This window comes from Pundamilia nyererei, unplaced genomic scaffold, assembly GCF_000239375.1.
Source record: "Pundamilia nyererei isolate P.nyererei 1_Seehausen unplaced genomic scaffold, PunNye1.0 scaffold00018, whole genome shotgun sequence".
NCBI lineage: Eukaryota > Metazoa > Chordata > Actinopteri > Cichliformes > Cichlidae > Pundamilia > Pundamilia nyererei.
The window spans coordinates 310422-382510 of NW_005187419.1; the positions used below are offsets into that span (position 1 = coordinate 310422).

General features: G+C 39.6%; 2 protein-coding genes across 3 annotated transcripts in view; one reads left to right on the forward strand and one right to left on the reverse strand.

The window, feature by feature from the left end:
* Window positions 1-5260: 5260 nt before the first annotated feature.
* baiap3 (BAI1 associated protein 3) lies at window positions 5261-54723 on the reverse strand. Its single transcript, XM_013909028.1, has 34 exons — window positions 54507-54723; window positions 43726-43871; window positions 31020-31107; window positions 29308-29391; window positions 29008-29115; window positions 28429-28488; window positions 25299-25365; window positions 24824-25037; window positions 24512-24556; window positions 22120-22197; window positions 21395-21500; window positions 20535-20642; window positions 20355-20447; window positions 19951-20054; window positions 19744-19861; window positions 19440-19564; window positions 18557-18647; window positions 16844-16900; window positions 16641-16738; window positions 16429-16480; window positions 16150-16301; window positions 15930-16053; window positions 14959-15099; window positions 14718-14813; window positions 14238-14453; window positions 14038-14106; window positions 13873-13952; window positions 10818-10926; window positions 10302-10373; window positions 9194-9277; window positions 8862-8982; window positions 8666-8789; window positions 8376-8581; window positions 5261-8148 (listed from the first exon to the last, which is right to left on the reverse strand). The coding sequence occupies exons 2-34, from the start codon at window positions 43860-43862 to the stop codon at window positions 8045-8047; spliced, it is 3531 nt and encodes a 1176-aa protein (XP_013764482.1). The 5' UTR covers window positions 43863-43871; window positions 54507-54723; the 3' UTR covers window positions 5261-8044.
* A 6300-nt stretch (window positions 54724-61023) lies between these two features.
* The window catches only part of usp31 (ubiquitin specific peptidase 31), a 17515-nt gene continuing 6449 nt past the window's right edge, over window positions 61024-72089 (forward strand). For both annotated transcript variants that reach the window (XM_005726002.1, XM_005726003.1), the window contains exons 1-15: window positions 61024-62186; window positions 62822-62956; window positions 63320-63414; window positions 63505-63597; window positions 65043-65178; window positions 65496-65643; window positions 65746-65926; window positions 66148-66259; window positions 66769-66863; window positions 67828-67905; window positions 69152-69281; window positions 69524-69643; window positions 69842-70067; window positions 70667-70825; window positions 70952-71104. In XM_005726002.1, coding sequence (XP_005726059.1) covers window positions 61662-62186; window positions 62822-62956; window positions 63320-63414; window positions 63505-63597; window positions 65043-65178; window positions 65496-65643; window positions 65746-65926; window positions 66148-66259; window positions 66769-66863; window positions 67828-67905; window positions 69152-69281; window positions 69524-69643; window positions 69842-70067; window positions 70667-70825; window positions 70952-71104 — 2386 coding nt within the window. In that variant the 5' untranslated portion in view covers window positions 61024-61661. The remainder of the gene's footprint in view (window positions 62187-62821; window positions 62957-63319; window positions 63415-63504; window positions 63598-65042; window positions 65179-65495; window positions 65644-65745; window positions 65927-66147; window positions 66260-66768; window positions 66864-67827; window positions 67906-69151; window positions 69282-69523; window positions 69644-69841; window positions 70068-70666; window positions 70826-70951; window positions 71105-72089) is intronic.

The window sequence follows — 72089 nt, forward strand, 5'->3', positions numbered from 1 at the left end:
ATATAATAATAACCACTTCAGCCAAGAAGAGTGCCTGACGAGCCCAGTTGTAAGTAAGCTATTAAGACTCGACTGTACACCGTGTTCGTGTTTTCCTCCGAAAACAATAAGTTCCGTTGGAGCAGCCTTTCAACGCCTCTCTCTGTCAAGAAAAGTTGACCCACACAACAAAGTAAAGCTATTTTTCGGCTACGAGCCGACAGGGACCCCGCCGTATTAGTCAGAGGTCTCTTTACTACAGTTCGGAGTCGCGGACCTTCAGTAATAGTAATAAATCACACAGCAATAGTACACTCACGCTGTTGTAAAAAGCATGATAATATATTAAGTAATCCAAAGTATTCAGAATACGTTACTGTCATTGAGTAACGTAACGGAATACATTACAGAATACATTTTGGGGCATGTATTCTGTATTCTGTAATGGAATACATTTTAAAAGTAACCTTCCCAACACTACCTGCTAGCAGTATAATACTATATACAGTTCCACAGTAATTCTTTTAAAAAGTGTTGGTGGGACTGTAGACTTCAGAGAGACCTCAAGCACTTATTGCTTGAACATTGGGTTAAAGGTAATGTCTATGTCAAAACCCACGTGTCTATATTGATGGACCAGGAATAGACTCGCCTTCTCACTCTATAGAGATCAGTCGATACAACTTTGTGTGAAGATGATTCTGCGATGGGTCTCATTAAAAAGCTCACTGGCTTTGGCCCAAACACTGTCCTATTTGCATTCCTCATAGGCAAGCTGTCCAATATTATCTCTACTCACTCCATCACAGGCCCCTGAAACCACAAAGGACTTGCTGTGTTGGCTTCTTCCCACATCATATTTGCCGGAGAGGAGAGTCCAGACAGACTCCCCTCTCTAATAATGCTGACGCCACACCAAAGGATGCACCTGCAGTCAACAGGTGTTTTTGTCCTCAGCCTGCGAGGAGCCTTCCTTTATTCTGAGGAAAGCTTCTGAGGTCCTGCCAGTGTGCTGTGTCTATATATATTCACATTTTCCGTGAAGCCTCAAAGGTGGATCTTTCTCTGGAAGCGATTCAGATGTGAATTCTTTTCATTGTTTGAAGTGGAAGTTTTTAAAGATTTTTTTAAAATAACTGAAGCAAGCGAGTGCATGCTGATATACATGACAGATTGGTTAATCTGAATTAATAACCTCCCTCTCCTCCTTCAGCTCATGTATCAAGCTACAAAACTAAACCTGTGATATCAGTCTAAGAAAGCCATACAGTGCCATGTCTGGAAATCTGCAGGTGTGAAATTTTACATCTCAGACAAACAAAACAAAAGTGTCTGTGTGGGGGATCCAGGCTGACCTGCTGCAGTGGGAGGAGACGGCCTCTGCAGCGTAACATTACTGTGTGGAGTTGGAGGGTTGTTTGAGGGAAGATAAGAGATTGTGGGATCAGTGTGCTGTTAAATGTATCTGCCAGAGCCAGCAGAGGAGCTACAGCAATGCAGTGACTCTGCCAACATTCCTGGGGATCAACACGAGCTAAATGCTCCCACCTCTCTCCTCCACGGCCAGAAGTTAAAGAAAACCTGATAGATGGAGCTCACTGGAGCTTCCAGCACACTAAACTGTCTTCTTATGTCTTCTTATTGCTTTTTTAAAAATCAGGTTACTGTCCAAAAATAAAAAACTAACCTCTGTTGATGGAAAATACTTACACTGCAAAAAATGCCCCTGATAAAGAACAATACTGGCAGGAAAACACATCACAAAAATGGTATTATAGGCCTATTCTATGAATGAATATGGACTATACTTCATGATGCTGTCTGTTTGGTTGGTATTAAGTGTATTGATGTAATCTCCACAAAGTTTATTACTGTAAAATATAATCGCACACCCTCCCCCTGTACTCAGCAACTGTTGCCCATTAATTGCATTGCAAGGGGACAGAAGTCTGAATGTATTCATTGCAAATGTCATTCACATTGGCAGCTATACTTTAACACTGCTCTTGGTCACACAAACAGTGCAAACTGCATCACACTTCCACAACAAAGTCTACATATATTGTATTTTTAAAAAGTACAGTAGTTTGCTCTTATTTTCTTTTACCATAAAGGCCACCAATCTTGCAGTATAGCAGATTATTTTAGAAAACGTCCTGGGTTTTTTGTAGCAATTTGTTACATTGTTAGTACTTTTACTCATGTACTTCTACACCACTAAAGCTCAAAGAGCAACATTATTTCTCTCATTTCTGTCTCTCTCTTTGGTCCATTAAGATTTATTTAAGATTTGCCACACAAACATGACGATAAGAAATAATAACATGCATTTTCCCACAATTATTACACTTGCTTTTTATGTTTTGACTGAATCAAATCACTAGTCACAGCAGCAGGCGCTTATGTCTGTATGTCTGAAAACATGCATGCATGCCCCAACACCCAGCGTCACCAGCTGAAGGCTGTCTAGTCCTTTCGATAGAGGAAGAACCTTAAAAGGATAAAGTAGTCACTTTTTATTCTGTGCTCCTATCACAAAATAATGTAAACAATCAAGTGACATCAGGCCTAGGGCGACCCCTATAAGGCTGAGTGAGGATTTGTAAAGTTACGACTACATCTAGTGGTTAGAACTGGAAATCCTTGGGACCATTTCTGTCTACTGAGCACCTCTCTCACACAAATACATGTTATCGCGCAAACACTGAATATAGCTTGTATTTTAGAATCCAGAATAGATGACAGTCAACCAGCGAGAGCATTAATAATCTGTACGTCGGCTCACAGGTGCACGGAGACAAAGACCAGAGAGCTGTCATATGCACCGACAGATGTAGTGAGCGCTGGCACTGACTAGAGGGCATAATGTCTGCATTAGATGACAAGTTCCTCTCCACACCTGAGCCAGCATGCAATTCAATACCCTTCAGTCATCACCAGGCTTCTAATTTAGAACGTATCGACTAGTGTTCAGTAGAGCACAAGCACTCGCAGACATTCATGTCCTCCAGCTGTGAGAAATTCTTGTCTAATCTACTATCACAGCAGCTCCTTGAGAAATGCGAACAGCAAGGCGATTGTGTCGAGGTATGTTTCACTGGCTGTGGAATATGATTTTTGTGGTCGTATGCGATTTTTCTGAAGGGCTGCTGCTGCGTTACAAGGTGCATTTGATCTTCATGTAACTGCTGCCAAGGGGATGTAAAACATTAAAGGTCATCCGAAAACCAGGGACACAAAACTTGGGGAGGGGGTGGGGTAGGAGGGCTGATGGTCGGGATGACGGAGTGAACAAATAGGTGTGAGCCTACAGCATGCCTCCACACTGACACAGATGCAGCAAATGCTATCTAAGTGACGGCACTGAGGTTAAAGTTAAATACAATCTTTATTGGGTTTGTAGACATTTCCCAAAGGTATAATCCAATAAACAGCAACACAGGCATTTACAATTCAAGGACAAATAATTCACTTTCACAATAACAAATTGAAAGAGTTTTGCCTCTTGCAGATACTTTTCACCAGCAGTGCCTTTGAATCGAAACGACCAAAGAAAGTGCTCAACTCAGCAACATATCACATAATAGTTTAAATAAACTATTGGTTAAGCCGTGACACTAGGTCATAATGACGGTGTGTTGATTCACAGTCTGATTTCCTTTGCCACACTTCCTGTATATTCAGAACTAAACATTTTACATCGTTTTCAATGAACCAAACACTATGTTAACACTTTGACTTAACTGAACATTTAACGACCAAAATGTTTCATTTGCTTCTGAATAATCAGCAGAACAAATCCATAATAATACTGACCGGATCTGCCTGTCTAAGGGCAACGTTAGGAAATTTACAAAACTGTGACTGAGTATAGACAAATCTTTAATAACTGGAAAATATAGTTGCGTTCTTCAACTGCATTCTGGAAAAAAAGGTTTTTGCTTCTTTTTCTAAAATTTAAAATCATCAGTGTTAGTTTTAATTTGACTATAAATATGCAACTTACTCCTGCATGTTGATCCTACAATATAAGACTTATCTTATAACATTTATTTGACTTTAAAATAGTTGCTTACGCTCAAAGTGAGGTTGCATTTTTCTTTGTAAACATCTGGCCAGAAGAACTGGTTTTAAAATAATACGGAGAAAATATAATCGCAACACTGGTACTCACTCAAATATCACAGTTACATCCTTTTATCACGCCTATGAAAACCTGCAGACTTAACAGCGGAGATGCTGGGTGATTTTTTTTTCTGCAACAACGCCAACACTATTCTACCTGAAATATCCTAAGAACTAAATGTAAAGCCAAGTGCTCTTCAGATGGACTGAAAGCATTCCCAGCTCCTGTTTGTAAGGCAGGCTTATCGAACGCTTTAATAATGCCTGTAAATGCAGCACACTCTCCAGGCATAGATATGGTTTTTTGGGTGCTTCATCCTCACGACTCCACAGGTTAACGACAAAGCACTACACAAGCAGCTACTGTAAAGTTACATCACTATCAAAATGCTGTCGGTGTGAAGATTTTGGTGCTAATACTTGCTACAGTGTTTTTTCAGTGTTTCTTCACTACACCTCTGTTACTACTCTGTGATCCCGCTGTCTCGTCTAAAAAAGGTTCCATTCGTAATTAGAACTGCGATTTTAATACTTTTCAATAACCCGAATGTATTCCTGTTTTTTAAATGCTTTTAACATAGGTCTCAAATCCCCTTTGGGGTCACGTCAGGAAGGGCAACTGGTATGAAACACTCTGCCAGATCAAACATGCAGAGCTACCCGCTGTGGTGACCCCTTGTACCAAGGGAGCAGCTGAAAGTAGCTTGTTACAACAGCAGATGACTGTTCAGAGTTTCTAGTGCATTACAACTGTAAAACTTGAGCTACACTTTTGATATTAGGGGCAATTTCCTAGAAAAATATAGCATTAAACCTCCAATTTAAAAGTTCTGGTTGTCAATGAAAATAATTAAAGGTACAGTACTCGGCAGAACTCTTGAGCCACCCCTCATTTGTTTTTATTTTCCTTCCTTGCAGACTCAAGTGGTCTTGAGCAATAGTTCTCCAGCCTTTCTGATGCTCTTTCTGATTTTTTCTTTTGACATTGACTGCTTGTTTGTTAAACCACTTAACACTGACCTATGAACCTATCAATTGACTCATTCAAGCATAAAAAAAGGTTCATATCTCAAGGTGTGGAATTAGTGTTGAGTCAGACCTTAACATTTTCAAGAAACCTGGAGAACTATTCCAGCAGACAACTTAAGCAGCTTTCTTGTTTTTTCTTTAAGAGAATTTGGCTTGTGTCGAAGAATAAAGGTGGTCATAGCGAGTACTGACTTCTAAAATATGTTGTATTTCCAGGTGTGATAAGACATGTTTCAACAAATGTCTGCATGTATTTCTCAATTTCCTAGCAAAAGTCAAATAAATGAGGGGCGGCTGATTTCTTTGCAAAGTACTCCGCTCGTTTTCAATGTTTTGTTCCTTTTTAAAAATTTTGTTTGCTGAAAGATGGCTTGAGTTGTTGATATTATTCTCAATGTCACCAGACCTCTAACACTAAAGACTGAAATTAAGCTCATTAATCCACAACCTCCCCTTTAAAAGTAAATATGAGGTTTACTAAAAAAGCCTCTTTTTAAAAGCATAATTGGCTAATTTTTTATTTCAACCTTCCTAGGAAACGAGCCCTTTAGAATTAAATGAGTGTGAAATTGAGAATACTCCATTATTATATATTTTTTTAAATAAAATGGTTTGTTAATCTTTAAATTGCATAAAAATATAACAACAATCCCATGTGGTTAACAAGATAAATAGTGGCTGGATTTCTGGGTGTGGTTTTAACCCTCACCTTAACATCCTAACCTCTCAGTTACTGGCACAGCTTTGAGAGACTGGCTAGTGTTATTTCTGTCAGCCACATGAGAGCAGCTGCTGGTAAGGAGAGCTTTCTTTACCCCTTAAGTATGATTAAGCCACTGCGCAGGTTCATTAACCTTATTTCCTTTTGACCTCAAGAGATTAAACTTCAGAACACGACATAATGTTCATTTCTTTTCCTCGCAAAAGGACTACGATGAGTTCAAATGTGATCAATGGAGATCTTTTGATGTTTGATGGTTTTCTGAACACTATTGTTTCACCTAATGAATATTTTTTTAACCTCTTTCATCGAGGTTTAGGGCCACACACTGTGCCACAAAGTGTATTACTTTTTGAGAGTGTCAGGGGATATATTCCCCCACCCATCAGATTGATCTAGATCTGATGTAGCAAAGAGTAATAGTTATTAAGGATTTCACATGTACTCAGTTGAAAAAAACAACAACTAATTTATCATGTTTAATAACAAAAACTTTAAAAAGGTGTCCTGCCTCTCTCTTTCGACTGTTCTTTGCAATTCCACTCTGCAATTCCCAGCGGCCTTGCAGATGCAGTGAAAGTCTTTTGGTGGTGAGTGGGCTTGATTGCATGATTTTCCACACTTGAGAAGATGTGGATAAAAGCATTACTAAGGTAACAGAGAGGGACACCACTTTTTACCATTGCTCTCCTGACTGTGCTTTTCAATAGCTCGCTCCTAGATTAGAATTTTGAATGTGCAGCGAGTTCAGTGCTGCTGTTTTCATAAGCTCTACTCTCCATCTCCCAACCACACTGCCTTGGATATCAGATCGTAATAATAAGTGACTAATAAGTCGACATGTGTGTGACGCATTAATGTAACAACATCCCCTACCATAAACCAGACTTCTTAATAACGCTGAACTTCTGGAGTACAAATGTTATTAGGAGTTATTTCCTCCTTGGGATACCTGCTGTCTAAATGAACCAACTGTCTGTTTAGCAGGAACCTCTTATACTCTTTCATAACTGCATCTTTATTCTTGGACTCTACTAGAGTATCTCTGGATGAACAAGCTCTTTAAGCTCCTCTCACTTTGCCAACTTTCTACTGATTGGCTGCCTCTTGGAAACAAAAGCTTTGTACATCAGATGGGGAAAGCTTCTATGCTGAGATGACCATATTATAGATATCCCTCTCAGTGACATCATGTCAGATCGAAAAGCAGAAAAAAGTGTCTGAAATTGAGTGTTAGGGATTAGCTACACATATGATGCCCTCATTATCTGAAAGTTTGTCCATATTTTAATGAGCATCCACTAACATTTCAACCTTTTGTACACGGAGGATACATTTGTTTCTGGCGCCATGTCTGTAAAGTTAATCTGTCAGTTGAGCAAGTGGTGTCGCACAAAATACGGGAAGGAGTTCAAATGATAGAGCTTTCCAGCACTAAGGTAGCACTGTCTTTGGTCTCTTCACTGACCCATCACAATCTTTGTGAGGAACAATCTGAAAAGTTGAATGAACCCGAGCTGTGGCGTGTGCCTCAGGGGAACGTTAAGCCTTCCTGCTGCTCCTCCTGCTGCTCCTGCTGCTGCTGAGTGAATGACTGGTGCAGTTTCCCAAAGCTGTGCATTATGTTTTCATGAGTTCTACTACAAATTTCTATTTAAAATTCAACTTATGAAATGGAAACTAAATGCGGGTTCACGGTTTTACTTTCTTAATAGTCCTTCCCACAATTTATCTCCACAAAGTCATGAAGAATGTCAAACTTCCCTTCAACTAATGAGCATATCTGAGGTATAGACTTTGACTAAATACTATTGGATGTGTAAGCTACTTCCACAAAATAGTTCTAAAATGTTAAATCTATCATATCAAAGAGTATACAACAAAGATAACGATTACCTCATTACAAAAAATATAGACTAGTAACATTTAGGATCAGCTATCCACTGAATTCTAAAATATAGTTTAACTGAGACAGCATCGAGTTGCACAGTGACAGGACGTTCATTCAGTAAGAAAACAGAAATATGCTTCACTGTCTTCCTTTTCTTTTCATTTTGGTATAATTACTGAACAAACAATACATCAGGGAGGGGAAAAAATAATTTCAATAGTGTAAACATTGTACCAGTACAAAAGCACATGTCGCAAGACGTGGTCAGAAAACACCAACACAGGCAGCGCTGTCACCCTTTACTCTTCCTCCATTGACTTCTCAATCTCTTTCAGCCTGCGGACAAACTCCTGAGCCTCCCGGTCCCCGACGCGAGCTTCCAGCATCCCCATGATTGGCTTCTCTGGAGGCGAGAGAAAACAGATGAGCACAGTTTCTATACCTGACACAAATATCTCTTGATTGAATGGCTTTTCATGCTGCATTGAAGAAGTAATTGGAAACCCAGACTTACACCCCCTGGTCTTCAAGAAGCAAACATTATGTTTGAGTAAACAAAACGACGGCATAACCCCCCCCCAAAAAAACAAAAAAAACAATATAAATGATACAGCCCGGAGCCGTATGTACCGCTGGGTTTACTGCGAGACAGATGCAGAATGACAGGCTGGACGCTCTTGCCAGCCGCTGAGGCGTTCGGTCTCCCCGGCCAGCAGAAGTCGCTGAGAGGAGCGACGGCTTCTCCAGCGAAGTCGTTGGTGGACAGCCAATCGTAGTCCATCACAGTAAAGGTCAAACAGGCAAACCTGTGCCTGTACTGTTCAGGACTGACGTGGCTGGAAGACAATGGAATCAAACAAATCAGCCGCAGGGTGTGTGCATATAAACAGGGAGACCTAACAAAAGGGCAGAGTACTCACAAGTAAAAGAGCTCATCGAACACTGGGTGCAGCGTCTTAAGCTTCACTTGCGTGCGCTGACTCTTGGCCATAGGAAACAGGTGGTGAGGACATAACTCCACTATGACGAAGGGATCACTCAGACCTGAGGAAGTAGTGTTCAACTTTAATATTTAATTTAAGACAAAAATTTAAATTCATAAATTCACATATTTACCATTGGCATCCAGTGCGATGATATCAGCAGCATGCAGGATCTCCACTGTCAGGCGCTGCTCTGGAGCATCATAGTAGCACTTCACGCTGATCCGACCGTAACGTGTATGTTTGAGAGTTTTCTGCAACATTAAGTATTGACAGAAATATTAAGCATGCATCCATCCTCATTTCGCGGGTTGTGTCGTGTCTTCAAAGGGCCGACGAGAAGGCAGATTTTTAATCAGAGGTATAACAACAGAAGAAAGAGCACTCTGCTGTCCAATCAATACTTCTTTCTTCACTTCAAAGGAGAACAAAATGAGATTGTCAGTCTTGTAGGTTGAAACGCACCTGGTGGGAAATCTTCTCCAGATAGTACTGTTCAATCAGCTCAAAGGATGAACATTTATTCAGCCTCAGCTCCTCATCCAAGACCTAAAACAGCATCGAGATTGTCACAAAGCGATCAATAGCATGATGGATAACGCAACATAAATCTGACCTTGAACCCACTTATCAAGATACCAGGAGCCAGACTAGTAGATGTACTAGTAGATGTTCACCACTAAAAGTGTGTGTAATGGAAAAAGTGCAGAAATTTTCTTCTTTTATAAATCTTTGGACTTTACAGAAAGTGGAACTTGTAGAGTTTAACAATTTAGCAGAGCATCTGTCATAAAAACAAAAATATTTTAGAAATCTTTCGAAAACTTTAAAACTAAAAACTATATCACTTATTAGCCAAATAACAAACTGAATTTAGATTTTTATACCCAAACTAAACTTCTCTGGAAAATTAGGAATTAATCAAGTGTTTTAATGACATTTTTTTTTAATAAATAATGTATTTTACTGTTTTTTCCTTATGTAAAACTGAAAGGCTGCAGTTTTATGCAACATTTTAGCATTAAAAAAATATTATTTTAATTAAAGACCTTGCACATACTGGTGAATTAACCATAACAGAAACATAAAAATATTATTATTATTATTTGGCAATTACCAACAATGACAATTTAGGGCAGCTGTGGCATATATAAATAAACCTGGCATTGGGTGCTGGTCTTATAATTTGGTTAAGCACTGTAGAAAATTTCCTTCCTTATGGAATCATGAACAGAAGAAAAATGCCAAAAATGTAAAAGTAAAAGTAACTGAAGCCATCAACTCTGTAAGTTCAGGGTAAAAGATCATGGCAGATTTAGGACTGGAAGACAAACATGAACCATTATTAAAACAGAAGGACCGCCTGTCAAAATAAGTGTAATATTAAACGCAAGTTTTGTGAAAATTGTCTGTTTTGTTGCACTTTTTAAAATCTCAACTTTATCATATCATGTGCAGTGTGCACAACATTTTTCATGCACTTTTTTGTTTATAAAAATCAGTATACGTTTGGGAAAAGATGTACATTATTTATACAGCCGGCTCCTGGTTGACAGATTGGATGAGTTCCTACCTTGTAGTCTCCGCTCTTCATGTCTTCCAGGAAAAGACCCTCTCCCCTAGCATGAAAGAACTGCAACAGAGTCTAAAGCGATTGAACAAAAGCATTAAACTCGGGAGCTCATAACATTTATCCCTCTATTTTTGATAGACTTGTTGTTCACACAAACAGCATGAAACCTCTGGCAAACATTGCATCTGTCTGCCAGCCTCCGAATTCATGCCATGACTTTTCATGCAAATATGTCACGTCCTCTTCCAGCTGGTTAAATTGGAATTAGAATATACAACAGTTCCCACATTGTCATTCATAAGGGAGCTCACTTTGGCACTGAACTATTACCTAGTGTCTTCATGAATATCTGATATATGCTAATGATTGCACGCCAAAGGGCATACCGAGATAATTAAAGAATGCAAGCGGCAATGATAATCTTAACATATTAGACACATGTCTTTTTAAACAGACCATTCTTTTCAGTGGGCACACAGACTAAAAGGATTATTGTGCGATGCAGTAATCACTGACCTCTACTGTGTACTGGAAGCGGTTGTAAAACTCCACCTGGACACCCCTGTTTTCAGTGACCGTGTCCAGGATCATCCGCAGGAGGAGCTCCCACATGCTCTGGAGAACTCTACCAGGAAGCAGACAATGAGACACCCACACATGTGTGTTTACCAGCTCTTCCAATTACACCCCATGTACTCTCACTATGTTTTCACAGATAATAGCCCGATAATGAATACTTGTAAGTAGTGTAAGTGCTAAAGGCTATTATTATTATTGCAACGCTTACATTCATACACAAGCGCAGCATCTTATTTGCTGAGCTGTCACACATTTTATGTAGTGCAACAGAATAGGGAAAATCTCTTTTTAAGACAAGGAAACAATGGATTTTGTTGTGTAACTGCGTTTGGAGTGAACCAGAAATCTATTTTGGGTTGGCTTGGATTCATTGTGGTTTTAACAATCAAATATATGCTGATCATGCAGTGTTTCATGTGCATGGGAAACATAAGGAACCAGGGGATATTTGGTGTGGTGCATACTGGCTGAACTCATATAAATCATATTTATAGTACAGTGCAAAAATCTTGAGCCACCCTTATACAGTTTGTACAGTTCTAACAAGCCTAAAATTCATATTTTGTATGGCCTCCTTTATTCTCAAACACGACCTGAACTCTTTTAGGCAAGCTTTCTTGTAATTTCTCTAAGCCGTCCTCAGGAACAGTTCTCCAGGCTTCTTCAGGGACATTAGAAGTTCTTCTTTGGAAACTGGCTGCCTTTTCTTTTGTTTTTATCAAGACGATCCCAAACTCCTTTAATAATATTGAGGTCCAGGCTTTGGGGATGCCAGTTCTTAACCGATAGTGTTCCATTGTGGGTTTCCCTATCCTGGTATCTTTCACTGCAGTGTGTTTGGGATCGTTGTTATAATGAAAAATGAAGCCGTGGCAGATGCTTTCCAGAGGGCATTGCATGATGGATCTGAGTTCATAATCCCATCAACTTTGACAAGATTCACAACAACACTGACTGAAATGTGGCTGAAATTTATGACAGAGCCTCTGCCAGATTTTATTGGTTAGTCCAGTTTTGTGTAATTTCACACACCTCAGCCTCCTTGATTCCCTTCCACTGACACCATTTCTGTTGAGGCTTTGGTGAACAGTAGATGGATCAACTGGAGGGCAGATACATCTCTCAGATCCTTCGTCAGGTCTTTTTTGCTATTTCTTAAGGACATGACTTTGAGATACTGTTGATCTGCTGTAGATAGTTTTTCAGGCCTGCCACTTCTTTTTTTTGTCCTCCACTAGTCCAGTTTCCTGTGTCAAGATGTCAATTTTTGGCTAATAGCTCTTTGGGAATAACCTTGTTGTAGTGCAATAGGTGAATCCTAAAGCGCAAAAATAAAATCTTGCTATTTTATGCCTGTCAAACTGTGTTATCTGTGTCATCATTTCCCGTAGATTAAAAAATGGGGGCAATTATGTGCTTTTTCTGCAGGCTACTGAAAAACAAAAGGGTAAGAGTTTTCAATTTGACCTTTGTTTTTTTGAAAGTGGTGATTTGCTAAATGCATTGTTACGTGTCTTTTTAGGCTTGAATGATTCATAGATCTGTGTTAAGTGGCTTAAATAAACCAAAAAACAAATAAAAACATTCCTCTGAAAAAGCCTGGAAAAGATACAAGCACTGGACGGAAAATTAGTGAAAAAGCAGTCAGTGTTAAAGAAATTATCCAAAGCTTCAGAAAGCCTGGAGAACTTTTGCTCAAGACCACCTTGAAACATTACGAGAAAGTCTAGATCCTTGGATGCTTGCATCAGTGTTATGCACATCTTAAGTTAGTATAAAGATACCATACTTTGAAATAAGCCTCAGAACAGCCTTTTCCTGCTACAGTCAAACTTATTTTCACAGTATTTTGACTATCACTCAAATTAATGTTGTGATTAGTTTTGCATGTATGCCTAAGGAGCTTGGAAAGAAAAGCGTCTGGACTTCTTTAAGTTGCTTGAAGACATTTCACCTCTCATCCGAGAAGCTTCTTCAGTTCTAGTGACCCTAGAACTGAAGAAGCTTCAGTTGGTGGAGAGTCCCAGATTTAAGCTTTGTGGGAGTAACCCACCAAGAGGGACAATGAACCCCCTAATGATCCTCTACCTAATCACGTGAGCCAAGGTGTGGAAATAGGTGTAGGTCACAATCAGCCAAGGTTTCGGGTGAACTCATTGTGAAACCTAGCCCCACCCTGTGAATTCCTGAGGTCAGGTGACCCAGGATGTGAGAGGGCGTTAAGGCGTCTGGGAAGGGATCTCAAAACTGGATTGGCAGACAGTTGGTGTCGTAAACCACCGACTCTGTTCAAAGATGGTCGCTCACATCAGACACAAACTAGGGAGGATAAGAAGGACAAACGCAACAACATTGCCATCCCCTATGTAAGTTTCACAATGAGCTCACCCGAAACCTTGGCTGATTGTGACCTACACCCATTTCCACACCTTGGCTCATGTGATTAGGTACAGGATCATTAGGGGGTCCATTGTTCCTCTTGGTGGGTTACTCCCACAGAGCTTAAATCTGAGACGCTCCACCATTTGACTCTAGAACTGAAGAAGCTTCTTGAATGAGAGGTGAAACATCTTCAAGCAACTTAAAGAAGTCCAGACACTTTTCTTTCCAAGCTCCTTAGACTACTATGACCTGGACGACTGAGAACCTTCAGAGACATTTGCATGCATGCCTCTTCAACTATGAGCTCTATGTGCCCATTCTGATTTCTCATGTTCTTTGTTATGTTCATGTTTTGTCTTGTGTATGACATGATTCAGTGGTTTTGTACTGAATGTCTATTTCTTTTAGCACATTGTGACTCACAACAGTTATTAACGCATTAAAGTCTACCTCCCCCCTGCCTTTTTTGGCATCTTGTGATGTCATTGCATAGTGACTCAAAAAGCAAGTTTTGCTAAAGGCAACAAAAGTCTGTGTGGTTTTTTTTTTTTAGAAAGAAATGCAAGAAAAAGAACTTAATATTAATAGTAAAAAGAGAATTAAAAAGTACCTTGTTAGATTTTCTTTTACAAGGTTTTCTGTCAGGATGACCATAGTGTCTTGTAAGTACTTCATGAGAGGGGAAACAGCCTGGGAGAATGTCACACATTACATAAATACCACAAAACACCGCTAATATAAGGATAAAAAAGGCTAGGCGGCTATTGCTACATACGTCATCATTGTTGATGGAGTCAGGAGACAGGCTGATGTGCTGGATGTACCTCCGCAGCTCAGGCAGCATCTGCACAGGAATATTTAGTCACAGATGTTCATGAAGGTGCATACTTCAAAGTATATAGATGTCCGGATACGCTCAAAAAGTTCTACAAACTGGTTTGTGAGAAACAGGAAAATTATACTCCTCGTGTTCACCTTGTCAGTGAGCAGTGTGATGAGGCGTTTAGCTTCTCTCTGCAGGTCCAGGTCCATGTTGAACAGCTGTCCATTCAGAGCCTTGTAAACCTGCTCTTTCCCCTCCACCCCGCATGATTCCTCCATGGCGCGCTCCACACCCTGCCAGTCCAGGTCCCGGGGCAGGTGACCCAGGAAAACACGCACATGCTCTATGTTGTTCAGGGCGATGCAGAGCTAGCAGAAAGCGAGGAGGAGCAAAGGCGGAGAAACAGAGGGTAGAGATGGAGAAAAAAAGAAGGAAAAGAAGCAGGGCTACAGAGAAGTGGAGGGATTGAGTTTGAGTGTAAATGATTGATGACGACAAGAAGCAACTGCTTTGTTTTTGTGTGTATAACATATCTGCTCTCCCGCTGAGCCCTTTGTGTTGACAGAGAGCTTGCTGACATCGTTGACGTAATTCTGTGCCCACCCCCGGTTCTGTCTTGCTACAGGCGTTACCTGCACTGTGAAACTCTTGTGGTCTCGGCCCAGCTGGTTCCTCTCAATCTTGTGCGTTATCATCTCTGAGTAGCACACGGCCTCACTGCAGAAATTCTGCAGTAGATAAAATCAGTCTTGTCATTACGGCACAGCTCCCTCAGTTTCCTTTATGATTTTGACTGATAAACTGTATGTGTCATGTTTCTATGTGCACAGAATATGAGTATGTGAGTGTGGCAACACTATAAGTGGCACTCACGTCTGTCAAACGTGTGACAAAGATGAAGGCCCCCGCAGAGTCTGGCCAGGCCAGCTGGACCCAGATCTCGCGTACCTGGCTGAAGCAAGCTGTCACTTCAACTGCTGAGGAACTGTGCTTGGCTTGCTGCAAAGGTCCAAGCTACTCACAAAAAATAAAATCAATCTTAAAAAAGACAAAGCATGGATTTCCTAATATTTACATTTTTTTTTTTACATGCATGAAAATCTGTAACATTTTAGCATATTTTGCAAGCAGGGAATGAATAACTGTTTTAAACTTAACACGGTAAAACATTTTAATGTAGTTCCAAGGAGGTACATGACCTGCGATTAAAAAAAAGGCAGTTCATTCATAAAAAACAGACCTGATTTAAAATTTCCCCTTTAAGGTCATATAGTTGTAAAGCTCACTTCCAATGCTGCTCCTTCTAATTGGATCACTTCTATTACAGCTCATCTCAACTGATCGAGGGACTGGCTGATCAGCTAATGAATGCTAGCTTATAGCGCCAGACAAATAATTTATCAGCAGATTACTGCTTCTCCTTAAAGTGAATACTGTACATGTTTAATAATGGTGAATAAATCATTATTGTACAAAATATTTTAATTCTTAGGAAAAAATATAGAAAAACAAGAGAGCTGGGGGTCTCATAATTTTTTAAAACCTTGGGAAAAAAGGAAAAACCTTGAACAAAAAAAAAGACAAAATATATATATAATTAATTACAGGTTAATTGTACATTGATGCTGTGATAATGTGTTAATTGATAACACATTAAAGGTGCCTTTTACAGCTATTCACAGCTACAATCCTAATGAGTTTTAGCTTGTTCTAAAGCTTTAGACCTACTCTATGTGGCACACAGCTATATTTTACACACCTGCGTGTTCAGTACTTCTGTAAGTTGGCTTGTTTTCTGAGAAAGAGTCTATTATGTTCCTTCTATTATTCATGCCATTTCTCACCTTATCTGTTTCCACTGCCTTGCGAATCCTGTCACAGGACCTGTCGTGAACAATCTGCAGCCACTTGTGAATTGAGGACTTGAACCAGTTATGGAAACCTGTCAAGGCCAACATTTTAGCATCCCTGTAAAAGAGAAATACATTCATTAGGACATGACTTCCAGTCAGAGCCTTTTAAATTGTTACATCAATAGACGTTGGAGTCAAAAGGATAACCAACTTGAGAGGAAGAAACTCTCGAAAGCCTTTGAGGATTTTCAAGGACACGAAGAGCTCGAAGATGGTCTCTCCCATTGTCTGAGACAGTCTGGAGCTCTCCTGCTCGAGAGTCCCACACACCCGCTCCATCGCCACGTTCACATCATCAGCTACCTGTCAGGTCAAAGGAAGTCAGCGTGTTTCATCCGTGTAAAAGTTAGCAGCAACAACAACATATGACTCAGAAAGACTTGTCATGTCATGTTTACAGTGACCTGTCGCATCATTTTCAGTGACATACCTGCTTTTCCAACAGTCTGTATGATATGCTGAAGAAATCTACTTTCACTGCACTGTGGAGAAAACAAACAAACAAACAAACAAAGAAAAATATAAAAATCCCATCAACAACCAAGCACACAAATCAGTGTGTCACCACTGAATAATATAGCATGACACTTATCGGTTGTTTTTTTTTCTCCCTCGGATTTCTTGCAGAAAACTGCTGTTCACCTGTAGAAAAGTTTATTGTAGATGTTCTGGGCCCTCTGGACATCTGCACATGCAGCATCAATCACCTGAACCAGCTTCTTCAGCTGTTCCTCCAGAGTCTGCATTGTCAGAATATAATGAACATCACCCTGGATGAAAAAACTCAAGGTACACTGTGTAAAAGATGTTAGGATATCTATGATTTAGGACCAAAACAAGCTTACTCCTTCCTCTGGTTTATATCGAGTGATTAAGCTCTCGTACCACTCAGCAGTTCCTTTCTGTTCAAAAGATTAAAAGGAGAATAACTGGGCTGAAGTAAAGGGCTCTTATTGACTAGTAAGTATTTCTTACATTCAGCATTTCTCATCAAAAACACTCTATGAATCAATAAAAGCTCAAGTGTTAAACACATTTACTTCCTCATTTAAAACTAATATCCATATTTCCATATTTTATTGGTACTTTGCTCCATTAAGACCAACAATGACATCCACAGATATGCAGTACATCACTACACTCTGTACACTAAATGACTAGGTTATTAGGTACATCTGTTCAACTGCTAACCAGCTATGACAGCAACTCAAAATATTCACGTATGGTTGTCAGTTTATTTCAGAATTTCAGAAACTGCTGATCTGCCTGGACTTTCCCACACAACCATCTGTAGGTTTTACAGAGAATGGTCTGAAAAAGATAAAATGGCACTGGGTGCCACTCCTGTCGGCTAAGAAAAATATCTACACAAGGTCAACAGACAATAGAAGATTGGAAAAACATTGCCAGGTCTGATGAATTTCACTTTCTTTCCGATGCTAGTGTCAGGATTTCTCATTAAATACATGAATGCACTGATCCATCCAGCCTTGTATTAATAGTTTGAGTTGCTGCTCTTGGTTTAACAACGTGGGGAATATTTTATTTGGGACACTTTGGGCCCTTAGTACCAAATGAGCATCATTTCAGTGTCACAGCGTACCTGACCATGTCCTCCATGGCAAGGTCACAAAATTCAAATCATCTCAAACAGTTTTTTAAACATGAAAACGAGTTTGTGTTCAAACTGTATCCACACCCAGCAGATCCTTCATGACAATATAGACCAAAATCTGTGAGGAACATTTCCAGCACCTTCTTGAATCTACACTATGAAGATTTAAGGTCAAGGTCAAGGTCAAATGTATTTATATAGCACATTTCCAGATAGATGATGCTGCGCAAAGTGCTTAACAATATAAAAATGTCATAAAAAAGAAACAACGTAAAACAATAATAACAATATAAAACAATGATAGGACAATAAAAGAATTAAAACAATAACTAAGATTATTAAATAAGACAAAAATGCTTGGGTCATAGTGTGTTAAAAGCCAGGGCATAAAAATATGTCTTTAGTAGTGATTTAAATTGATCAAGTGTTTGTGCAGATCTAATATTTTGGGGAAGACTATTCCAAAGTCTGGGACCTGCCACAGAGAAGGCTCTATCGCCACGAGATTTGAGATTAGTCCGTGGGATGGATAGCATTAATTTTGAGCTAGACCTAATGGATTTTCCTGGAGCATAAACAGAAAGGAGCTCAGACAGGTAAGAAGGGGCTCCGGCGTTAAGTGACTTAAAAACAAAAAGTAAAAGTTTAAATTGGATCCTGTAGGAGACAGGAAGCCAGTGTAGAGAAGCTTGACTAGCTGTCTTAACTGAAAGAAGCAGGATTAGACTACTGCACTCACCTGCTTATTCAATTTAAAAGAACCATCAAGGTAGACACTGAGGTTTTTTACATGCAAGGTTTTTTTAGGGCAGTTCTAGCACCTGGTACCTAATAAAGTTTCATAAGTACATGCATGAAGGACAACAATTAATTCATGTACTACATTAAAAAAATCCTGCTGGTCAAAAACTTCATGGGTCACCCACACAGGTTTTCTTGTTACCTTAATAGCAGTAGTGATGTCGAGATGCAGGTCATTTCGAAGAGGACACACAGTCTTAAAGGCACGCATGTTTTGCATGTACCCAATCCCCCTGACAGTCACAGACAGAAAAAGCCAGCAACAATGTATGAGTGCGATTATATCATAAAGCAGTTATACAGTAACATAATGTTCTTTACACCTCAGAAAATATAAAAGCTATATCTATTACACTTTAATTGTATGCAAGATTCTGCATATCTGTGGAGAAAATGAGAAAGATAACTTTAACTGTTAGTGAGTCACTTTATGTGTGTGTGTGTTTCAGAGTGTAGAAAAGAGTTCCCTTGAGGTGCTGATAACTGGGCAGAGCAAGACTTCTTACTGTAAAAGCTTCTATAAAAAGCCAGTCGCCTCTAAATTAGTCCAAACCAGGCACATGAACTTCAATAATTAGCTGCTTTTACTGCAATTTATAAGATACAGACTCCTTATCTCTGTGCTCTTACTTTCTTCCTATGGTCACTGCTACGTACAAGCAAAAGCCAAAAGATGGCGATTCTTCTCTTGCTGATCCAGATTTTGCTTGTCGATGGCTTCTCATTTCTAGTTATCCAAGACTTCTAGTTAAAATTTCCCTCTTGGTACATTAGTCAGGTGTTAGTCTTTTTTAAAATTTTTTATTTAAACAAATTGGGCTTTGAGGAAAAGGTGTTATAGCTCTTTTGACATGAGTAATGAACAATGACATTTAAAACATTGTTTAGTGAGTAAGGAACCCAACACTGCTTCCTCCACAGAGTGTGACTCTCTGTAGTCTCTCTGTGTTTGTTGGGGTGAATGGCTGAACATGTTGGTATGAGAGCACGGGCGAGTGCGTGATGTGATGGTGGTGTGCCTTTACCTCAGCATGAGCTCGTAGCGTGTAATGGCAGCAGCGCTGGTGCAGGGGAAAACCTGACGCATGTTCTTCATCAGGCACAGGCAGTGCTCTGTGTACAGCCTGAAGCTGTCTGACAGCTGCCTCTCCTGGACACAGGAAGGGCCCTCAGTTATAGCTTCCAGTACACTGGCTGTGAGACATTTTTGGCTGAACCAAAAACCTTGATGAATGTCAGTGAGGAGCTGAGCTAATGAGGTGACTGTTTCTAGATGATGAAAGGTTTTTGTTTGTTTCCCTGTTGGGGGAGCAACGGTGTAGAACCTACTAGGTCTCCCCGCACAGCGGGAGGGTCCCACTCTGCATCGATAGTCCTCAGGAGGCGCAGCAGCAGGGAGTAGCACACCCTCTGGGTCCGATGGTGGCTGCTGTAGCACTGCCAGCGACTGCATTAAAAAGAAAACACGCACCTTCCTCCTGATGCTAAAGCGTTCATATAACATTTGATCAATTTTATTCCTCCATTAATACTCACATAATAGCCTGTTGCAGAGGTGAGAGATCAGTTTGCACAGCATGGTGAGTTAGCACAGTCCATGCTGGAGGAGAAACCTGCCCGTTCCAGTTGTACGGCTCTCGCTGGAAATACATGTGGAAGATTACAGTCATTTCAACCACACTTCAATGTAAGAAGAAACTCTTTGTACAGTTTGTGCACTTTTGAGGCTTTGTTTCTAAATACAATCATTTTAGCCATGGGATAAACTGGCAGCCTATGCAGGGTGTACCCTGCCTTTCACTCTCTGACAGCAGGATTATTTCCATCTGTATAAGTTTACATTTAATGATAAAAAATATGACTAAATAGTTAAACAGAAAACAATACAAGCTGTTATAAAGGTGTGTGCGTAGAAAAAAAACAATCTAAAGGAAACTCACCTTAACATGAGCATGCTCATACTCCACAATCTGACTCAGCAGTTTCTTGTGAATGGAGACATTTGTCTCCTTCTTAGACAAAGCTGTGTCTCTCTGAAGGTCAAATGAACATTTGAAGTCTTATCGTACACAGAGGAAGACACATTTTTATATAATGAATAACTGTTGTACTTTTAATACCTGGCTGGTGAAGAGCTTCAGAATCAGGTGACATTCTCCCTGAACTTTAGATGCACTCGAGCGTGGCTCAAGCTTGAACCAGGTGTCGTAGCCCATAACGGGAATTTCCTGAAGAAGGAAAGCAGCTTGACTTGACATACTGACAAAACTTTTACAGTATGTCCTTTAATGTATATGAGTTTGCGTGAGATTTTGAAGATGCAAGGGGCAGGGATAGAATTAATGGGCTAAACCATCTGAAGCCACAGATTGAGCATAAGAGAAGGGAAGAAGCATGGAGCGGGTGAAGTATTAGAGGTGATTCGTGACAGAAGGATAGCAGCAAGAGAAGGAGATGATTTACAAGATGGTGGGAGACGTGCTATGATGTTTGCTTTGGATGTGGTGGCACTGGAAAAAAACAAATAAACAATAACCAACCAATCAACAAAAAAAAGCCCAAAAGAGGCCAAGCGGAAGCTAGCAGAGTTAAAGACGGTAAGACTGTTAGTGACCAGAAGTGACAGGACAAAATAAGAAATGAGTATATCAGAGTGACATCTCAGGTTCAGCAGTTTGAAGACAAAAGTAGAGAGGCAAGGCTGACATGGTTTGGACATGTGCAGAGGAGGATGACATGTACAAAGGATGTTGAATATGGAGCTGCCGGGCAGGAGGATAAAGAAGATTCGTGACAGAGAAGATTCAGGGATTCAGTGAAGGAAGACATGCAGAGGGTTAGTGTGATGGAAGAAGATGCTAAGGATTGGGGTGAGACGGAGGCAGATGGTTCGCTGTGGTGACCCCTAAAGGGAGCAGCTGAAAGAAGAAAAGCTTGTGTGTGGCTTCTCTGCGGAGACAGTTGCACTTTGTTCACTCACATTCAAAGGAATATTGATGCATCCGAGGAAGTCATCTACATTCTCCTCAGAGCCCGATGATGCAGATCCATTCGCACGCACCGACTTTGCTATTTGCTTAAAATACCTGAGCGGAAAATGCGAGGAACAAAGTAAATGGTGAGTTTTCAGTTTTTCTGCATTTAGCTAATGCCTTCATTATATGTGACTCACAATTAGAGATACTGCATTTATTTACTGATGCCAGCTGACCACTTGTTACTTTCTTGTTGGATTAAAATTGCAGATTTTTCACCACGGGATGAGGATCCTTTAATCCCTTGGCTATGGTTGGCATTCTCAGGTTTTCATTAGACATGTCTGCTATTTATTAGTCTCTCTGTGACCTGGCAGATCTCCTCATGTTTTCTGTGTGCACAGATTTATTGGCACCACGGTTTTCTGTATGTCAGTCTTTCAAAGGGCAAATACCAAATGATCCCGTAAAATTAACAAGTAGGCTGCTATCAGCTTTTTGAACATGTGGAGACAAACCAGGTCTCTATACTCATCAGCTGGAACTTCTGGAATAATTCACATGGAAATTACATATTTAATGACTCATATTTTTACTGTTGCAATGTCAACTGGACTCACGAATTAACAAGTTTAATTGTTTCCAAAATTAGGAAAGTTTTAAGGATTTCTGACAAAATTACGCTGGAAATCCAGAATTACTGTAGTTAGCATGCAGTACTTTTTTCTACCTGCCCATTCCTCGAAGTCCACTGACTTCATTGAGCTTTTTGCAGGCCTCAGCAACAGATACGTCGTCATCGTGATCCCTGAAGGAAAGAAGACGAATAAAAGCTTGTTACACTCTCACTTACTGCAAAACATGAGAGGCTGTAAGAAGCTGTAATAAACTGAGGAGAGAAGGTCATCTATAATCAAGGCCCATTGTTGTTTAAGAAAAGCAACTTTTACCATGACAAGAGGCAGGAAATGTTTCGGTAACAGCTGAGTAATGGGGACATTTTGTAATTTAGAACATCACATTTTAACAGGCTATTTGATTTGCATAGTAATGATATTCACACTGAATGATGCGGATAAAATTGTTACATTTTTGCATAATTAGAAAGGATGATTGCTTCGCTTCACTTTGGACGTTTTCTCTTTTGCTTGTAAAACTTTGATCTGCTAAAATTGACAAAGTGAGCAGAACCAGGCGCTAAACTGGGAAGATTGTAAAGCTTTTGACAAAGTAATAAAAAAGATAGAGCTCTGTGACTTTTCTAGAGCTGCAGTGATGAGCTATTTTAGAGGATTTTTTTGCTCAAACACAAAATATAAACGTTTTTTGACTGTTAATTTTCCAAAAAACCCAAAATGTGATGATTTATGTTTCTCAGCTGAAAGAGTATGCTGCCTTACATTTAATTTTAATTGAATTGATATACCTTTATTAGTCCTACAAGGGGAAATTTCATAAGGCTGCCGACCTATTGCACGCAATGGCGGCGCCATCTTACCCTCCGACCATACATACATTACACAAAACATCACATGGGGAAGACAGGTCAGAGAGGTATAACAATGGAAAATGCACCACATGAGGAAAGATAAGGAGAAAAAAATAACTCCAGACTGAGCTCCAACAGGGAGATCAGTTTGAGAACAGAAAAAAACACCTCTGCAGAGCACATGAAAAAAAACCCTCCTAATACACCAAAGAAACACATGACAAACAACAGAGGTGGGTAAAGGGTGCAGCATCGGAAGGGAATAAGCGTCGAAGGCGTTTGGAAAGGGAGGGGGGATGAGTGTGTGCATATCAGTGTATATGTTTGTGTGTGCGTGTCCAGAGTTCAGCTGAGACAGTCCTTCGCCCTGCTAGGCTAAGTAAACAGTCTTCCAGCCAACCCAGGTGGCCTTACATGGAATGGGAAGGAACAGACTAAACACAGTCGTTATCAGGGTGTTTTTGTTCGGCTCCAGCCCTGCGAACGCAGCTGGCGCCAAAGGGGTATCCGCATGAAGTGATGGTGCTTTTTACGTTAGTGCGAACAGCTCATATGAATTTCAAAGCAGTTCTACAGTCCAACACTGGTCTCTCAATCTCCCGTTGGAGAGCCGCGAGCTTCGCCATACTTGCGTTCTGTGATGTTGTCATTTCTTGTGCTCAAGGAGCAGATTTCTGAGAACTCACGGCAGTGTGCCTCCCCGAGATGTCATCCAATTTGCGCCCAGAGATGTTATTCCGAGCTAGCCCTTCTGAGATGTATCCAGTCTGCAGTCAGAGATCTTATTCTGAGTATTCACAGCAGCCGTAGCCTCTCCAAGATCTTATCCGTGCTGCACTCAATGAGCCCATTTTGAGAAACTCACGCCTCTTCCCATCGTTCCAATCCCAGCGGGCAGCCTTGTGGGGGTTTGAACAGCTGGTTCCGCTTTCTTAAATCTTTGATAAGTCAGGGCCAAGCCAGCTCCGATCCGCCAGAACCCTGTTACCATGGTTCCGAATAGGTAGATATCTTCAGCACTCAGGCTCACCCAAGCCCAAACTTCTCGTTGAGAAAGGGGTGTCAATTGCATTTAGGGACCAGTTGATCCAATCCATAATTCCTCTTTTAGGTTTTAGAGAACAGACTGTGAGAGAGTGTCCCAGGGAAAAGTAATACAAAAAAACACGAGACTAGACAAGGATATAAGAGGCTAAGCAGGGAAGCTGAGGGAGAGGAGGAGGAGGAGAGGAGAAAAGTGCGACCGCCTTCGTCAAGAGCAAGAGCAGAAGAATTAACTCAATTGTATATCAATAGATTTTGACAGCTAACTGATCAAATCAAACACATTAGTTGAGAATAATTCAATTTGTCATGTTTTTCAAAAGTTTTCATAGATCTAATTATTAACTGATAAAGTAATCAGTTATTGTACACTTAATATATTTATTTACCACCTCTTGTTTCTCTGCTTCCATATATGTTTTCTTTTAAATTTCTGCAATGCAATGTAATAATCTGGCATTAAAGCAAAATCAAATCAAATATACTGTAGGTTATTTTTGTAGCTGTAAGAGCTTGGCATTACTATGCACAGTCTCCTCAGATCACACACTGCATTAATAGGAAATAAAGTTGAATTGAATTATCTTACCATATGTCCAGATGTAAGAGGTCATTGTGGACATCGTCTATTTCACTAGAACACAACAACAGCAAAGCAACAATAAAAAACTAAAGACCCGGAAACATCATCGTTTAAGCGCTCAATTTCATCAGCAACACCGACAATAATCGGCTCAATTCTTCAGTGGCTCTTTTCACAGAAATGACATTGTGGCGCACTGGTCACATAACTAGCAGCTTTGGGCGTTAGTGTGAAACTAATGAAACCGTGATTCCTGCATATCACACATACCAGCGTGTGCAGCTCTCTGATAAAGGTTAGAATTTGTCTTATACTCACAACACGAAGTGCTCGTCCCACACTGGGTTCAGAGTCTCAGGTTTGACCTCAGTCACCTGAATACACCTGGCTGGTAACACTTCCTTGGTGCTGGAGCGTTTCTCCAGCTTGTCCTTCCTCTTCCTGAAGCTGAACTTTCTCTCCTTCTTCTCCTCCGTTTCCCGAGGGCTCTGGCCCACGAGGATGCCCAGCATGCAGTACGGGTCACTGTAGCCTGCAGGGTGACAACCAGAAGACAGTGTTGGATAGTTACTGTTATTGCTGTTTCATTAGCATAGTTCATTGGTCATAGAGTAAACATTATAGCAGATTACTTGGATTATAACATCAGCACTCATCCTTACACTTTAGGCTTATTGGCTTCTTTTTGTACAAAGTGTCAGAGTAGAGAAGTAAAGTGATTAATCACAGTGAGTGGATGAAGCATTTCAATTAAATATTAGAAAAAGAACATGTAATGAATGAAATATCTCACCATTTGCATCCTTGGCCATTAGATTCTTTGCTTTCATAACAGAAACTCTCAAGGAAAAATTAGCTCTCTGTGGAAAAAGAATTTCATGCCTGTTTAGTTTAAAACACCTGAGTATATTTCAAGGATGATGGGCATGAATTTTAAAAAACAATAACTTCCTATTTCCTGATAAACTTCAAGTAAAAAGTCAGTAAAACTCAGGCAACCTCTATTTCAAAACACTTCAAAGTTCTTTACGTGGATATTAAAAAGTGCAAAGTGGCAGTCAAGTAAATAGCCAAAAACCCCCAAAAAACATGCTGTACAAAATGTAGCTTTTACTGGTTACTGTCACGGTTCTGGGTCTTTCTGACCCAGCTTTTTGAGTTCTTGTGTTTTTTATATTATGGTTCATGTTTTGAGTCCTTTGTTGTACTGTTTCTTATTTCCCTAGGTTTCAGTTATGGTTATCATAGGTTTAGTTCTTAGGTTTTGTAATATGGCTTCCCTGCTTCCATGTTGTGTCTACTGTGACTTTTTGTACCATGTTTCAGGTTCCTATGTTCCGTCTCCCCAGTTGCTGTTAAGTTGTCTAGAGTTCAGTCAGTGTGTTTCCTGTTTTACTTTGAAGGTCCGTGTATCATGTCAGTGTTTCTAGTTTTTCTTCCCTTGTCTCATCCAGCATGACTGCTCCCAGCTGTGCTCTCCTTCTGTCTCTCATTCCCTCGTTATCCCTCAGTGTATTTAAGCCCTGTGTTTCTCTTTGTCAGTGTTGTGTTGTAGAGTCCCTCATAGCTGTGTGATGGTCCCTGTGGCTCCTTGTGCTTTAGGTTTTTTAGTTTAGTTTAGTTTAGTTTAGTTTAGTTTAGTATTGTTTTTTTGTGTCCCCTTACACCAGCAATAAAGCTGTGTTTTTGAGTTTACCTTTGTCTCTGCGAGTTTGCGTTTGGGTCCTTCTCTTGCCTGCACACAGCCGTATTGTGACAGAAGACTACGACCAGACAATGGACCCAGCAGCTCACAATCCCTCCGCTGAGCTCCAGGAGGACATGATTTACGTGGTGGAGTTTCTATGTCAGGAGTGGTTTGCCCTGCCTTTTAAGGAATACCAGGAGGAGCTAGCTATTCGGTTACAGAGAATGGTTTCTGGACTTCCCTGGCTATTTGGCGCACTACACCCACTCATTCAAGACTTCCTTGTTTCCATCGTACGCGTCCACCCTGAGCAGCCGCTCCTGTGTGAAGAGCTGGAGGATTTTCAGCCAAGAACGCTGGAGGATTCGCGGGCCGACCCGTCTCCTCCCTCTTCCAGGAGAAGGCAGTGTTCACGCCGCCGTCCCTCCACGGCAGCTGAGCAGATGACTTTCGTGAGTGAAAATGACTGTTTGCCACATTCTCCACATTCTGGTACCAGACTTACTGCCATTTCATCCATGGCTAATCACGCTCCTTCTAAGAACACTTTGGTTTTTCAACCGACTCCTCTGAACCTCGATAATCCTGCTTCTGTGTCTGAGACTCCCAGTGTTGCTCCGCCAGTACCTCACCGTATTTTTTTCTGTGCCTCAGTTGGAAAATGTGACTAGCAACAGAGTACCATCTGCCTTATTAAAACTGGCTAGCTTGGACTCAGTGCCTCAGAACCATTGAATCAAGTTGAGTTTTGTGTTTCAGAACCATTTCACCTTGACCCAGCTCACCATGCTGTTGTGTCCACCGTTAGAGTGGCTTTACCCCCGGACGGTGCTACTCACCAGCCCATTTACACAGAAACTGTCAGTGCTCCTGACAATGCTCCTGAGCTCCAGTCCCTGCACCCAGGGCAGCTCGGGCCCAACTTTCCCCTGCACTTGTACCAGTCCCTCAGGTGAGGGAGGCTGAGGTCCAGCTGGTCCCTGCTCTGGTTTCCAGGCTGGCTGAGGCTCTGCCAGTCCCTGCACCTGTACCAGCTCCTCGGGTGGGGACAGCAGCTGCCCAGCTGTCGCCGGTACCTGTCCCGGCTCCCAGGGTGAGGCCAGCCAGGACACAGCCTACCTCTGCACCCGTACCTACTCCTCGGGTGGGTGGGCTCATGTCTGGCAGGTGCCTGCACCCATTCCTCTGTCCGCTGGAGGCTCAGGCAAGCCTATCCAGCCCCTGTCCTTGTGTTCTGGAGGCTCAGAGTTAAGTCAGCAACCACTACCACAGTCACTACAACCTCTCATTTTTTCCATAGTTCAGTCTGTTGCTCAGTTATTATCTCAGTCATTTGTTCCGTCATCAGTTTTGCCTCCAGGTCAGGCTTCAGTTTTGTCACCTATACCCCTTTCATTAGCCCAAACATCTGCACAGCCAACTGCTCAACAGTCTGTTCAGCACTCCGTGGCTCCCACGTCGCTGCATGTTCCAGCTGGAGGGCTCGGGCCCGTCCAGCCTCGTGCCACGTCAGCTGGGGGTTCTGGAGCACCCACCCAGCATCTCTCCGTGTCTGCTGACATCTCTGAGTCCGTTCAGCCACCACCTGCTCCACCACCTGTGGCTTCCATGCCGCCGCTTGCAGCGCCGCCATCTGCTCCTTTGCACGCAGCTGGACCTGCCTCGTCTGGTCCTGCCTCGTCTGGTCCTGCTATTGCCACGCCACCACCTCGTCCATGCCTAGCACAGCTGGCTTTTCCACGGTCATCTCCTCGACATCACCGGCCACTTTCCAGGCCTCTGGCTGGGCGTCATGGCCATTGTGGGCGGCCCCCGGACCTGCTCCATCGCCGCCACTGCCGTCCGCACGGCTGGCCCCCTGAACCGTTTGATCATGAACTCCTGTGCCGCCGGCCTCTAATGAACTATGGATTTCTGGACCATCACCCTCCGGGTCGGCCCCTTGAAGGGTTATGAACTGTTCCTTGCATTCCTGTGCCTTTGATGGACACATCAAACACACATTTTGGACACATTTTTGTTTTTGTTCTTGGTTTCTGCACCTCCTGCGGGGGCATGGCTGACTTTTTTCAAGAATTTTTTTTTTCTACAATGTTTCACTTTAACTTAGGGATATCGTGAAAGGCTCACCCGAAAAAAGAATATTTGATATAAGTCACATAATACTACAGCTGAATTCTGCCTGTCCTATAACAGAAGACACAAAATTTGCTTGAACACCACAAACAAATCTCACCTTGGATTCTTGAACTTTTTGGAGAATGATTTCATGTTCTTCCTCACCCATATCAAAAACCTTTAAGGAGGAGAGTGTCAGTCAAAAAAGACCTTTTAACCATATCTGACTTAGAGTTTCTTGGTAGCAAGATTAAAACCTACAAAATAGATAACAGAGTTACTGCTTAAATCTAACAAATCATCTCAGAAATATAAAAAACATAATTCGGTCAAAGTCCCTGGCAGAAGCTAACCTTCTGTTAAAACAAGAAAGCCAGAAAAAGATGCCCACTTCAGAAAAAAACAAAAGGAGACTACGATTCATAGCATGACATCATCTGAATGAATGTAATATAACAGCTGAATATCAGTACACAGTGTGACTGGGCTTTGATGTTTAATCAGTTTTGAGCCAAGAGCATCTGCTCTGATTCTTACAGCCCGCTCACAACAAATAACGCTCTCTCTGAGGCTACCATCAGTGTTACTGACAGAGATTTAATGAAGCTCAAGAAATACAGTCTGCTCTTCTCATGTGTCCACGAGACAGAGAAAAAGACGGATGGACGGACGGACAGACAGACAGACAAATAGATACCTTCAGCAGGTAAGCAAATAGCTCATCGTCACTTTTCACATGTTCGGGTGAGGGCACTCCAACCCTGTTGACCACCGTGTACACAGCTTCCTCATAAAGCAGGTCCAGCTACATGAAAACACACTCCAGTTAATAACAACCTTTCAAAAATAAAAAGCTCGTGTTCTTTTGCCCTTATGCGTTCTGCTCCACTGCACATCAAAAGCAGGAATAAAAAGCCTCAACTGTGTTGTTATTGTGAGTTTTGAGATTTAATCCCTGCTGAAATAAGATGAAAACAGAGAAGCTGAGCTCACGCACCTCTGTCCTGCTGATTCTGTCGGGGATAAAGGCCTGGTCCACATGCTCTTGGGGTGGTGGAACTGTGCAGGCCCCACTTTGGCACTGCGAGAGGACAAAACCAGTTCAGCCAAAATAAAATTGGCCTTGGATAAAGGCTGTGTTGAGAGGAAGAACTTATAAGACACATGTTTGGCTTTTTTTTGTTTGTTTTTTCAACCTAAAAAAATCTTCCAGTGGTAGGAGAAGTACAACGCCCATTTATTTGGGTAATAGCATCAATACAACAATATAAAAATAATAATCTTTTTGAACTAAAAACACAAAAGCAAAAATTACAATCTAAGACGCCTCACTGAAAACTGAGGAAATTTCATGGAAATTATCTTCAAGACACATATCTGATTAAAAAATCCCTACTGTGTCACAAATTTCAAATGATTTGCAGTTTTTCCATGAATGCACAACTCATCCTAAGAGCTGCTCTCTTTTGCGAAAAAGAATAAAAAACGAAATAATTTAACAGGATCTGCAGGTAATTGGTGTCAAAAAATCATAAAAACTGAAGGGTAGTCAAATGTCTTTGTTCTCCAAAAAGAACATTACAGCAAACCTGCCACTGAACACAAGGATAAAAACCGTGCCTAAAAGAATGTGCTCTTGATGATGGATCAAAGTCATTGGCCAACAAATATTTGTACAATATTTGTTTGTTGTTGACCAATGACAGCTATGAAAAGAACCTTATAAAGGCATGGTCTTGTCCCCATACCCTCAGGAGCCAGTCAGGTTGTAGTTATTGATTCAGCAATGTATTCTGCACAACATCAAAAAGTGCTGAAAGACAACATGATCACAACCAAACCGAAAGTTGACACGGAACTCAAGTTGAACTTCCACTGACGACTGGTTCAAGAATGGAGAAATGGTCAATAGTTATGGACGGGTTTACAAGGGATAACTCGTAAATCAGTGCCAACATCAATGTCCAAACTCTTCTGTGCTCCTGGAAAAATGGTCAAAAACTTCTATAAACAAACTCCTAAACCTTGTGGAAAGGAATGGGCTGAAATCGGATTAGACCCAATGTATTAAGAATGGGATGTCACTCAATTTCATTTGCATGGAAAGCCCTCTGTAAAGCCCTTTGACTTACCTTGTGTTTGAATAGCACTATACAAATTAATCTGACTCAACTTGATCCCTCTGGTGGAATAGAAATTCAGAGTTCAATTGTTTTTCTATCTTGCACAGACAAACAAAATAAATAAATAAGCGTAAATTTAGCCACCGACGGATAGGGGAAAAACAAAACAAACAAACAAACAAAAAAATCATGTTTCCAGAAGACAATATGATAAATGGCATGCTGAGTGAATATACCTTCTGTTTTGATCACAGTCAGCAGTTTGCTTTGGGCTTATTGGCTATTTTGCTGACAGCGATACAGCAATTTGGAAATGAAATCATCAAGCATTTGCTACAAATTTTTACAAAGCATCACTGTCTAGCTTTGGCAGTAGGAGAAACTGAACACAGCCTCGACAGCAGTTTGTCACAGCCGAGTTTCCAGCCCTTTGAGCGCCCTGCTTGACCTAGTCCGTCTGTCCATAGACGTCAGAGTGGTCATGGTGGTGGGCTGAAAGACAGCGCAGAGATCTATACTCGCTACACATGCTGTACATGTTTCAAGCCTGTAACAGACAGAAATGCGGAGGTTAGGTGGGGGTTACCTCCGCCTGGGCCGCCCGCATCATGTTCTCCTGTTTCTGCAGGATGGCATTCATACGCTCAAAGAACTCCACGCTCTCCTCTGAAATCCTGCCAAGTAGACGGAACACATTGAAAATCGATTATCTCTAAAGATAGAGAGGGAAAATAAAAAAGTGAGTTGAAATGCATGTTGTACTCTGTTATACACCCACACAATCTGATCAACCTAAATTATTTATGGATGGTAATTACAGCAGGATTCAGTGACATTTGTGGGATCACACAGCATCCTGTTTGCAGACACTTTGAAGAAGCATCTGTCAATAAAGAGGATCTTTTTCTTTTAATGTTGAACTACTGGACTCCATCGCCTACCGCTCAGCTTTTTATTACTTATCAAACACCCTCTTGTCTCAAGCTTAAAAAAAGAAAAAGTCAGCATGTCTGCACCCTGCATGAACCATGTTAATCTGCTATGAGCCGGGCTGTGTGCAAAATGCAAATGATGTTTCTGTTTCCTCCAGGTGTGAGTGAATCCCCGGACTCCCGCCAGCCCCAGTTGTCATGGTGATTCCGGCACATTCACTGAGCTGGCTGAACACCTTGGGAATCCCCACCACCACCACCACCACCACTTACACCCCATCTCTCCCAGTATCGTCCAAATCTCTCTAGGGGGAATCTTCCCCTCAGCCTTTATGGAATTCACAGACACCGGCAGCCACTCTTATGTGAGCTGTAGCGGAACCATCAGGATCAGCCATGCCGTCTGCCTTTAACTTCTCACCTCCACCACCTAACCCTACCACCACATCTACCTCTTTTCTTATCCTGGCATACTTTAAAAGAACTGTCCACAGAGGCCCTGACACACTCCTTTATTAGCATCCCAGCATCCCACATCCCAGCACTTACTGAATATCACAGTGGTGGGGCAGCAGATGGTAAACCCATGAGGTTTTTAATGGATACTAATTGCTGCCATGCTGGGTGAGTTGGTGAAGTTTCCACTGGGGTGAGGCCCAGTTGAACTGGAAAAGTGAAAGTTTCCTTGGGTAAACTTTTATAATCATATCAGAGTCACTAAAACATTCATTTTAACATAACACTCATGCATGGCTATAACTATACCACATAGTGTTTTTTTATGGGTTTATAATTGTGAACAGGGATAAAGAGAAAAACACTGCATTGCAATGGTATTTGATTTATCTTTGAGTGTCATGCCTTTGGTATACCCCCCCAAAAAAAAGAAAAAAAAGAAAAGTGAGGTGTACAGCTTGACAGTGAGGTCAGTCCTCCCAATATCAGTGTCTAATGTTAGGCCTTCAGTGGTTGTTTTTTTTTTAATCTACAGCCAAGAAACCATTTTACCAAAGCAGTTTATTGGCATGATGCCATTTCATCTGACTCTGTTTGTAAAATTGATGGAGTTAGAAATCTTTTTTGTAGGTAAGTGACAGCTTATAGATATTTGGAGGGAATAAATCATGTATGAATATTTTCTAAAGAGTATTTTCTTCATTGCAGTTTCAACCCATAAAAAGTCGACAACTCATTTCAGGTGACTGAGCCATTGCAGCCTTACTGGTCATTATGGCAGGATTCACATGGCTGTATTTCAGGCTTCAGTGTTCTCACTTCTTGTCACTTTGAGTTGGTGATGTCATGCATTGCTGAAATGAATTTCTCTTTTCTTACACTACACGTGGCGAAAGTCAAGAGAAATTCAACTTCTGAAGTGCCAGCATGGCTGTTAGTCAATTAAATTTTTTATGCAAATATCCTGAGAGCATGAATTGGCCCGTCTGTTTATTTTTTATAGGAGTAATTGATCATTGCAGTGAATAATCAAGCTGCTGGATATAAACAAAGTTAGTAACAAGCATTAGCTAGCTTGGCTAATGCTAACATTAGTCAAAGCCCTGCTAGCTAGTCTTTTGATGACTGGTTATAGTTGCTATTACAATTGCCCTAGTAAAGATATCCTGACCTCAAAATTCTGGAAAGCCTGAATCCTCTGTGAATCTTGCCTTAGTGATTTGATCCCCAACTAATCTAATCTGAAGTTTCTTTGGGTCAGATACTAAATCCCAAATTTCCCTCAACACATCCCCAAAATAAAAATAAAACTTTTAAAAAACCCCAACATTTTTGAATATGTTTGGAACTTGTTGAATGTCCATTAGTCAGTAAGACTAGCTAAGCATTATTTAATGTTTGCTCAATAAAAAATTCGACACTCAAACTTGCTTCAGGATTTCTTGCCTATTCCCATCAAAAATCCCAAAACAAATGGTATCTTCTTTTGTCTAAGTGACATTTCAACAACAACAACAAAAAAAATCCAGCAATTACCTGATAACCAGGACAGCTGCTAAATTTGCTCTACATTAAAACAGTTCTGAATAAAACCCATAGCTATACTTTTCAACCACCCTCCTGCATTATACAGAAAATAAAACCACAGCTGTTTTTCGTAAGTAAACCTCCTCAGACAGCATTTGAAAGAAACCCCCAAATCGAGTCTGTCAAAGACAAAGCCTGTTCCACTAACAAGGGATTGGGAGCTTTGTTTCACGGAGCTTCAGTTTTCATTTGCACAAATAGTACAAATAAGCTTCATTCCACACTAAGACTTGTGTTTAGAGACACTCGGTTCTCTCCACATCCGGGTTGAATTGCCCAGAGTATTTTTGTATCCAGAAATCTGTCCCATCTTTTGTCAGTCAGCTTGAGGATTTGTCCAAACAGTCTGGGATACTTTTTTTTTCTTTCTGGGGGCTTGGGACAACATGTTCATGGGAAGCAGTACAGCACAAATGATGCAAATCAAGTCCATTTTAACATGATACATCAAAAAGATATATTAAAGATGTATTAAGTTAAATCGTTCTCTCCATCTCTCATCCACACACACAAACACACACACACACACACATACACGCACGCTACCAGAATAACAAACTGATTTGATGTTGCTAGGAAACAGGTCCCTTTTTTTAAAACCTCATTTTATTGTAATTTATTTTCCGAATTCATTCAAATGCTTCAATTATGATTTCCTGTCTGGAGAGTAAATCAGAAGGAAAACAAATAAAAACAAGAATGTCTTCTGTCTAAAAGAATATCTCAGAATAAACCTGAACTGACTGAGAGTGCGAAGATGACAGAAGCCCTTCACTTCAAACCCCAATACATGATGGCAGTGCATACATAGTAATTAATATTGCCGACATCGCTGTCATCTGCGTCATCTTCTAGTAAAGTTAAATGTTGTTTTATTTATTTATTTATTTTTAATCTAATTCCTTATGGATGTCAATCCATAATATAAGCCTGTGGCTCCAATCATAAACTGAGATCTCTATGACAAGGAACCCCTCAAAACAACACAGAAGACTGTTTGTTATACTCTAATTACACATTTGATTAAGCAGCAAAACATTACAGGTGGAAGGCTTCAGCGCGGAGATAAAATCACAAAAGCTCTGATTGAATCTTTCCATTCAATACCGTGGAAGAATCTGCAGTCGCTCATGCAGCCAGTGGTACTGACAGACATAAAAGTAGCCTGGTGTGAAATTATTTCCAACTCAAGACTTCTTGGTTGCTTCCCAGTTGCGTTTCACAGTTTTTACTTTCTCATTCCGTGGGTCAGTGGCTGACTGTGGATCTGACATATTTTAAAACAGACCACTGTCAGGTTTAAAGTAAAGGTTTGGCATGCCTTCTGAAAACAAAAGCAGTGTCAACAAGAAATCTGACACAAAGACACAATTAAAGGATTGCTGAGGTAAAAGACAATTCTCCTGGATACTTTGAGTAAATGGCTATTCCTTCCTTCAACTTTTTCCCCACTTATCACATACTGTTTTCACAATTTTAAGTAAGATGTGCCCCCTCAGAGCTCTTTGAGCATGCACAATCTTATTCTTCTTTTGACGGCTCGCTTTAGGGGTCATTACAGCGGATCATTTGCCTTCATCTAACTATGTCTTAGTATCCTCTTCTGTCACACTAACTCTCTGCTTGTCTTGCTTCATTACATCCACAAATCTTCTAGGGTGGTCTTTCTCTTTTCTCCTGTCTGGCAGCTCTATATTTAACATCATTTGCCCAGTATATCCACTATGCTTCCACTGTATGTCCAAACCATCTCAGAATTTTATCGTCACTTTTGTCTCTGAATGTCTCAACTTCAGCTTTCCCTCTGATATACTTGTTCATAATTCTATCCATTCTCGTCACCCAAATGACAATCTTAGCATCTGCATCTCTGCCACGTCCTGCTCTGCGTCATGTCTTCTTGTTAGTGCTAGTGTCCCCAGGCCATGCATCACAGCATGTCTCATTACCATGAAGAATAGCGCATCACTATAACATTTCAAATGTTGTAAAAATGTGTGGGACCACTTTGTTTTTTTACACGTTTATTTTTGTGTTTGATTTGTCTTCTCTGTTGTTATTTGGTTATTTTTAAGGGAAAAAAATGCAATTTAATGCATTTAGGCATGGAGACATGGTTAAGGCTACCGACTGAAGATCAAACCCAAAATTAGCATTGGGATAACAGGTCATTTAATAAATGACTTTGAATGTGACAAGATTGTTGTTGAAGACAGGCTTGTCGGTGTTTTTTTCCCACACCACCATCTCTAGGATTTACAGAGAATGGTCTCCAAAAGGGAAAATATCTACTGGTCCGCAGTGAAAGAGAAAATGCCTTGTTGATGCCAGAGTTCAGAGAAGAATGGCCAGTCTGCTTTGGATAGCCAATATTAACTCAAACATAATGTTGAATCTGGAAGCAGATGGGCTATAGTGGCAGAAGACCACACTGTGTCACTCCTATCAGCTAGGAACAAGAAGGTGAGGCTGACATTCAAAAGTGGACAAAAGAACTTTGGAAAAACATGATGTGATCTGATGAGTATCAGAGCAGATCACCCCTTTTATCTTCAAAAATTAAGGATGTTTTGAGGGTAAAAGGGAGTCCAGCCCAGTATTAGCAAGTTTTACCAAATAAAGTGGCCAGTGATGGTATACAACATTAACCAGGAAATCTTTTCACATCTGCAACAAACCCATGATCTCATAAAACTCACAGTTGGCCAAAGTCTAGCTATTTAATTCTGTGGAACTATCCTGCCCACTGAAAAATGAAGTTAAATGGAGTCCCAGCATACTACAATGCAATCCTTACAAGTGCTGACCAAGCGTTGTAACATTGTGCTTACTGACACAACTAAATGTGCATTAGAGGTTGGCTGTCTGGTAGTATTTTAGATTTTCATAATTTCCACAACTCAAAACCAAATCCAAAACTGAACTTTAAACTAAACTAAAGCTTAACTACAAACTGAGTAATTTTCAAAGTGTTCCAATATCTGATCCAGAATGCTCTAAATGCCAGAAACCGGCTAATTAAATTTGACATTTTAATTCATTTTAATTCATGAAACATCCTTGTGCAACAATGTTTCACTCTATGTCGTGTTCATTCATTACAATTATAATATGTACTGTGATATAAGATACATTCTGATATTTATATCAGTTAAAGGAAAGGCATTAGAAAAATGCAAAAATAAAAAAGTAGTGATTCTACTTTAAAAACCGCAGGAACCACATGTAAGCCAGCAATCCGAGAGGATAGGGTTTTATTGAGGTGATATGGTACTATGAGGTCTTTAAGATAAGATGAGGCTGATTATTGAAGACCTTGTATGTGATGAGAAGGATTTAAAGTTAAAAAATTTGTTTGACTGAAGGACAAAAATAGGATCAGCAAAACATACTTTGAGGAAACCAATCAAGGAAACTTGATCATTATTATTCTGGAGGTTGGAGCAACGCATCAGCTACTTTTCCTGTGAATCGCTGTCCCTCATAAACAAAAACGTAAACACGTGGGTTAAGCTATCTGAGATGATTACAATATTGCCTCTCAATAGTGTAAAGAGTTAAAAGAAACGCTTAAAGCCTAACTTCTGAAACCTAAAATTTTGTCTCACTGTGACTACTTCCACATATGGTCATTATTTGGAACTTGTGTAATATAAGGATTCCCTACGGGAACCGTATATAAATTTTATCCTGATCAGTGTGGTGTGGGTTTTGTTTGGTAGCTTTTTGTTCTCAATTATCCCCAGTATTTTGAAGATTCAGTTTTTGCTATATTTTAGTACTGTTTATACACTGTAAAAAAAATTGTAATATAAAAGTATTTTACTGTGTATTTTACAGTTTTGTACTGTTCTTCTAGAATATCATTAAATTCACATAAATAGACTGTGATTTTACATTTCAAATGTAAATTAACATAAAATCACTGTAAATGTAATAAAACATAATTTTCTTGTTTTTTAAATGTATCTGTCTGTACATATGCATATTTATATTGTTAAAATACATTCACAAATGTATCACAATTTCACAAATATTTGTCTGTTATTTGAAAGATTGAACTGTTAAATTCAAATGTAATGCTATGGAAAAATATATAAAGTGATTCTTATAAACTGTTTTTACATCAAATAATAATTATTACCGGTATTATTGCTATTTAGGCCGATCGTGGCTCAAGAGTTGGCAGTTCGCCTTGTAATCAGAAGGTTGTCGGTTTGAGCCCTGGCTCGGACACGCTCGGTCGTTGTGTCCTTGGGCAAGACACTTCACCTACTGGTGATGGCCAGAGGGGAATTATAAAGTGGAATTGTAAAGCGCTTTGAGGTTCTCAAAAAGCGCTATATGAATGCAATCCATTATTATTTAAACCATCTGTTAACTGTATATTTCTGTACAATTAAGTATTATTATTCATATTGCCGCATTCATTGACCTTGTTTATAGGTAATTTCATTGTTTAATCACATTAAAATGTTCTTAATTCAATGTTTAAAGCACTTGAAAAAGGCAAAATCCCATGTAAAATTAGGGCAACAAACTGTATTGTCATTACTGAAAATAACCGTATTTTCATGAGAAAGTTATTTTCTGTTATTTTCTGGTATTATTTTGGTGCCCCAGCTGCCGGAATATTACTGTTTTTTTTAGGATTTTTTTTGTATGGTGTAGTACAAAATCCTACAATCCTATCCTCTGTGTTTCCTTTTTGTCTATCCTCCTGTGTCTTTCCCAACTGTGTTTAAATTCCTAATTCACCATCAGTGTGTATGTGTACCCTTTGTCCTCACAGCATCTGCTTTCCTCCCCATGTGTTTTCTGCCTGTTTTGGATTCTGTTTTTCTTTCTTTGGATTTGTATCAGCTGAAATAAAGGGCTTTCCTTTTTTTATTCAGTCTGCCTAGGAGTCTGCATTTTGGCTCAGCCTCCTCTGATACTTGACAGGTGGAGCTGTTTGGAACAAATACACTTTAGGATGTTTATATATATCCTATGTTTAAATAACCTATTTAGGAGACCATATTACATTTTGCAGAGCTTGTAAAACAGTCAACTTTACAATATTTATCCAAATCAGAGTGGAAAGCACAACTGCCTCTTTTAATAGTGCATGCACAGAACTACTCTGTTACTTTCCATCCCTGGTTGGTTATTCCCACAATACGATCTAAATTCTTGTTTGAATGCAAAAACAACTACTCATGTGATGCTGGAAGTAGTCTCAAATAAGTGCAGTATTATTATTTGACTGACATGCTAAAGGCTGAGATTCTCAGCTACTTTACTGAGCTCTTTTAAAATTTAATTACTACACAAAGAAATAAAGTTTTACTAAGATTTTCTAGGTTTTGGGAAGACAGCCAGGAAGTCAGGAAAATAACGTAAAACATGGTAGGTCCTGCTCGTTTCAAGGACTTGTAAAGCAAAAATTAAAAATATACTAGTCTTGGCTGACTTTGCAATAGCAGGTGTTGACTTTTATTGCATTAGGGGTTTCTGTTTAATGTCACTCTCAATTGACTGTGTTATTCTGCATTATTAAAAAACGAGAGCCTCGATACCGTGACACTGAGAAGTCAGAGCCATTAAGCAAGCTGGGGATTCAAAACACAGTGAAGTCAAGTGTGAAATATGAAGACTACTTCTCTTGACGGATGTGGAAGCGGACAGCAAAGTAATCAAGCAACAACAACAACAACAACAAAAAAGCAAAATATAAATTTAAATATAAACCCTGGTGGGTTTATATGCTGTACCGCCAGTCAAGCTGATTGCTGACAGTGTATTGTGCTTTTCCACATTGTTAAAAAACCAGCTCACATAGAGGTAAAAACATAATTTGCTCTACTGAATTAAAAAGTTCACCTCCGATGTGCAGGTCTCTGCTCGGAAAGGGCTCGGCTCTGACAGCCGACTGTACTACTGGGTCAACAACCGTGGATGGAGCAGCCTAAATCCACCCGGCCTCATTTGCAAATTCTCAATTAAAGTGAAAGTGCATCCAGGTCAGCAAGCGTCTGAATGGATAACAAAGATCAACAGCCTGACTCTAATGATGAGGGCTCAGGGTATGCACACAGCTGAGACTCAGTGGGGAAGCTGCAGCACCAAGAAGCTGGCATGGGAAATGAGAGAAAGGTGCGATACTGTCAGGTCGAATCACTGCTTAATGAAGACAATAAATCAGGTCTTTAATAAAGAGCACAAATCAGCTTCTATTATGTGATATTAATTTTGCTTAAAAATATTAAAATCCTAAATCAATAAACCTCTTTAAGTTATCTTAAAAAATACAATGAATTAAAATGTATGTGAAAAATGCGTCAAAAAGAATCTGTATGTTCAGCATCACACTTTCAAATTCAAATTCGATTAGTGTTCAACGCAGCGATTGAGGTTATCTTCAATGTTAAAAATAGAAATGGTTGTTATTACAAGTATAAGTTCACATCACGGCAGCAGCCTGTGTTTAGGTTGCTATAGAAACCTCAGGTTCATACGATTACTTTTGGCTTTATATAAAGCTTCAAAACACGACTGAAATAAATCAGATGACTCTTTTTTTTTCCTATTCCACTTGTTGCGAAGAAAAAACTAAACTCCACTAACATAACTAGCATAAGCTAATGGTAACACATTTAAGAAATTAATTAAAAATGGCATTATAAGAGAGAGAAAAAAATAGAAAACATCACAAGGTATCTAGTGGATATACTGCAGAGTATAGATAAATATGTATGTGTGTATGGCATGAAGATGAACAATACAGGGCAACCACTGTCTATACTGGCTTAAAGGGTGACTAAAATGCTGGATTTAGATTAATGTGCCCTTTCAGAGATTCAGATAGGTTTTATCCATTTAGTTTTCTATTGTTAGCTATCTGCATAAAAAAGCTCTGAGGTTAGCATATTCACTGGCCTGTCACAAGGTTTCTATCTACCATAATCTCATTTCAGAAATAGGATCTGTAACATTACTGGCTTCATCAGACTGTCACCATCACGGCGCTTTTGTCATGTGAATGTGTCACTTTTACGTTAATGATCCTCATAACTCTATACAGACATATCCATGACAGTAACAGAGCCACAGTAACCAGGCAATGTTTTTCATACACTCAAGAATACAGTGCCTTCAAAAGAGGAATATATAAGGTCTCAGTTTTCTTGCTAGTTTTGTAGTTACTTAGAAAGAACTGCGATGAAGCTCGCTACCTGAGGAAGACTAAAGTATCTGCAGTTAGTCACAAACAGCAAATTATTTAACAGTAGGATTTAAAGCGTGATGGAGTTTTGTCAAATCCTGACTCTACAGTCTTTGTGGATGGATCTTCAGTGCAGTAAAGGTTTTACTTAAAAGTTGTTGTTTACAGGTGTTTCAATTTGTAATAGGAAACTGTTAAATGAGGGAAAACTCAACATCTATTAAATGTGTTTTGTGATTTTGGAGAGGTCTAGTTTAAAACAACTGAACTATGTCTTTTGTGCTTTCACTGCAGGTGCCAAAATGTGGAAAAAACATTTATTTTTTTTCCTTAAATGAGCTTTGAGACTTCCGCTTATCATTAGGGAGATTATCATGAGCATTATATATCTGATTCTACATCTGGCAGAGATTTATTTTTGCCTCATGGTAATGGTGTTTAGGGCTTTTGCAAAACCTGTCATGTTTGTGCGCTGAGTAACTCTTGAGTATCCACAGGAGACTAGGGTTTCACAATACTAGGATTTAAATGTTTCTGCTACTGTAAACATTACGTCCGGATCAACAGAATGAACCTTTTGGGACTAGGGTTTAAACTTGACACGGATACCCAGGAAAATCCTTGACACCAATTTCAATACCACAGGGGGGAAAAAAGACAAAAGAAAATCAAGATGCACTTTTTTCAGTTACATAAATGAGAAAACTATTTGTCAAGCTCTCTGCCATAGTGAGAAACAAAACAGAAGCTGTAAAATAACCATGCAACCAATTCTGGGTTGCGGGGAGGCTGGAGTATATCACACATTTTAAAAGAAATGATCAGGTAGTTCAGGAACTTTTTAATACTACAATGCTACATTTCTTTTTTAAATGGGACCTTAACTCACTTTTAAATTCCTCATAAAGTGTAGTTCAGTGGTATGAATCTCAACGATTGCTGAAGTGTTCAGCTGCTAGTGAGGGGAGGGGGCTGTGATAAGGATGTTCAAGGCCCACTTCCCCCTTGCAATGAAGAGTTCATATAAATCAATACAAAGTTGTTTGGAGTGATCTGTCCTATGAAATAACATTTCTATCCTGATAAGCACGTTTTCATCTTGAGTGACAATAAGCCTGAAAGGTGCCACTAAATCTTTGAAAATGATGTGAATCACATGGAATCAGCAGGTCTCAAGCCAGATGCACATGTGAAAGTTTGGATCAATATGTTAAACAGCACTCACTACCACCAAGAAAGACTCAATCATTCATCATCTTTTGGAAAACAAGGAAGCTAGAGAGAATTGAATCAAGAATCAATACCATGGTGCACTGAAGCTTTGCTGGTGGCACATGGATGTCTTAGCACCTTACTAAGGCATTTGGTTAACACAGAACTACTAAGCAGGTCATTTTGACCTGTTGGCATTTAAAAAAATCATGTTAAATTAAAACCCCATCATCTCATATTTCATGACTTTTCCTATGGCTTATTTATCAAATATTAAATGTTAGCATGTGTGGGATCAAAAGAAAAAAAATTATGAACACTTTTACCCAAAACTGCCGGGTACGTCATTTTGACCCCAAAGGAATTAATGTAAAACTACTACTGCTGCTCGCCTGGTTGCCTAGCAACATTACTTTTTACACATAATTAGATTTGAAGGCTGCTATAACATGACCCAAAATTAGATAGATGTTATTGATAACTCTGCATGCCTTTCTTCATCAAATCCTAGAATCTTCTCTGTGGTCTTCATCATTTCCTCCTCTCTGGCAATTCAATATTCAATGTTTCCAAACCATCTCAACCTTGCCTCTCTAACCTTGCCTCCAAAACACTCAACCTGTTCTGATATACCAATTTCTAATCCTGACTGTTCTGGTTGCTCTCACTGAAAACCTTAACATCTTCAACTCTTCCAGGATCATTCATCACAGCAGGTCTCTAATTACTATCTTGTAAATTTTCCCTTTCACTCTATTCTCCTTCTCCTCTCTAGTGCACTGTCAGTTGCTTTATATGGTCGACACCAAGCATTTAAACACATCCACCTTCACTACCTCTGCTCCTTGCAGTTTCTTGTAACACCTGTCTCCCTCTCATTTACATAGGTATTCTGTCTTGCATCTCCTGACTTTCATTTGTCTTCTCTCCAGAGGATACCTCCACCTCAGACAGACCACAACAATGTCTATGAATATACAGTCCACAGAGACTTAGCTCAACTGTCAGCCTATCCATCACCATTGCAAACAAAAAGTGGCTCCGAGGCAATGCCTGATGAACCCATCTGTCACTCCTATCACACACCTCTCCACTGCCTTGCTGTCCTCAAACATCTCCTGCACAACCCTAGAATACTTCTCTACACTCCTGACTTCCTCACAAAACACCACAGATGCTCTCATGTTATCCTATCATATGTTTGCTCTAGATCCACAAAGAAACAGTGCAACTCTTTCTGACCTCTATACTTTTCCATCAACACCCTCAAAGCACATATTTCATTTGTAGTGCTCCTTCTCAGAATAAAGCCATACTGTTGCTCACTGAACTCTTCTAACATATCTTTAACAACTCTTGCCCAAATTTTCAAAATTTAACCAACTTAACCATTTTATTCCTTTGCACATCCTTGTTCTTGAAAATCAACAGCAGTACACTTCTTCTCCACTCCTCAAACATCCTCTGACTCTCCAACTTTGTGTTAAACAGTCTGAATAAAAAGCTCACTGCCCTCTCTCCCAGACATCTCCATCCCTGCACAGATGTGTTACCTGGGCCAACCATCTTTTTACCACGTGATTCACTAACCTTCCTCCATCCATCCATCCATCCATCCATCCATCCATCCATCCATCCATCTTTTCATTTTCATCATTTACGAGCTTCTCAATGTACTCCACCTTGACACTCTCTTCACTCGTTGGTACATTTTAATAGCCCTAATTTGCTGCACATCCTTTCCAGGTCGATCTTTCTGCCTAACAAAAGTCCTTTTCCTCAGAGGTGGCGTGGAATGCGGGTATGGAAATCTTATTCTCGGTGAACATATATGATTGAATGTTTGTTTATTTGTTTGTGGTACTATTTGTACATGTATGTGCATCCGGCTGACTCACCTGCGAGGTAAGGGGTCAGGACAGTGTGTGAGGGGGCTGCTGGCAGTCGGAGGAGGAGGCTCCCTTCGGCTCCTTAGCGACTGGCTCCTCTGCACCTGCCTCAGCACACTACTTTTTAGGTCCAGCAGCGTAGTCATGATGTTTCACTGCAGAGTGGAGACAGGAAGCACATGTTAAGTCTCTGCAACTCGCTGCAACCCCTGAGAGTTAGTAATTTGCAGGCTCAACTCTGGGAAGGTTTGTCATAATACATTTGATTTTAGGTACAAGACAATATTCATAAAACTACTTGTTTCTAGAAATACACTTGGTCTGAAGGCTTCTTTTAGTTTAATCAGCTGCATAATCACCCTCTTTCACCTTTAACATAATTATTCTCTTCCTCAACAGGAGCTGTGTTCTATTTCTGTCTGCACCTAACCGATGCTGCAGGGTATGCAATTTATCTTTCACCTTTATGTCTGGCCTGCTCAGAGCCAATTGAACCCTATTTTTTCTACTGCACTTTGTAAAAAAATATGCAAAACAAAAGAGACAGAGTGGAAAAACAAGGCTGCATAAAAGTAATGGTCACAAAATATGTTTTATAATTAAAAGAACTATAAAATATATGTTAAAAAAAAAAAAGAGTTACGTAGAAACTAAATTTGGAAATGAATGTCTTAATTATAGACCTGGTCTTTGTGCGGATGTAATTTTATGCAATTCTACATCGTACTGCTAAAACAGTTCAGATTCCTCGAGGCGCAGACTCCGCTTGATCTTCTAGCGTGTCAGGAAACCAGACATGAGTAAGAGGTAGAGCGTCTGTGGACTGGACTGAGTTTCCACTTTACTGGTATCTGGTTTACAATAATTTTAGGTAAGTGGTAGTTGGCAGTGTAATATCTGCATGAATGCCAGGAACAAGGATTTCTTAGCAGAACTTTAGCCAGATCATCACACCATGTTCACACTACAATATGAGCCAGCCTTAGCTTTTCACAGGCATCAGTGAGCTATGGCCATCCCAAAACCTATAATGGGCTTAGCATTTGTCCTTCTTGGGAATTAGTAGGTACTTATTAGGTACTAACAACTGCATATCACAAAACCGGCTGCTTTGACCCTGCTGCTTGCTGTTATAACTTGCTCTTTTGCTAAGTCATCCACATTTTTTCCTGCTTCCAGTACATCAAGTACAAACTGACTGTTCACTTTGTTCTAGACTAGGATTGTACTCGCTTGCAGACACTAACACCGACAGCTATGCACACGTTACCCAAGTATTTGTTCCTGTTATACATTTTAGAAGTCAGTGTCTGCACAGGCTGTCACAATAATTCAGCAGGCACACATACATTTTCATGGAGCTATGATTTTGACAAATATATAACACATAGACCTGGGCAGACTTTCTCTTACATACAATACTTATGTATCCCACTCCTTATCAACTACTATTGTATCAACATAATCAGTGTTATTCACGTCCTTTTAATTTGCTGCTAATCTGTCTAGCATGTATTAACCCTGCCTGCAGTGACTGGGGAAAACATCTTGCATAATCAAAACCAGTTTACATGAAAGCAGTAAATATTAATGTAAACGTAATTATTCAAGTTCTCATACCTGACCATTTTCGAAGAATTGATTTGTTTTTGTTTGTTTGTTTGTTTGTTTGTTTGTTTAAGCCACTTAATGTTGACTTAAAATAGACAAATAAGACAACTTAAAAAAATGATTTTTAATTCCTTTAGGCACGTTATTACTAGGTGCCTAATGCAAAAGTATAATTTGTTCTGAGGTATGCCAAATTACACAAGAACTTATGAGATCTTATGGAGGGATGAGTGCAAATTTGAACTCTTTAGTTCAAATGTTAAGCAGTATGTGCATGATCCACCCGACAATACCTGATTTGATTGGCAACATATTCATTTTTCAGCTTAACAATGATCCCAAACATACTGCCAGTGCAGTAAACGGAAAGAAAAACACACAATGGAACACTATTGGTCAATAAATCTCTTAATAAATAAAGATTATATTCCCAATTTTCCTAGCAAAATATAGACAAATAATGGGTGGCTGATGTAGCTATGATGTAGCTGCATTTTGGGGGATTCAGCATTGTGTGATGAATGGGAATTTTAACATCTCGAGATTTTGCAACTTTTGCACATGATTGTTTTGCATTTCTTGGCAATTAACATTATTGTTTTGTCGCTTAAATTTGATTAATAAGATTGATAGCAAGTGTTGCGTCTCTTAGTAAATAAGATGCTGGCAGCTTCAGCTGCTCTTCTTGGCTTAGCTCACAGACTGATAACTGAACTGGCTGCCTTTACCTTCTGTTTTATGTACATTACACAAAACAGATATTACGGAATGTGGTGACTAATGATAGGTGGATTTTGAGAAATCAGAGATTGGCAATTCCCTGTAGGTTGGAGCTCAGAAGACTACCAGCTGCTTTCGGTCGTTTTATATTCATTTTTGGGACAAGTGCTATCAGTCCTGTCATCTGTCTTTTGGCTAGAAAGTCAGGATCACAAAAAATTCTTTATTAATTCCATCTGGGTAAAAAACAAAACAAAATCCCCTAAAGGAACTTAGTGATCTCAAACTGACCTTGGTCATTCAATTATTCTGGATGATGAATGTTTTAACTTGTAAATGACCGATTTGTAACAGCATTAATTAGACTTATTGAACTAAGGAGCCATTCATCAAGCTATGCAACACACACACTACTGAAGCATTCAATGAGTGGACAGGTGAGCTACACAGGATGAAACCAGGTTGACTGTTATCTTTGCAAACAATAACTAAGAGTTGTTTGCATATAATACATTTAATTAAACAAGATTATGTCCAATAGTTAATTTCTTATATAGTTATTTCATAACATGACAGGGTTTTTTTTCAACAAATTCAAAAATGGCATCTGAGCATATATAAAGAAAGCTATCCTCGGGCTGTCATGAGTATGAAATATGAATTTAGAAATCTGAGCCTATGCAACATCCTGAAAGAGATTGGCACTGTGTTGCTAAGCGATTCTCTGAGACTGAGTAGTTCTCTCTCAAAGCCAATTGCCATAAAGTGAATTCTCATTTTGGCTTCATAGTGACTTTCAAGTGTAACTAAATTATATGTCCTAATAACAATATCATATGCTGTCACAGCTCCGTGCAGAGCCAAACAATCAAACAAATTCTTCTGGATGGAAATATCACATGCTGTCATTTTCACCATGTAAAGGAATAACACAAATATGTGAAGGAACCACAATATAAAGCTTAAAATATCAAGAATATCAAAAATCAGCTGTGGTTAGCCTATAACCACAGTTTGCACCAAAACTATGGCACACAAAAATATTTTTTTAAGCTTCAGGTTTTTTTTGTCTTAGTCAAGCAAAGAACTTCATTATGTATGTCGGAAGCACGTGCTGTTTATTAGGACTTAAACTACAAATGCTTGCAATTTAATATTAAAGTTAGGGTGTGGATGATTAAACATGTTTTATTTTTAATTGTGATTCTAGGCTCTAGTGATTATTTAAAAATACAATCAAGAGACGATGATTATCCTGCTGTATTTCATTTCCTGTCTTGTTTTGTAGAGTAATATCAGATGAACGGTTAACTCTTTTCACTCCATTTCCAGTCTTCAGTTTCACACACACTCTAACCAATTTCAACCTTGCTGACCAATTTCTAAAGGCAAAATATAACATCATATCAATTTGTTACTGATCCATAATAGGGGTAAATATCAATAGAGCATCATTTTGTGATATTTTGCATGGTGATATTCTTTTCATACAAGGATACTAAATATCTATATTTTATAAAATAAATGTAAATACTAGGAAAAAGAAGGCTCATCTCAGACACCACTATTGTGAGATTACGTTAGCAAATTGACTCGGCCCAAAAAACCAAACAAACAAACAAAAAAAATCCAACATCAGACACACTTAGCTTGATAAAGCTAGCTCCTAATAATGGCTCAGTGACAGGAGTCATCAGTCACAATTAAAAAATAAATAAATTGGTGGCTAAATAGTAATTGCATGGAATTGTTTTGGGTTGTTTTTTTTACATCCTGGTACCGATCACTACTTGTGGTGACTAAATAGGCTTGGACCGACAGCAATCCTCCTCAAAGAGATAGCAATTATTTGCATATCTCACAATCTAATTTATAAATGCAGACAGATTGCCAACATTTTGCTGTCATTCTGAATTAGTCTTTATCAATGAGGACAACCCAAGGGCACTCAACTCAACATTTATGGCAGGTTTTGCTGACAGTGTCATCAAATGAGACAGCTTTATCTTTTTGATAAAACAGATATTGACAAACTTTCAATTTGAGGACATCATTTGCAGTTGAAGAAGGTTACAAATCTCACTATATGTTATTGCAATACTTACCATACTGAAAAATGGCAAAATATTGTGATCACATTGTATTTTGTGGTGGCTGGTGTGTCCCACCTCTGATGTTAACATACTGGTTTTTCCTGGAGTTTTAAGAGTGGCAAGCAACAAAGTAAAATAGTCTTAAATGACCATATTAAGACCTTTTTTTTTTTTACTGTGTTATGAATTCAGCACACGCCTTTTCTTTGCAGCATTCCACTTTGACCTCTCCTTAAAAGCCCAAACCATGTTTTGAACTGTTTACTTCAGACAGCACATGACAGGAAATGAGCTTTGGTCAGCAATATTGATCTAGAGGATGTAAAAGTCATAAGGAGGTTTTCAGAGGTAGACATCTGGAAACATGATTAATAGTTACCTGCCTGATCACCACCTGTCCTCCCTCTTTTGTGCCTGGATCAGACACAGGGGTATGCCCTGACATCCCCCCGTGTAGATTGGACTTCAGGCCTCTGCAGTTCTTATCTGTCATTCATTCACTTGAATTATATGAAAAATTGTGATTTAGCAGTATATTATTTGCTCAGCCTTAACTGATGTTGATTACCAAACTTTCACAGGAACACAGTAACACTTATTAGCTGCCACATTTCTGAGCACTAACATTACATTTGTAATCACCGCAGCAGCAAAACAGTTTATAGTTGTGTTTACTTTTCATTTCACTCTTCATGTCAAAAGGCTTTACAATGATTGCAACCTCATTAATCACGCAGCTTGTATCTGTCTAGTAACTGATGAGGAGAGTATCAAGAATCCCCTTCACATCTTCCCATCGACACTGCTTATGGCTTTTAAATTTTGATGTGAAATTTGTATAAAAGGGACTGAGATTGCAGCTCCACCTGGATGAATGAGTGGCTTTTGTGCAACTGCAACAGTGTCTGTGCCACGAAAAACAGTGAAAGAAGAAGAGACAGAACACTCAAAAAAAGAAATGACAAGGACACAACGGAGAGAGGGTTTGATTGATGGAGAAGTTGTTTCAGAAGACAGTCAGACAGCCTCAAACAGTCAGACTCCTTTTCAATATTTGACAGCCAGTGTCTGCGCATCGACGAGAAAGAAACAGAGTGAGCCAGGGGAATGGTTTGTTCTGACTTTTACAAGACACAATATCAACGTTAGAGGATAATTAGCTTGGTGGGTATGTGGGAAGAGATTCTGAGCTGATGGCACCCATTTTACTGGCAATGTTGATTTTTTTTGTCTTTTTAGGATGGTGCTGATGAAGGTTGCCTGTTTGAATTGAATTTGCTTACACCAAATGAATCCAGAAAATGAAACATACTGTATTTGTGTGTGTGACTGTCAGTCGGTGCACCAGGCCAACTGCACAGAGAGAGCAGCATGCAGTCGGCTTTCCGGTTCGGAGTAAGCCAGAAGCTCGGGGTAGAAGTTGCATCATTGACTGTGCCAAAGGAGAGTATGCTATCGATCCTGGAGGCTGGCATCTGTTGTCCACATGGAGAATTCACACTTTACTTTGTTAGACTCGAGCGTTGATACTTCTTCTCTGCTAGATAACATCAGTGTTTTGTTTCCAGTGCACCACAGAGGGAAACTCTTGGAATTTCCTCTACTTCGACGCACTTAGCAATTTTCGATGTTTCCCAAAATGGTAGCGATAAGGTGTAAATTTGCTGTTTTGAATCAGTGGTGGTGATTGTACATATAGACATGCCAGCAATTACAACAGGACTAAGAAAGATTGCATGTTTTTAAAATGTAATTTTAACTCCTGACTATAATATCCTCACATAATCTTTCCTGGTCCTGGGCACTTCGAGCCAGCACTTAATTAAAACTAATTTTTGTTGTGGACTTGTGATTCTGTTCTTTTGGGAAATGAAACATTCAACTTCTATATTTTGTCCTTTGAAGTATTATATTGTTTGTTTGTGTGTTTGTGTTTCTTTGAGTTTTGTTTTCTATCCTTCTATCCTTGTCTTTCCTGTCCAGTCTGCCCTAGGCTTGTCAGTATGTCTGTGTGCCTTTCTGTCTCCTCTGTCATGTCCCTGTGTTGGTCTGGTTTCTCAGTGTGCTGTCTTTGGGATCCCCTTTTAATTCTCATTCAAGTTTGTATGTCTTAGTCCTGATCCCAGTGTTTGTTATCTCCTATTTTACCTCCTACTTTTGCACCCCCTTGTCTCATTAGTTAGATTCAGTTCAACTGTGTTTTCTCAGATGTTTCCACTCTACCCCAATCTCCTCTTGTCTATTTATACCCTCAGTTTGCCTCTGTCTTTGTTGTGTCCTCCCTTGACATTTATCCCCATAGCAGACTTGTTGTTTTGGTTTCCTTGGTTTTTGACCTGCATTATTTTGTAGTTAGTTTAAGTTCAGCAATAAAGCTGCGTTTTAGTTTACCTCTTGTTTTAGAGTCCTGTGTTTTGATCCGACTCCTGCCTGCCACACAGCCAGCCTCGACAACACCATTATTTTTTTCATATTTTACAATATTTGAGTAAACTGTAAGACCTGCTATGATATATGGTTTAGAGATGGTGATGCTAGGGATATGGTGAGGAAGAGGAACCACTGCGATGACCCCTAAAGGAAGCAGTCGAAGAAGAAAAGTTATTTGTAATCGAATGACTTCCCGTGGTTTTGAGATTCTCAATGTTCAAATATGTTTGATCAGTAAGGTTAAGACTCCTAGTCCCCTACAAATGCAATTATTAACACTTATTTGTTTGACTTATATTGACATTTTTTTGCATGATAATCAAAGACCACACTATATTCAAGTGGTGCTATAAATGAGGCATTTTAAGTTTGCTTCCTATTCATTTGATACACTTGTAATTTACTAGGTTTCCTGGTTGACTGCCAAAAAGTAGCTTATAAAGGAAGCAATTGTGGCCTAATTTTCAGTGTGCTTTTTTCAAGAGCTTAAATGTTGCTTCTTCAGTGTTTGACAGGAAACAACAGTTAAGTCCTTCCAGTTCTTTATTGTGAGTTGTAGGTGAGAGGAAAGTGACAGTGAACAATGACAAGTTTTGCAGTTATCCAGAGATTTAAGCATTCGGAACAGAAAGCACAGTGCAGTGGAAAAAGAAAAGGCTCATGCTGAGGGTATGTATGGGATACTTTGTACTTGTAAAGCAAATATTTATATGATTTGTACAAAAAACAGATATTGCAAAAAAAAAGTTTTTTTAGTCAGTCAGTTAATATCACAAAAATAAAAAAATTAATTCAAGCCTAGAAAAATTTCAAAAAGCTTTAATTGTAACATAAATGTTATGTTCCAGCTGGATTCATGTGCACTTGCCACTTGTCACAGCTTTATTGCAGAGCATCTATTTAACAGAGTTATGCTCTGTGGATGACATCTTACAAAGGCCACACAGCTGAAATACCTGAGGCATCTCTTTCAACTTCCACACTATGGCGCCACCAGTGGAAGACTTGCTCAGGCATCATATTATATCTACTACATGCAGACTGGCAAGCGTGGACTGTTGACAGGTAGCAGGCGCCGCAGAGCAGCTGTCTCCCAGGTGAACTCATTTCAATTACGGGAGTGGATTTCTCCCAGCTGATTTCACTCTGTCTCGGCTGTCAACCCATAGTGACAAAATGGGTCGACGTGCCACTATTGGTGTGGCGCCAGCTGCCAAGGAAACACTGTCAAAGCCAAGCAAATGCCTTTCTCACTACACTGGTGCCGAAATCAAGCCAGGGAAACACTGGCTCACCAGTGTCTCTTTCCTGTGAGATCCAATGAGCCCGGCAGCCAAAAGCGACTTGCTGATAGGGATGGTTAGTCTCTATGGTAACAGCAGCGGAAAGGAGTCGGTAAATACAGGTAAATGGAATTCTGCAAGGGCTGAAAAAAAGACCCTGGGTTTTATAATGCATTCACTTTAATGCTGCAAAATACAAAGCTGATACTGACATTACATTTGCCTATTTAGTGCCAGTCATTAGTTCACCTAATGCTCAGTCCTGAGAATATTTCAGTGTGACTCATGAGCTAATAACTACAGTTCATACTTTTAACTTGGTCCCATTTGATATTTTCAATTCTGTCCAAAAGACAGCGAAAGAATAAAAAATCAATAACCTCAAAAAAGTGTAGCGCGTTCTGCAATAGTTGATTAACAACAGCTCTAAAGAGACACCTCGATCAACATAGTTGAAATGCTATTACATTCCCCTTGAGTCGCTGAAATAAAAGGGAACAATTAACCATCCCTTTGTGGCAGTTTATGTAATTGAATAAAACAAGACGTGCTTATTTTGACCTGCATATTCCTCAAAACTTAATTTAAGCATGGCAGCTTACACATTCAGATCATATCATAACTCTAAGTAGATTATTCTGCAGAGTTGCCCGTGTTAAAAACCACCTTTAAGTCAAATCCAAGAGCCTCGTCACTGGAATGTTATTATGTGGCTGGCCCTTGGGGACACAAAAGGCTAAATGGATTAAACTGCCAGCTCTCTGTAATATCTTTTCAGTGGGATCAATGGGAAAAAGTGCAGACATTACATCGTAGTGACCTGTCCTGTATGCACCTGCAGATAACACCTAATCTATGATTCACCTGAAAAACACTGAACATTTAGCTGTCTATTCCCAGGAGCTAACAGAGTCGGTGTTGTCAAGGCACATGACAGGCACTCCGGCTTGGAAATTGATTGCCAGAGAAAATCCCAGGAATTGACGGCAGAGAGCTTTTGTAAAGGGCGTCTGCAGCACAGTAAGGCAGCAAAAACCACTGACAGCCATGCACAAAATATAAAATTTAAACAATAGTGAAAATCCCTGCTTATTATACTACACACAATGCATCTTTTGTCACCCTGAAAGGGCTCAGCAGCAGTAACACTACTCTCAAAAATAGAAACCACTGACTTATTATGCAGCGGCAATAATGCTCTATAGTTTACGCAAAAACATCAATCTGCATCTACAAGACACTGAGCTACAATACGATTCTCTGAAGACATGCAACACTTCACAAAGGCTGTAATTAATGGCGTACTACCAAACATCTGAATACTCTGTTTGTACAGCATTACCATAACCTTTTGTCATGCCTCTATGAGTGTGCGCAAGCTGCTTTTTACATAGACAGGTTTGTGAGTAATGACCACTGAGGCCCTGTATGATAAAAAGAGGTAACGATTAATTAATGTCTAATGGACTCATGACTCTAAAGTGGGGCTATGACCTGCACCAGCAAGGCTCATAAGGAGATAGCTGAAGGGAGGCCACAGAGAGCAAGGAATTATGAACTGGAGATGATTTCTGCAAAATTGAGAATCACTATGTTTGTTTGTTTTTGTTTTGTTTTGTTTCATACACCACCAGCGCTTCGAGTTTTATACAGATGGTGAATAATGAGATATAATCCTTTTTATTACCCTTTTAATCTGCTGTACATGTAATTATTGTCAATATAAATAGCTCAGGTAAATTACCAGCTCACTATTGCTGCGGCTTTCACTGGGGAAAAAGACGCTTCAAGCAGAGAAGTCGGTGTTTGTGTGTGTGTGTGTGTGTGAGAGAGAGAGAGAGAGAGAAAGAGAGAGGGTGCGCTTCACATACATCTCTATGACAGAACATTGATTTATACATAAAGCTCAGTAAGCATTACAAATAAGCTCAATAAGCTTTAGAACTGACATGATTAAGTAGTAAAAAAACAAAAACAAATCAAAAGGTTTAAATCCAACTTACCTTTATCTTCCTGAGTGTGTGTGTGTGTGTGTGTTTTATGGGTGTGGGGCATTGTATCTATAGAAATTTGAAGAGTAAACAGCTTTATATCCTCAGCTCAATTATAAAAACCACATGCATAAAACATAGTAGTAATAATACTAATGATGATACCATACAATCATATCTACCTGTGAGAGTTTAAGGCCAACATAATTCTACTAAAATGAATGTTTATTATTAAATGTATACCAGTGTTTCCTCGAGCTTCTGATCAAGCTTGCAGCACCATGTTTATGATCTGTATGTTTATCAGTGGGGGCAACTTTTGGCCATATGGCTGAGAGATTGTGCAGGATCTTTTTACGAGAAATGCCATAAATGCTGCCCAGTGCATAAATCCTCACGTCGTCCTTCATGTGCTATTCCAGTAGAGCCTACTTTCATATCATCAGTGCGTCAACAGAACTTTATCATCCTTTAAAAAGACTAATTTTAAATGATTTCCAACTAGAGGAAATGCAGATCAACAGGTGCCAATTTAACATCCTTATAAATGACGATGAGTCTGCAGCTGTGTGACGCATTTTTTCTAATTTCTTTGGTTAATTAGTTTAAAAGGGGGGTTTTTGTAAGGTGTTAAATGATTCAAAATAAAAAAAACACCTTACCTGTGTCTCCTGACAGTTTTCTCAGTGTCAAATGTTCTTTTGTTGCTGCGTGTCAGAGTTCCTGTGAATCAAAGCTCACTGCAGCAGGACGCTGCTTCCCTCTGTGAACGCGGCGCAGTCAACTTATGTGAAAACAACGTTTAGATTTTTTTTTCTTATGACAGACGACAGACAAAAGCTCATTTTAGTCCTTCGAAATGCTTTCCTGTGCTCACGCTCCACCGATGCTCACTCCAAATATGGCCATAGGAAGTGCCGCGATACTTCAATGCCCTTGAATACTGTCGGATGTATGGCTATTAAGCGTTGACCGTTTTGTGGACAACCGATCGTTAAACAAAGTGTACTGCGTAGATTGATTGTTACTGTTTATACACGAGTAAGTAATATGGCTGGCCGGGTTAACCGATAAGGAGAAAAAAAGTATAAGGCAAAGGAAATAGAAACGAAACAGTCGAATCATTTATCGTGTAACATGGCCAACATTTGCTACCTCGACTTAAAGTGAAAATCAAAAATACATTTAAAAAAATGTATTAGGCTACATATTTTTTATGTTAGTAATTTTATTTATTTTATTTTTTAACTTTTGAGGGGTGAGGTAGGTTTAGAAGAGAATTTGTTTTCTGATGACAAGTTGGGTAGAATACAAGAGCACCCTTTTCTACTTCTACTTCTACTTCTCCTCCTGCTGCTGCCTTTAGGGTTCGGTCCAGCGTATAATCTTCCTTACTTTCACATCACCTCTATTATCTTTCACACCAACGTCCTCCATCACTATATTCATGAATTTCCTCTGACTTCTTCCTCTTTTCCTCCTGCTTGCCAGCCCCATCTTCAAAATTCTTCCCCCTTATATCCACTATCTTTCCCCCGCACATGTCCAAACAATCTCAGCCTTGCGTCTCCAACTTTAATTTCAGCTCAAACCTGTGCTGTCCCTCTGATCATTTATCATTAATATTCAAGTCACTTTTTTAGTCATATTCCACTTAAGTCAGTAAAATTACTAGTCTACTTTCTGTCCTTTAAATGAACGCTTTCCAACACTGATTTACAGTACAGGTATGTCTTGTCCCCTGCCCGTTTCATGCTGATTGTTACTAACCAAGCTACTTTAGTGAAATTCGGAAGTTTACATTGTTCACCTGAAGGCATCATTTGACTGTTGCTGAGGGATGTCGCCGAGAATAATCCTCTCAGCGGCAGAGGGGAGCAAGTTCAGCTGTCAGTCAGATTGAGATTCATGTACTTTTTTCTTTGCTTTGCTTAATTAGCTCTTCCGGTGCTCTGACAGCGTTGTTGCACCTAAACGGGACTTTAATAAAAGTAGAGTATGCCCTATGCAGAATACCAAAAAGGCATTAGAGGTTTCTCAAACTGAGGTCTCATTTTCATACAAAAAGACAATATTTCACTTTTTCTTTTCTTTCTTTCTTTTCTTTCTTTTTTTTTTTAAATACAGAGTATTAGTTCTGAATGTACATTATGTGTTGAACATGAAATTTCTCCACAGGCAGAGCAATGTGGGACAAAGGGACAAAAGAAAACATGCTGCAACCAAAAAAATTCAAGTAGACTACAAATACACAATTGGATATAATGGCCACTGTAGGTAATCCATTATTAATAATCATTTCCCATTTAATTTAAAAATGTGGGATTAGTATTTAAATGATAGAAATAATCCTTTTCTTTATGTAGCTAAATTAGACATCTTGGCAATACACCTGCTTTGATAATAAGTTCAGGGCCTGTTTTTCATTGCAGTAATATAATGTTACTCTGAGGGTTAATAAATAGATAAAACACAGCATATGGGAGTCATTTCTTTTATGACACGTCAGAAATTTTCTCACACGACACATGAGTGAACGTGCATGTGCTTTAAACTGGCTCAGGAACATTAATCATACCATTGCTTTTTTCTAATTATAGACATCATAGCGGAAGGTGCAAGCAGGCATCATCTTGTAGCGTAGGACTGGCAATTCACTAATGTATACTATTCATCAGCGTCAACAAAGTCAAAGCTTATCTTATTAGGGGATTTCATTTATCACAGTTTACTGACAATAATCTACATAAAAGCCTGGAGCAGTTATTGTGTTACAATGGTTTTAAATTAAGTAAGAGTGACCTTTGTTTATAAAGCCCATAAAGCCCATAAAACATAGACATGTTTTATGGAAATAATTTAGCATATTATTTCAAATCACGGTAAACAAAAAAAAAGTTTTTACATCTATTTTAGAGCCTCTTGACATTCCAATTAAAACCAAAACAATACCAGAGCACTTCAGCTGTATTTTGAGTAAACACATTGGCATTCAAGAACATAAGAGCTGTAGTTCAGTCTTCAAAATTAATCTTATATTTTGCTGTTTTTCTGCTCAAAGCCTTTCCTAATTGATACTTGATCACTGGGAGGGTCGTGATGGGATAATTGCCAATGTTAAGAGCCTGTTTATTTGATTTATTTATTTATTTCTTCATTTTTTTTCTTTTCTATTTTTTTATGAGAGGTATTTTTTTCATGACTGATTGCAAGTGCCTCCTGTGAGTAATACAAAAATAGACTGACAAGGACTCCAAAGCTGGAGTCGGAAGAATAATATCAAAAGCCTTATCAAATCTACTAATGAGGAAAACCAAAAAGGTAGACTGTTCCTTGATTTTGATGTATTTTGACATCATTTTAAAATCTAAGAAAAATCAAGCACAGGGCTTTTCCTGTCTTGAGTGATAAGACACATGTGACCCTGTGCCTTGTTTCCATGGACACATCATTAGCGAACTTCCCCAGCTGGCTCCAAGTGCTTGAAGTATTGGTGGCAAATAATAAGAGAAGGATTTTTCAAAAGGAAGACAAAAGCAAAAGTGACTTTCAAAGTCCAGCACTTGAAGAGATTAAAGTCCTACAGATGCCACATGATTGAGCAGTTATAGTATATATTCAATATAGTCTTGGAATTTAGTGCATTGAATCATTTCCTTCCATTGAACGAGACCTTGCACTTTCTTGATGAGAACTGCACTAACAACTTCAGTTTTTTCAACCATTATAAGGTGGTTAAAACACACTTCCTGTAACTGTTACCTTGAAATCCCCAACCCACCCAACAGCGTCATATTCTCAGCACATATGTATATTAGTTGTAACATCGTTCTCTGTACAGATAAATCCATTATACATTGCATAAAGGGTGTCCAGATCCAGTAGGTACGTACAGCTTTATTGATTTTAAAAAACAATAACTGGGATTACAAGTTGGATTCTTTTATTTTCTCTAATTCACACAGGGTTAAAATTTTACGTACAAGCTAAAATGTATACTTACTCCCCACTAATATTTTTGCTGAATGTCCCTTAGAAAGTTGTACCTTGACCAGACATTTTTGGTAGTCAGGAGTAAGCTTCTGAATATATGACCACTCTTCTTGGCAGAATTGAGTTCATCTAAACTGGTTGGTTTCCTAGCAGGGACCTGCCTTCTAAGCATAAATTTTGAACAAATTTTCAATAGAGGTGAGGTTAGGGCTTTGCAAAGTACCAGCAAAACATCCCTAGAGCATGATGCCACTGCAAACATGCTTGAAATCGGAGGTTTAAAAGCCTCAACTGCACTCCTCCAAATATATACCTCTTGTCATTGTGATCAAATAGCTCAATGTTTGTCTGACCATAAAACATTTCTCCGAAGTGCATTTGGCTTGTCCATGTGGATAACTGCGAAACTGAATTTTAAGATTTTTTTCTTGGTCTGCACCCTCAGTTTATGATGATAAAAAACTGGCTTCACATGGGAGATGGGACGCTGGTGTTCTAGCAGTGTCCAGTTCTTGGCAAGGTTGAGTTTTGGTGGTTTCTAGGTTGTTTCTGAAAATCCTTAGCAATTTCATCCAAGGGTGACAGTTTGTGTCTTCTTCCAGACCTGGGCAAAGTGGTGACACATCCAAACTTTTACTTCCATGCTGCCTTTTTATGCTGCCACAGAGAAAACTGCCAGTTGGAGTTCATCACGATCACGAATGAGAATTTAATAGGTCTTAGCCTTTATCTGCAGCAGATGAACAGTATCTGAAAGTCACATTTTTAAGAAGGATGTGACACAGAGGACCTGAGAGATGCATCTGTCCCTTCATTTGACTCATGTACTATTCACGAAAGCCTCACCAGAAATGGTGTCCATGGGGTGGCTGTCGAGCAATCATTCTTAAGAAAAGAAAACAGGGAGAAAAGACTGATGTGTGCCAAATTACTCAATAACTGGACAGGAAATCAGTGGCAACAGCTCTTATGAAGTGATGAGTGCAAATGGGAACTTTTTGCTTCAAGGAGACAGGTACAGCAGAGAAGATCGTGGTCTGGAGCTGCATTTCACTCAGTGGTATTAGGGATCTTTTCAAAATTGGTGGAATTATGATGCCACACCATCTGGAAAGTAAATGATTGGCAACAGCTTAGAGAGAACAGAAAAAAAAAAAGCCAGCCAGCATCAAAATAGGCCTGGAGAGGTTTTCCTAAAGACTACTTAAAGAATTACTAGAAACCTTCTAAAGAAAATTTAGCCTGTGTTGGAGAATAAAAGTGATCATACCAAATATCGGCTTTAAAGTTCTTTAGAAGTGCACAAACTCTTTTTTAAATTACATCTATATACTGTATTTCTATGTACGACAAACATCTTTCAATAAATTACTGAGCCTAGTTCTCCTTTTTCTAGCAAAATATAAATGAATGAATAGGGTGGGGTGGCTCGGACTTTTTTACACAATGCTTTATGCTTTATTTGAAGAAAAAAAGAAGCTCACATTTGGCCCTGTAATCTCTGTAATCTTTAAAAGGATGGCTGGAAGTGTCACCCTGTTAAGGTTAGTAGCAACAATGTTACCTGACTGTTTTGAGAGCATCAAAAATATCCAGCCTGAGTTAAATTATAACCCACAAAAACACATGTACAAAAACACTTCACAAATAACAGTCAGTTTGACAATGTAGCTGCTACTAACTAGCTAAGAGTAAAATGCATATGACCCTTTTCAGACTGAACACAACCGATATCAGATTTGACTTGGACACAAGGACATTAGAAAGTCTGACTAAGCAGCTTTTAAATAAGATATTGCTGCATTTGGAGTGATAAATAAAATACAATCTTCTCTCACAGTCACGACAATGTATTTTATCAGACATATCCTGCGTTAATTATTTTGATTCTTTGTTTGAAAAAATGTACAAAGATATGGACAACCATATGCTAGCATGGCCATACAAAATTCACACACGTGTAGATATACACATACCACCTTCTAATATATGTACTTCAGTTACTCAGATAATCAGATAAATAGGCACACTTGTGGCTCTCCTTTTCCTTTTTTAATGCTAGTTGCACCTCCTTCAGGCACAATAGTGAACTGAAAGTAATGCATGTTGAGACAATTGCTTCCAGTGTGTACACATCTTAACAACTTAACACTCAATTCTGAAATACCCTTCCCAAAGCCCTGGTCTCAACCCTACTAAGTTGTGTTGTAAATTGTGGACAATGCTTAAAAGCCAGGTCTATACCAAGAAACCAGCCAACTTAAGTTTTGCCAAGAAGAGTGGTCACTTATCCAACTAGAATTATGTCAGAAAACTGGTTATTAGCTACCAAAAGTTTCTGGTTGAGGAACTTGCCAGAGGACATTTAACCAAATATTAGTGCTGGTGTATGTATTTAGAGCCTGTATGTTTACTTTTGACTCTTTGTGGATTGGAGAAAATCCAGCTCCTGTAAGCTTTTGTAAAGTACATAATAGATGTATGATGTATACCCTGGAAAAAGAACACTTCAAAGAAATCATTAAAATCCCCAAATTACTCATGTCCATGATGTGTGAACTTCAGACTACAATTGTAAATCCCAGAATAAGATGGGATCTAACCAATTTGAGAAAGATTAAGAGATGCAAAATGATTACAAGAGAAATTCACTAAGCCCAAAGTGTGGCACAAAATGAGATATAAAAACACCAAATGAGAGATAAAAACCCCAAAACAAAAGAAAGTATAACACAAAGAGACACAAAATGACACTAAAGATGCAAAACCCCCCCCAAAAAAACAACCCAACCAAACAAGCAAAAAAACAGTGTCAACAGCAGGATGCAGAGGAGCAAATGACTGTAAACAGAATCATAAATGATCAATATAAGAGACAGACGATGGCTGGTATCAGCATGGTTAGTCCTTTGCGTGTATTACACCCCTGTGGTGAGTACAGCCCAATACTGTCACTAATCTGAATTCTTAAGATCTCCTTCCTGAAACTAATATATCTCTTAAAAATTAAACCTTTGATCAGACCTTTAGAGTTCATTATAACTGAATGATAGCCACGGTAGGTACATTTTCCCAGTTAACAAAAGAATATAATCTTAAACCGCTGATCCAACTCCTAGCCAATAGGTGGCGGTATATTAGCTCTAAACAGAGTTATCTGCCGACTACTCGGACAAGAAGAAAAAGAAGAAGTAAACGACAAGCTACTTGGTAGCTTATCCCGAATGTGCCTCTGAATGTGCTAGAAGATGTGAGGTTTAACTGGATTTCGTACACACTCTGCTTAGAGTGTAATTGCCTGCATACCATGGCGGACTGTCTGCTCGTATCGGACCGTGATGGCTGGGCCGGGAAGCACTGCCGCGGTTTCTGCTGCTCTTGTTGAACCGTTAGCTAATTCAGCTAACGCTGCTGTTTTTACTTCGGCACAGCCGCTGTCGCTTCGGTGCTGCAGGGCAGTAGATCGCAACAACACGGTAACTTTGAAGCAAGTTGCAGGCATAAACAGCTAACCTAAGCAATGTCAGTGCTGCATCTCTTCCGCCATTAGGTCATTTGTTTTGTTTTGTAGGCAGGAATGTTGTGGAGGATTAGCTAACGTTTTTTTGACAACATAAAGACCGCTGCATGCTTTTGGAAGACACAACTTAGTGAACATGTTACCCGCTAACGCACCTAACACTCCCTGCAGCTCTAACGTTAACCACTGCTGCTGTCTACATATTTTGAGATGTAGCATCAGTTAGCCAGCAAGATGACTCGGACTCCGTGCAGCACATCTGAGTTTTCCGTCTGCATGTGAGCTGTCTGTGAGAGGGGAAATCATGTCTTGTAAAGCCGCAACCAAGGACAAGAAGTCCAGCTTCAGCAAGAAGCTGTTCAGGCGAGGCTCTGTGCGCTCTGTGGGCAGTTTTATGAGTAAACTCCTGAGGACACTCACAGCGCTGTCACACTTTGGATCCGAAGTGCAAACCGAGGATGACAAAGATGATGGAGGATTTTCCACGTTTAAATCTGGAAGTAAAGATGTACCCATGGAAGATGGGGACCTGGGGGGCTTCCTATCCAGGGAAAGGGTTCCTGGGGTGTCCGGTCTAAAAAACCACGGCAACACCTGCTTCATGAATGCAATTCTGCAGTGCCTCAGTAACACTGAACTCTTTGCCGAGTACCTCGTTTTGGAGCACTACAAAGGCGAGGAGGAGGACGAGGACCAACCAAAGACAAATGGTGTGCATTTGCAGAAGAAGGGTCTTCTGGCCAAAGGAGAGGTCACGGAGCAGCTGTCAGGACTTGTGCGGGCTTTATGGACGTTTGAGTATACCCCCCAGCATAGCAGGGACTTCAAGGTAAGAGTGACATCAATAAATCAAGGCGAGATAACACCAGTAAATAGGGGACCTATTATGCTTTTTCATGTTTTCTGTCTTATATATACTCTTACAGTAGTGTATACAGTCATATTTAACATGACCAAAGTTTCAAAGAATGAGGGCAGTGCACTGTATAAACAAGGAATTCCTTTGGGCCAAACTTAAGCTTCTGCCTGCTTTAGATGCTTGGATGGAGATATGTTTTTCTACTCTTGTCTCTGTATGATGTCAGTGATTGCAGTGGCTGCTTTTGTTTGTTGATGCAACCAACCACTTCTAATAAAATAGCTTAAAGGGAGGTTGAATGGGCTCGTTTTAGACCGTGGATGAGCAGGAGTGGTGATAAGGGATCTGAGATAAATAAAGATTATTTTGAACCGTTGCTGATGCAGAACTACTTGCATAGGATAAAAAAAAGTATTGAGTTGGACTTGAGCATAACAAGGATTATATTTTTATAACAGTGTATGGTAAAAACAATGCGTACCTACACCACACAAGTCTTATACCTGTTGTTAATAAAGCTTTACTCAATGATCTAGATATTCAGAGTGATTTCAGGATAAACGGTGGCAGGCATCGTAACTTTTGGACCATGCTGTTTCTTGCAGAATGTTGTGTCCAAAAATGCCACACAGTTTAAAGGAAACGCTCAGCATGATGCCCAAGAGTTTCTGCTGTGGCTGCTGGACAGAGTACACGAGGATCTCAACACCGTCAACCCCAACAGCAGGCCTGCTATTAAGGTGAATCCAGAAAATATTTGGTGTTCTAATGTACGTAACCCCCCCTAATCAAGCCACAATTGTGAATCATTAACTGGATATTTTCTCCTCATTGCAACTCATCAGTTTTCATTCCAAGGCTATTTTGTTTCAGTTTATATCTCATCAGTGTTCGGGGTGTTTTGGTCACTTGGTGCAGCTTCCAAATGAGCGGCATTCACAGTCTGGCTCATCTAGGCTTGCCAGGCTTTGTTTTCTCTTTTTTCCCCAGAGCTACTCAATAACAAGACTGTGTAGCTCCCACAGCAGCTTGTGAACCTTGATAGACCAGAATTTATTATGATGAAGTAATCAGACTAAACAAACCTGTTTATTTTTGTTCAGCCACCTATTGAAGAAGACGATCAAAGCATAGAGGGACCATCTCCTCCCCTTTCTGCTGGGTCGTTTGTACAAGAACTGTTTCAGGCTCAGTACAGGTAAGCCGTAGATGTAGAAGCTCTGTTGCTCTGACGGTGTGACAGGGATGTCTCTGCACCACATTAAGATTTTTAATGTTTTCCCAACAGGTCTTCTCTTACCTGCCCTCATTGCCAAAAGCAGAGCAATACCTTTGATCCCTTCCTCTGTATCTCATTACCAATCCCGCTGCCTCACACACGGTGAGTTTCTCCATCTGAGCTGTGCTATAGGTCAGGGAGTGATCAGTTAACAACACTTTGATGACATGTTCTTACATGTTTCTGATGTGTTTGTTGCTCTACCAGGTTGTTTGCATTTCTACACTTTAAGCAGGCATGTTTGTTTAAAGGTCTTTAGAGGAATGATACCTTTCACTGGATGTAAAACAGAATGTGTGTGAAAATATACAGTATATGTGATTGCAAAAGTGGGCGTGTTAAATGTCCAGGAGTAGATTTGTTTGTTGTTGTTGTGTTGTAGAGCATACATCTCATTTTATAAATTAAAAAACAAATTGTTCTTCAGGCCATGATATTCACATTTTATTTCAATTAAAATAATAGATTTTTACATGAAGGTCTAAAGCCATGATTAAGTTTACATCAGTAGTGAAAGAATTTGATATGGCCCTCTTAACATGAATTCCATTAGCTAAAAAGTAATCTCTTCCCTAAAGAAAAGAGCTCACATGGCTCAGAGGTGACAGAGTTGGAATGTGTATCGAGGTTGTCTGACATTTTAAGGAATAAAGCCCTTTGGAGATGAGTTGGAAGGCCAAAAAGCACGACTCCTCCCACGAAGAAGAGAATTTGAGAGTATGTGACTAGAACCTTAAAGGATTCATAACAGAAAACAAACACTCTGTAAGCCTCAGAGACTGAAAGACCCAGAGTGAAATTTCAAAAGCATACAAAAGAAGCGCAGAGTTTTTGAACAAAGCTTTACTGTTTGGATAAAGTAAAGATGATTCCCTAGCTAAGTGAAAGAAAGAGGAAGATGTCACCAGGGAAGCTACAAATTGTATGGCGATGTCTAAAGGTCACTGACAAACAGAGTTCCACAAACTATGAAATATGAGGATTTTGGCGTGTCACCATCCTGTTACTTTTTAACCTCTGGAGCTTGGGCATCACCAGGGCTCTGCTATTAGAAGTCACATAGACATTTCTGTTCTATGATATGATCCTATCCAAATATTTACTTTATTGTAATATCCATTATTATACTTTACACTGATTGTTCTGGACTCGCAAAGAACAAATATTGCCTAACTGTCCAAATGCTTTTAGGCTCAAAGTATTTGGATTACATATCAAAGTATTTTTATGGTTGCAGTACGATAAAGATAAAAAAGTGGCTTTATAGCACTTGGACACAAAGACAGCGTCATGGACTAAACAAACCTGGCGTAATGTTATCTTAACGTGTACTTTCAGGTAGCATGCAGAATCAGAGGTGTGATGTGTTACGCAACAGTGCCTGCGTCTAGTGTGGCACCTTTCCCGTCATATCAGTTCAGCTCCGGCTTACTTAAAGGCCAAACTGCAACATCACACCCTCCTCATTTTGTCCAGTATTAAATAGGTGTGTGAATTTTTTGTGTGTGTGTTTATTTGTGCTGCTCATTCCCGTTTCTTTTTGTTAGGCCCTTGTATGTGACGGTGGTGTACCAGGGGAAGTACTCTCACTGTATGAGGATTGGAGTTGCTGTTCCGCTCAACAGCACCGTGTATCGCCTCAGAGATGCTGTGTCACGCGAGACTAAGATCCCAATGGACCAGGTGCTATTCCTGTCACTTATCAGGGTCTGCCACAGTGAGACTATATTACGGGCACAGTGTCGGTACAGCCAGTTCTAAAACAGAAGCGAGTTTTGCTCCAAGCCCCTGGCTGTTATAGGTTATATTTGGGAGGTAGTACGCAATTCTAACATTTGTTCTTAGTACTACAGCAGCAAAAAAGGGCTTGAGAGCATATGCAAATTACAGCTAAAGCAGGATGCAGCTGCTAATAAGATTACTGAATTGCTGTAATACTGATATGGACTTGATACAGAATAATTGCTACAAGGTTTAAATGTGCTGTTTTTCTCTTGTAGTTTGTTTTGACTGAAATGTACTACGACGGCTTTCACCGTTCGTTTTGTGACGATGATGACGATCTTGACATCATACAAGAGAGCGATTCCATCTTTGCCTTTGAGACACCCGAGACCTTCAGGCTGGAAAACATCCGCACAAAAAGAGGTTACTCAGTAGTTTTACATTTTTATTTTATTTTATTTTTTTAAAAGGTGTGTTCTGCATTTTCCACGTTTACTCACTCACGTGCCATTCTGTCTTTCGCAGGAAGCCTTCTGGCAAATCTGAATCATAACAACTTGAAGTATGGGACAGAAATCAGCAGGACTCCGTCTTTTATGCAGGGCGCTGTGACACCTGTAACTGCATCACCCAATAAAAACCTGGGACCAGAAAAAATGATCCTTTTGGTGTGTAACAGAGCGTGTACTGGCCACCAAGGAAAGAGGTACTGCATCTCAGAATGATTTTATGTTCTGCATTTCTTACTCATCCACTCTGCTTCTTCTGATTATGTAATACATGCCCTGTTCTTGTGGGTCTGTCAGTGATAAAGAAGGGTTATTGACATAACCCACAATTTGTCCCTGGCATTTACCTAATAACAGGCCTGATGGAGAAGCTGATAGCAGCTAATGGAACTTGTGCATTTTGTTTTTTTATTTTTAGGTTTGGCCTGCCTTTTGTACTGTACTTGGAGCGCACTGTGACCTGGGATGCTCTGCAAAAGGAGATCCTTGAGAAAATGCGCCATCTTTTGAGGCCTGGGGTCTACATTCAGGTAGGATGACAACCACTCACTGCCTTATACTCAGTTTATTTCCTTAAGTAGTCCTGCAGCCTTTATTTACCTGAACTGCTGAAGTCAAAGGTTTTATTTGGAGGTGGTTTATAGTGATCGTACCCTCTGTTTGATCACAAGTAAGTACAAACCTTCCTCCAGCATTCTCCTGTTTATACCGACTATACAAGCAGTGACTACCACTTGTGGGGAGATTATTAAGAAAGCTTTATTTTAAACAACAAGGTATCCAGACCCATCAGTCTAGATACCTCCTGCACTGATGGGTCACATCTTTGCTAACTTAACATGAAAGTTCATAAAACAGAAACAAATGTAGAGTGACACTTTCTGACAGATGATGCACAGCTGGAAAGACAATAGTCTTAATAAATTTTTTAAGTGAAGTTGAAATTTTAATAGGTATCAAAACTATTTTTAAGACAAAAGAGTTTAAAGTAGTTGGATGACACTGGGGGATTTATATTTCATTTTCATTCTGTGTGCAGGTTGGACCTTTCAGTCTTCGAGTGGTTGGCGTTGTTGGCATCACCTACCTCCTGCCCCAAGATGAGCGACCACTGTGTCATCCAACTGTGGAAAGGTCCGTTCAGATAGCCATTGTTATATTTGATAACTACTTGATTTCAGATGAGAAGTATGACCTAAAATTTAACTAAGTCGGGACATGTTTATTCAGAACGTTCTATAGTAAATTTCAGCTTACTCACACTGTGACTTCTTGTGACAGCTCATAAAAGCAACTCATAAGGCTAATAACCCAGACTATAAAATGACTGTTTTTCTCTCTAAAGCCTGTTTACATTGCCATAATTATATTGGATTACTGAACTTAAAAACAAACAAACAAATATAACCTTGCCTTGCAAAACAAGTATAGCCGTTTGACATGTCGTAGTCATGTAGTAACAAACTCAGCAGTTTAAAAAAGGCTCTCCAAATGCCTTAATGTTTTGCAGCAGTCACAGCACGTCAGTGAAAGTGAGAAAATCTGAAATCCTAATAAATACTGGTGCATAAACATAAAGGTAAAGGCAGGCATGAGCTTGAGTAAATAGTTTGAAGTTGTAATTACATCAATTTTCAGCTTTAATCTCGCCTCTCCACACTTGCCCCATCAGTTCTACTTCACTTATGACCTGAGCAGAGGACATGCCCTAACAGGATTTGAATGTTAAATTACCAGTTTGGCCTGTTTGACTTAGAACCTGAATGATTTCAGAATAACAAAACAAGTCACAACACTGCAGATGCACAAACCAAAGTGCAATTATATTAGATTTTATTATGATCATGATTAATCAGTGGCGATCATAACTAGCATTCTTTCTTTTGTTTATTGATTACAGTCCTGAAACATTTAATAAAGCTCTGTTCTCAGTATAAACTATTAACTCTCATACTGTATTCAAATGTCTGTCTGACATAAAGGTGTTTTTAAATTACATTTAAGTGAATGAAACTCTTGTCATACAGTGCTTGGAAGAGGGGAAAAAACCTTTTTCACTCATCTTACTTTGTTGCTAAATAATTTTTTCTCATTACAGAGCATACAAGTCCTGTGGACAAGGGGGACCACCACATGTGAAAATTGTGGTTGAATGGGACAAAGAGACCAAGGACTAGTAAGTGGAAAAAAATACGGATGTGTATGTGTCCAGTTTCACTTGTCTACAGCACAGTTGTTCTGCAAAGGATAAAAAGTTTGAATTGGAATTTGTGGGCCCTTTAACCAGAGCTAAACAAATATCATTGTTAAATTAAAAAAGTATAGTTTTTGTTAGCCATGACCTATCTACCCAAATATAAAAGCCAGCTTTGACAAATAGTAAGAAATGAGGTCTTTACTATAGGCAGACCAATTCTGCTTAAGACCCATTTTGAGATGGGGAAATCCTGAAAACTGTTCTGAAAATTGGTAAAGCCACTGGTTATAACTGACTTTGTTGACATAACATTGACTCTGTAATTGATTATGATTGCTACAGACAGCCTCGTTTTGGTTTGTAAGCAGTTCCATTCAGACCACCATAGAAATGATGGAACATTACAGACAAATGCGGCTGAACTTCAAAGTGTTTTGATGTCTGCAGTTGCAGAATTTTGACCCGTTTCTGGTCCTGACTTAATGTAACTGCCTTTTGACTTTAAGGGCAAAATCTGTAGTGCCACAGACACAGAAAACCCCCCACCTTCCCCACTCCCATCTCTTCTATTGTAGCTGTCAGGGCTGTGGTTTAGCAGTTCAATGTGTCTCAGCATTTTCAGTAAAATTGATGGTGACAGTAATTGCTTTGCCGAGTGTTTCTGAAAAGACGTTCAAATTGAGCAACACCTCAAACTTAACTAAGGATGTTTCAGAGGACGTGGCCTTTTCTGTGCGTACCTCCTAACATATCGTTTGCTTGACAGGATTTCTTTTTTCAAGAACTAACTTATGTAAAATGTCAAAAAATTCACGCTGCATTTGAAGCAGTTCCTTCTTTCTCACTAAGCTGACTAATATGTCGAGCAGTTAACACAAACGCCCATGCTGGCCAAATCAAACTTTTTTCCCCCCTTTTTGGTACTTGGATGTTGATGATGTTGGCTTTGAACAAATCCTGTCGAGTTCATGTGTAATGCATGTCTGCACAAGTGCTGATTGTGAAGCCCTTTAAAGTCTTAAATCCTTTAGTTGCACTGCTGGGTGTGAACCGTTAATGTAAGGACAAACAGCATTCTTATGACATGGTAAACAATTACTTCATCTGTCTCAGTTACAATAAAATACTGGTCAGTTTATTTTTCTTTTATCAATCTCAGATCCTGTGATCCTCACCTGACTGCGCTGTTACACAAAGGGTGTGTTTCTTTTTCTGTTTCCCACAGTCTGTTTGGACACACCGAGGAAGAGTATATTCCGGATGCTGAGAGTGTCTATCTGCATAGAGAACAACATCACCAGCCGCAGGCCTGCACCCTTGCTCAGTGCTTTCAGCTGTACACTAAAGAAGAGCAGGTAGACACACGAGCATGTATGCATGCGTGCAAGACGGCACTGTTAGTAGTTTAAGTTGAATAAATAAATCGTAAACTGGCCTTGGCACATGCGCTCACAGTGGCTTTACTGTGTTTTGCTCTGGAGTAAAAGAGAGAAGTTGGAGGGAAATTCGGGGCCTCATCCTGTGTGAGGTCTATTATATAAGCTCTGTGGTTGGGGCTTTCTCTTCATAGCTACTCCTTGGGTCTTGTGTGTTTTAGCTGGCCCCAGACGACGCCTGGCGCTGTCCCCACTGCAAGCAGCTGCAGCAGGGCCGGATTAAGCTCAGCCTGTGGACGCTCCCGGATGTACTCATACTGCATCTCAAGAGGTTCAGACAGGTATTTTAGTTCATCTGGATATTTTCAGTAAGAATTTGTAAGTAAGTTTTTTGCTAAATCCTATATGTTGACCAGCAGATATTAAAAATTAACACTGTACATCTGCAGAACTTAAAGGTTAGAGTTTTAGTCTAGGTGGACAGCTGATGGTCAGATAACGAGACTCTGTTGCAACATGCTTCTATATTTTTGTTTCAGGAGGGGGACCGGAGGGTGAAGATGCAGAACATGGTGAGGTTCCCGTTGATGGGGATGGACATGGCTCCTCACGTGGTTAAGAGAAGCCAGAGTAGCTGGAGTTTACCTTCCCATTGGTCTCCGTGGAGACGGTCCTATGGACTGGGAAGGAATCCTGATGACTACCTGTATGACCTGTATGCTGTTTGCAACCATCACGGGAACATGCACGGAGGCCACTACACTGGTAATGCGAGCAGTTCTTTGCTTCAGACCAATTTTAAAATGGATCAGAAATGCAAATTAAACCTTTTTTTAATGCCTGTCCTTATTTTCTCTCATATGTGCAATGTTACTGTGTTTGAAAGTCAAATGAAATGTGGGCAAGCTGTCAAATAGTGATGTAAAAGTATATAAAAGTAATCCCTGTAAGCCAAAAGCTCAGAGTCAGCCTCCAGACTACTGGAATATAAGCTTCATGCCAAGCTAATGTCAGCGAAGCACATGATTTCCTTATATTTCCAAGTGTTATATCCCAGTAGAGTCAAACTACAAGCTGCTTGGTAACATTTTTGCTGAGCAGTATTTTGGGATTAGGAGAAAGTGGGCTTTCAGACAAGCGGGCATTTAAAGGGACAAAACCAAAAAATGGCTTGTTTCAGCCTGAGGTAAAACTGAGTCGGACATCAGGGGAAGGAGTAAAAAAGATCAAGTCAAACAATGAATCACTGATTTGCTTTTAACTGTGATAAGATGCAAATTAAACGTTGTATTGGAAATGAGCATAACAAGCAGCTGAATGTGTTTGCCATCCATGTTAACTCATTCTTTACTTTGTGCTCACAGCATACTGCAAAAACTCCATTGATGGTCAGTGGTACTGCTTTGATGACAGTGAAGTTACAGCAATAGCTGATGATGACGTGTGCCAGCAAACAGCCTATATACTGTTCTATCAGAGGAGAACAGTCATCCCCTCTTGGTCTGCCAATAGCTCTGTGGCTGGTCAGTATTTATTTATACACCATTTGTCCACCTAGCATATGTAATGTATACCGTACCATAAAGTGGCATAATAAGCTTTATGTGACATGTAAGGCTTAAAATGTATCCATTTTGTGTTTTAATCAGGCTCTACTAGTTCATCCTTGTGTGATCACTGGATCAACAGGCTACCTGGCAGCAGGCCTGCTAGTTTGGCCTCTGGAGCCTCATCCAGACGCACTTCTCTGGCTTCACTGGCTGAGTCGGTTGAGTTTCCAGTCGAACGTAGTGAGGATGACGGTGAGAAAATGCTGAACTTTCATTTATTTATTTATTTATTTTTATTTAAAGGTTCCTGATTGTTCATTTTCATTGATTTTCATCATACACACATCTACTGCCTCCTGAGCAGGTCATAGTTTCAGAAATGCACAAAGTTCAGAGTTTGGTTTCAAGGTTTTTAAGTCCATCGCATTTATAGGGATAGTTTAAAGCTTCCTCTAAAGACAATATCTAAAGTGGGATTAAACATTACAGTCAAGAATTACAAACTCAGACCTTAAATTTACCAATCGCAGCTCTAATAATTAAAGTCACAAGGCAAATATGGCATTGGAGTGAAATGAACAAGTCCCCACAGATCTCTGAGGTGTGGGAAACCTTCACTAGCCAGTCTGCAAGATATGGCTTGCATGTTGTAAAATTTCAGAAAACTATGCATGACTTGTCTTGGATGCTCCCTTTTTATTAACTTATAATTTAACATGGTTTTTACTAGTCATCGTGTAGGCCTTGGTCTTGTACTAAGCGAGAATAACATTACAGGCACTGTAAATGTGATAAAGTCCTTTATTATATAGCATAGCTTTGTAGCAATGTAGAAATATGGCCTGAGTGATGTTTAAGGTCCAGTGGGTTATAGCTGTTTGCAATTTTATTGATATTGGCTTTGATAATGGCTAATAAATGAAAATTTAAAAACTAGAGAGTATTACATAGTTTGTCCATCAGATGGCACTCTGCAAGTTCCCTGTTGGTAACATGTGTTTATAATGCTGCAAAACAACCAGCTGATCACAGTAGAGTCAGTGTTAATGAGCAATAGATAATCTGTTGTGGAAAAAAAACAAGATAATTTTATTAAAACAACACGGTCACATCATCTAATAAGGACTCAAAAAAAGAAAACCAGCCAAAATGTCTATTTTTTAAATAATCAAATATCAGTGTCAGTATTGTTATTGATGTAGATACACTGATGGATTTACCCCCCAAAAGTGTGAAA

Coding starts and splice junctions, on each gene's coding strand:
- baiap3 (XM_013909028.1), bottom strand. CDS start 43,862: ATGACTACGCTGCTGGACCTAAAAAGTAGTGTGCTGAGGCAGGTGCAG. Junction 29,116..29,307: donor ACAGAATCAGCAGGACAGAG/GTGCGTGAGCTC, acceptor GTTTTCATGTAG/CTGGACCTGCTTTATGAGGA. Junction 25,038..25,298: donor AATGGCCAAGGATGCAAATG/GTGAGATATTTC, acceptor GTCACCCTGCAG/GCTACAGTGACCCGTACTGC.